This window comes from Ranitomeya variabilis, chromosome 1 (genome assembly GCF_051348905.1).
Source record: "Ranitomeya variabilis isolate aRanVar5 chromosome 1, aRanVar5.hap1, whole genome shotgun sequence".
In the NCBI taxonomy this organism is placed as follows: Eukaryota; Metazoa; Chordata; class Amphibia; order Anura; family Dendrobatidae; genus Ranitomeya; species Ranitomeya variabilis.
This window is the reverse complement of record NC_135232.1, coordinates 1045019084-1045080031: the sequence shown is the minus strand read 5'-3', so window position 1 is coordinate 1045080031 and position 60948 is coordinate 1045019084. Positions and strand designations below refer to the sequence as shown.

General features: G+C 42.2%; 2 protein-coding genes and 1 long non-coding RNA gene across 5 annotated transcripts; 1 reads left to right on the top strand and 2 right to left on the bottom strand.

Moving 5' to 3' along the window:
* Positions 1-962: 962 nt before the first annotated feature.
* EXOC1L (exocyst complex component 1 like) lies at positions 963-15452 on the top strand. Its single transcript, XM_077279734.1, has 3 exons — positions 963-1429; positions 11504-11634; positions 14908-15452. The coding sequence occupies exons 1-3, from the start codon at positions 1309-1311 to the stop codon at positions 15169-15171; spliced, it is 516 nt and encodes a 171-aa protein (XP_077135849.1). The 5' UTR covers positions 963-1308; the 3' UTR covers positions 15172-15452.
* Positions 4908-21147, bottom strand: LOC143793098 (uncharacterized). Of its 3 annotated transcripts, none has more exons than XR_013220051.1 (3): positions 21072-21147; positions 7482-7632; positions 4908-5177 (listed from the first exon to the last, which is right to left on the bottom strand). It is a non-coding gene; the product is annotated as an uncharacterized LOC143793098 (long non-coding RNA). The 3 variants fall into 3 exon arrangements; XR_013220050.1 differs by having other exon boundaries at positions 7482-7661; positions 20982-21130; XR_013220049.1 differs by having other exon boundaries at positions 20982-21130.
* Positions 21148-45964: 24817 nt separating this feature from the next.
* LOC143800046 (uncharacterized) lies at positions 45965-47311 on the bottom strand. Its single transcript, XM_077281172.1, has 3 exons — positions 47036-47311; positions 46328-46478; positions 45965-46123 (listed from the first exon to the last, which is right to left on the bottom strand). The coding sequence occupies exons 1-3, from the start codon at positions 47050-47052 to the stop codon at positions 45965-45967; spliced, it is 327 nt and encodes a 108-aa protein (XP_077137287.1). The 5' UTR covers positions 47053-47311.
* Positions 47312-60948: the final 13637 nt, after the last annotated feature.

Genomic DNA, 60948 nt, shown 5'->3' with positions numbered 1-60948 from the left:
CGGGTATTCCCTAGAGCCTTTGATGGTGAAGATAGGCTTGGCTGGGTGTGCAGCAGCTGGACGGAGGGTCAGACACAGGTACAAGATACAGTAGGGCGAAGGCAAAGACGTGGTCAGACAACTTGAGGTAAGGCTGGGGTCACATTGCATTATGGCAGTCCGTTAACGCTGCCATTAACCCCTATTATCGGGCACATCGCCAACGCATGCCATAATGGGCATGCGCTAGTGATGTGGAGTCATTCAGTGACGGAGCCTCGGACGTGGGCTGCAGTGTCTAAGGCTCCGTCACCGCTAGCACAGATGAATCATCTGCACTAGCGGAATAGCATAACGCAATGGCATGCATGCTATAGTGTTAACGCAGTATGAACCTGGCCTTAGGGCGGGCAGCCTAGCTAACACTTAGCTGAAGTCAGGAGCAGAGAGGTCAAACAGGATGGGTAAAGAAGCCAGGTAGATGACTGTGATACAGCCGCGACACATGCAGCTGCAGCGCTGATCAGCCGGAGCGATCCAGGAAGCCGGGTCCCCTCTGCAGTTTATTCGGCAAGCACTATAGCTTGCCGAATAAGAGGGAACCCGAGCAAACTCGCTCATCTCTAGTTGTGAATCTAAAGTATATAGAGAAATGCTGCATTGATTCGTTCACTGTTAATGAAAATTGATTTCAGATACAAAGAGAGTGTCTTTTAATAAATAACTCCCGGCTCCTGTGAAGGGCAGCGCCGAATCTAAATGAATACAGTTTTTTTTTTCATGAAGTAGTGCTCTTAGGCAATAATGCAAGGGATGCTGCATGGTTTTGAAAAGCGGTTTTAGACTGGGAATTGTCTGGCTCCTTTTTCTAAAGCAACGTCATGGGCATAGACTTGTGGGAAGCGTTAAGTGTTCAGCAGTATAAAAGAACGGCCCTGCCTTCATTTGCTACTTGTAATAGTCTTAATGGAAGAGGAGCTGAATCAATACATCAAGACAGCTGTTAACTGATTATTTTAATGGAATCTAAACAGCTTTTCTATTCTCTCGCTTTGTGCTCGTTTTAGATCTTAAAAATCTCTACAAATGACAAGAACGTTAAAGTCTCTATATACGTCAAACTATGAATTCACGTGCAAACTCCGAGTGCACAAGAGCTTACGAAACTTCAACATAGAGGATATTTACTGCGAGGACTTGGACTCTTAGAACAACAGGAAGCTAAGAAAGTGTCGAAGTTCTATGTTATGTAAAGTCCTAAGGAGCACCTAGGAGGACAAGGATACTAAGATAACTCTCCTGGATGTGGAGGATTTCTAACAAGTGGATATGTCATCACTCCTAAAGGAAGATATGGAGAAAAAACTTTTCAAACCAAAAGGACACTCTTTATACGAGTTCATCGAAACAAGGTCCAAAACCAAGGAGAGGTTTTATCTATGTGCTTCAGGTAATATATGATGTATGTCAGTGCTTCGCTTTCACTTATCACTCATTATAATCTGTTACATGTTCTCATTTTGCATCAGGGTCTCATTCGTTAATAATTTAACTGTAGAATTGTGTTACCATTTTTTACATTTTAGAGAAAGTTGACATAAGAAAGTTGATACTTTTATATGCATTTTTTTTTTTTACAATTTACTGTTTTCAAATTAAGCTCATCTGAATCTGCCATTAAAGATATGTCTCTTGGGAAAATGATACAGCATTATTGTCTGTGCAAATACAGAATGTAATTCTTATTATTAGATGCATTCAACATTAGCCCAATGGGATTTTATTTCTATTTTGTCTTAAATAACCTATATATTTCCATATATTTTAAATTAATATTTCTTGCTGGCTACAATGTGAAAATTATATCAAGATACAGATAAATAAAATGAAGACAACTGGAAAAAACAGATGAAACCTAGTAGTGGCAAACCTGATTTACCACCTACGGAAAAAGCTAACAAGAAAAGGCTTACTCATAAATATGGAATCATTCCAAGGTTGCAGTTTTCAGTTCTCACCAAACAATTGATGAAGCCTTTATATGTTTTACGGACCTCAAGCTATTCTTACATCAGAATTCACTGATCTTTTGTTTGATTTCGGTTAAAAGTGTCTATTTGTCTTCACCTGACAAGCTTGTGTCATGATCCATTTTTTTAGTAGGACAATCGAGGACTGCCTGATTTTTTTTTTTGTTCAGTTGATCAGTTGGATCCTGATCGATTTTGCTGGGTTTTTTTTTACTATGCAAGCGCAAAGAATCAGGATGCTGTATGGTAGGCATGATTGTGACATTTCAACAGAATGGGAAAACATGGTGAGAAACTATCTTTAGAAGTATGCAGGAAGTCAAATTGAAGAGGTGGATACTTGAGTAACAACTAATATCTATAGTACGCCAACCTCAAGATGAGCCAAAAGTGGCTTCCTATATTATCTGCTCCTCCGTCTGGCATTGGCCCCACTATGGAAGCACATTACTTATTAAAGAAGATCTGGAAGAACCCCTTGGGTAAAGAGTCTAATTTTTCACTTGCTGTATTATCTTTGAAGAAAGTATAACAATGTTTTGCTGGAGAAGACAAAGTTTTGCCATTTCCTTCAGGCTTCATTGTTTTCTGTCTAAAAGATCACAGTTGATGTATCTCTTTGCCTACAGTGATACAATAAAGTTAATAAAAACAACTATTTTGCATTTGAAGATTTATGGCAGTTAAGAAGTAAAACATATAACATTATATGGTTGATATATTTTGCAATTATTAACATGTATATCAGGGAAAGGGTTAAAACCTTGTTCAAAACCTAGCTAAGAAAGTATTAAGAGATCGTGCCATTTAAGAAAAATATACAGAATTTTAGATTCTACAGGTTTACAAAAATTTTGACCAATTTCATTTTACAGTACAAATCTACAATTTCATTGGATCTTCAACATTAAAATTGACATGTTAAGGCCATTGTCAATTTAGATTCCCACTCCCAGTACTATGTCAGGGTCAGTTCTTAACACTAATTACATGTAAAGCATTTTATATTAATATTTAATAAGCATGGAAATAGTAATCCTTTATGTAAATTCCGAAACACCTGCTTGCGTATGCATAAATATATATCAGGGAAGGGAGCCAAATTCAAGTAGGGTCATGTGATTCTGCTTCCCATTAGGCTAACATTCATCCATAGCAAATATTGGTATTGTATGTTTAAAACATTTGGGCTAAATTAGGAAATTTATCCTCTTTAAGTAAAAAAGGGGATACCTTCCCAATCCAACTCCTGGGATCCCCCCAATCCTGAGATTAGGGCTCGGCCTAAATATAGTGGATATTAAGCATGTGCACCTCCATTCCATTCATTCTTATCTGACTGCTGGAGATGATCCAGACAGTTAGAAACTGTTTGACAGCAGGGAGTATGGCAGAAAGTGGTTCAAGAGCAAGTCAAGGTCAACCTGTAGATAGTTTTAGAACAATTACAGTTCAGTTCAAGAATTCAACACAGCAGATGACTGGATTCGGCAAGCTCTGGTGCCTTAGATCCTTCAGGTTGAATTGGCCTGGAGGAAAGCCAATTTGAAAAAGCACTTGTTATTAGTTCACTGGACTCATCTATCAAATCAAGTAGTAGGACAAGCCCCAGAATGGCAGCCCAAAGGATAATCAAAACAGTCAATATATTGACAGATTGGGGAGAATTCAGAAGAGTAACAAGCTGGATCAGAACCAAGTAGGAGTACATAACAGAACCAGGTAGCCTAAACTAATAACTGGCAACCTGACCAGAGATCAGATATTTAGCCCAGTAATCGGGCTTGCAGATTGGCTGACTACTTGACCACACAGAAGGACTGGGCAGTGGTATGTATAGCAATTATTGCAGGCCCAAATGGTGCAAAATTCCAGCACAGTAGCATGGTGAGGTGAGTATGTTACAATATATTTGAAATAAATAGATATACAAATGAATGCTTAAATAAATTAATTTTACTGACTTTTTTACCCCAAAATATTGGAAACCTCTGACTCCCTTGTAATAGATCAGAGAACAGGATGGACAATTTAGGACTATGTGTTTACTGGATATTTTGAGAAGGTAAGGGCCATTGAACAACCACTAAGCACATGAACAACTATTAAGTATTTAATGTATGTCTCTGATCATTCTTTAAAAAGCAAAAATATAATAATAAAAATGTGTATTTGGTTCTTCAGAGGTACATATCTAATGTCCATTGGCTAGACCAAACACCAGCAAAGGTATTTTTGGGACGGACTGGCTCTGTTTAAGGTACAAACTAAGAACCTTTAGAGAACGAAGTCTTATTGGCACTGGCCATAGGAAAAATAATTTAAATTAGTTCTCTAACAGAACAAAAAAAACTATCTCACAAATGCCACCAAATAGAGGTAATTATCCTACAAGTGAATATTGGATTTATTCTGACTCTGTAACTAGACTGCGAGTTTAGGGCTCTTGAGACACCGTTTCTTTGGATGTTTGTATGAACCAGTACACACACAAAGAAACTTCATTAGATAGCTGAACTTTTATTTTCAGGCTGACTTCTTGTATTATGCACAATCGCAGTAGCTGCAGTAGCAGTAGATAAAAAGACATCTCTGAACCAGAGATGTATAGATATGAATCTCAGCCGAAGATGGATGATAAACACTGACACACAAGGAAGAAGGGAGAGGCTACTTGTATTGGAGAACGTAAGTGAGAAAAGGAGGGCAAACTTCTAAAAGGCAAACCTGATTGCAGAGCAGTATAACAACAATAAATTGACAATACGATACTGTATGATTCCCATGTCTTGGGACACGACAGGACCATGTAAAATTTACCAGGGATGAAAGACAAACCAGACTTGTTGAGCGTTAAAACATGAGAGATACATGTATTTTAACTGTTACAATCACTTCAAAGGGTTGTCCCCAATCAGAAAAATGTGTCTTGATATGTAGAGTTTGTGGATAAAAAAAACCCCCTGTTCTTTACTTATGCTCCTGAGTCCAGCGCAATGTCTCCTCCACTACCCTTGTCATCGTTACTTGGCTGCAGCAGTTACATCATCTCAACATCATTGTAGCCAGTCACTAAGCTCAGCAGATCTGTCCGTGTAGATGGCATGAGCATCTGTGCTGAGTCATTGGTTGCAGCAATGTTCTGCTTGGGAGTTATGGTTGAACCACCTAAGGTAATTGCGATATGGAATATAGGCAGGTTAGTAAATGGAGGAAACACGAGAAGTTCCGTTTTGGAGAGGTTCAGTTTCAGATAGAGGGAGCACATGATCTCTCAGATGGTATTTTGTAGTAAGGCTGTTATTAAAGGGAATCTGTCAGCCTCACTGATGTATATGACCTATTAATATGGGCATACAGGTAATAGAAATGTTAAGCTAGTCCTACCTGTATGCCTCATATTAATGGTCTTGTTGTTGAGAAATGTTAAACTCTTTCTTTCTGTTAAAGGAAACTTGTCACCAGGTTAGGCTAATATAAGATGTGGCCACCGCCTTTCAGGGCTAATATACAGCACTCTATAATGCTGTATATCTGCCCCCAACCCAACTTGGAAGAACTGAAAAATAACTTTCATTATAGTCACCTGTGTGGATGTCCAGTCCGAGGGGTGGTCTGGCGCCTCCCATCTTCTTGTGATGCCATCCTCCTTCTTGGTTTGTGCAGATGACGTGTCCCTGCATCATTCACACAGTCTCCCTGGCATCACGCTCCTACACAGGTGTACTTCGCTGCCCTGTTGAGGGAAGAGCAAAGAACTGCAGTGCGCAGGTGCTGGGAAAAGTCAGAGAGGCACAGTGCCTGCACACTGCAGGACTTTTATCTGCCCTCAACAGGGCACATAAGTACGCCTGCGCAGGAGCGCGGTACCGAGCAGACTGTGTGGATGATGCTGGGACGTGTCATCCGCACAAACCAAGTAAGGGGATGGTATCGCAAGAAGATGGGAGGCACTGGACCAAGAAGAACGGCACGCTTCGGACCGGACAGCCCAGCAGGTGACTATAATAAAAGTTATTTTTTTCTTCTCTTACAGTTCGGGTTGGGGGCTTATATACAGCATTATAGAATGCTGTATATCAGCCCTGAAAGCTGGGGGCCGTAACTCATATCGGCCTAATCTAGCGACAAATTCCCTTTAATGATTTCTTACAAGCTCCGAGGCGTCAGTTATGGCCCTGGAATCCTGCGTATGCACTTTACACTCCCTCAGAAATACTTACCTGATCCTCCCTTCTGTGGGCGCTGCATTCAGGGATCTTCTGCGCAGGCACCGGTGACTTCTGCTCCAGTGACCTCCAGTGTGCGTGCCCATAAGGTGCTCTCCCCACTTCCTCACTTACTCCTGGCATAGTCATCGCCATGTTCACATGGTTCCTAGCGATGACTGTGCAGGGAGGAAGTGGGGAGAGCATCTTATCTGCGCGCACATAGTGACTCTCCAGCGCCCGCGCAGAAGATCCCTGAATGCAGTGCCCAAAGAAGGGAGGAATAGGTATGTATTTCTGAGGGAGTACAGGGTGCAGGCGCGGGATTCCGGGGCCATAATTGACGCTGATGGGAGGGTGTAAGTAATACAGTGAAGACAGGAGGCAGGGATTTCTTCCAAACACCATACGCCCCGAGGCCTGGAAGAAATCCTTAGCATACAGACAGAATATAACATTTCTCAGCAACAAGACCCCTAACATGAGGCAAACAGATACCCAAAATAAGAGACCAATATTGTAATATGGTACACTTCCTAAAGTACATAAATCCACAAGAAAAGGGAAGTACAAGACCAAAAAGTAAAATTAAGATATTTTATTCACAATATGTTAAAATGAAAACTCATCAGTATACATAGGGGAGTCAAACAAGGCAGAGTGAACTCCAAGCAACCCGTAACATAATTGATAATAGTAACAACCATATACAAGATCAAAAAGATCAATATAGCTTAGATAAATGAAAGTGTTTAGTGGTTTTAGCATGTATGACTCCCCTATGTATACTGATAAGTTTTCATTTTAACATATTGTGAATAAAATATCTTAATTTTACTTTTTGGTCTTGTACTTCCCTTTTCTTGTGGATTCATGAGGCATACAGGTAGGACTAGTGTAACACTTTAATCACCTGTATGCCCATATTAATAGGTCATATACGTCCCAGGGGGTGACAGATACCCTTTACCTATTATCAGCAGCCACTGATGCTGCAGCGCTCAGGTAACATATTGTCATCTGAACACTGACAGACAAAACAACAATATCGTTGGATTGGTACCAGTTTATGAGGTGGGTATATAGACATTATATTATACATGGGACACTGTCGCATTTAAAAAGGAGTTGCCCAAACAATCATCAAATTAAGTATATGTACTACAGGAAATAGGAGGATGGCTGTAGAATGTGTTTTTTCTCTGTACTCTATTACTGTTAATGAAATATAATTACGTAGAGCAGAAGTTCTTTATATACCTACCCTTGAACAGGATGTGTACGTTTGTTGCCAGGCACTGATATACTACCACCTGCGCTAGGCCTGGTAAAACCACTCTTCACTGGCGGGCTAGCTCATGGTATTTGCATAGCCAGGCTGCGGGTTGGATGGTGGGCCTGATACATGTTGGTTCCTGGCAGCAGAGTAGGGTTATTGTGTGATCTGATTTGCATGACATGAATTTATGAGCAGGTTATAAAGAGCAGGCGAGTTAGATGTTTCACACATTTTTTGGGGAAAAAACATATAAGACTGAATTGCCACATGATCCATTGTACCCTCACAATTTAAGGGATAAGGGAATAAGGAGGAACTTAATAAAGTATCAACCCAAGTATAAATGTTTATAGAGAGTATCACATGGGAAAATTGGATAGCTGAGAATTATTTAAAGTATGCTTGTTTTTTTAGGTGACCTTTCAGAATTATATGTTATTATCATCTACAATCAGAGGGATACACAAAAATACTCAACACGATGAAATAACAACTAGCAATAACAACAAAGAAAAACCATGGATCAGATTAGATTCAAACAAGGGTCTCCACGTGAAGATAGCAACTGTGTATCCGCCACCTCACACCCCAGTGACGGTCTAATTCATGTTTGTTGCTTGTCGCAGTTGGCATTAATTAATATTGTTTATAGAAGTAGACTTATGTGTCTGCAATATACAGTGGGGGAAATAAATATTTGATCCTTTGCTTTAAGGGTAGGTTAATTTTAACATTGAGAGATAGAATATTAAAAATAAAATCCAGAAAATCACATTGTATAAATTATATAAATTTATTTGCATTTTGCAGTGAGAAATAAGTATTTGATCCCTCTGGCAAACAAGACTTAATACTTGGTGGCAAAACCCTTGTTGGCAAGCACAGCAGTCAGACGTTTTTCGTAGTTGATGATGAGGTTTGCGCCATGTAAGGAGGAATTTTGGTCCACTCCTCTATGCAGATCATCTCTAAATCTTTAAGATTTTGAGGCTGTCACTTGGCAACTCGGAGCTTCAACTCCCGCCATAAGTTTTAAATGGGATTAAGGTCTGGAGACTGGCTAGGCCACTCCATGACCTTAAGGTGCTTCTTTTTGAGCCACTCGTTTACTGCTTTGGCTGTATGTTTTGGGTCATTGTCTTGCTGGAAGACCCAGCCACGACCCATTATTAATGTCCTGGTGGAGGGAAGGAGGTTGTCACTCAGGATTTTACGGTACATGGCTCCATCCATTCTCCCATTGATGCAGTGAAGTAACCCTGTGCTCTTAGCAGAGAAACACCCCCAAAACTTAATGTTTCCACCTCCATGCTTGAGAGTGGGGATGGTGTTCTTTGGGTCATAGGCAGCATTTCTCTTCCTCCAAACACGGCGAGTTGAGTTAATAAAGACTTCAATTTTTGTCTCTCTGTCCACAGCACGTTGTCCCAATCACTCATAGAATCATCCAGGTGTTCACTGGCAAACTTCAGATGGGCCTGCACTTGTGCCTTCTTGAGCAGAGGGGACTTTGAGGGCACTGCAAGATTTTAAACCTTTACGGTGTAATGTGTTATCAATGGTTTCCCCCTGTGTAGTTTTAGGCTGATCTCTTACCTTCCTCATGATCAAGGATACCCCACGAGGTGAGATATTGCATAGTGCCCTAGATCGATGTTGATTGACAGTCATTTTGTATTTCTTCCATTTTCTTACTATTGCACCAACAGTTGTCTCCTTCTTACCCAGTGTCTTACTTATGGCTTTGTAGCCCATTCCAGCTTTGTACAGGTCAATGATCTTGTCCCTGACATCCTTATAAAGCTCTTTGGTCTTGCCCATGTTGTAGAGGTTAGAGTCCAACTGATTAATTGAATCTGTGGACAGGAGTCTTTTATATAGGTGACTATGTAAGACTGCTGCCTTTAATGCAGGTAACGAGTTGATTAGGAGTGTCTATCTGGTCTGTATGAGCCAGAACTCTTAATGGTTGGTATGGAATCAAATACTTATTTCTCAATGCAAAATGCAAATGCATTTTTATAATACAATGTGATTTTTTGGATTTTATATCTGATATTTTATCTTTCAATGTTAAAATTAACCTACCCTTAAAATTATAGACTGTTCATGTCTTTGTCAGTGGGCAAACTTACAAAATCAGCAAGGGATCAAATATTTATTCCCCCCACTGTATTATATATATATATATATATATATATATATATATATATATATATATATATATATATATATATATATATATACATATATATATATATATTATATATATATATATATATACGTATATATATATTCCTGATCTATCATTACCCACCTGTTGTATTATATCATTAGCTTTTTTTTTCAAAATTTATTGCGGTTATGTCTTATTTACATATTGTGACAAAACTTCTTCAATTAAGACTGTGTTCCCATATTTCTCATTGCTTTTTAAGCTGTCTTGTCCGCCTTGTATGTGTTTTTAAAACTTCTGTGCCTTGCTTATTGTTACATGTATTAAAGAAAAATTAATTTTGACTAATTTTTGTGCAGTTTAGTCTTCAGTTGGGTTAGTATATATGTTGAAATATTGACCTTTTAGTGTATTTTTATGAGGACTAACACAATTTTTTGCCATCATATGACTCGTAGTGTGCTATTTTTCACTAGTTTTATCTTATGCGGACTAAGGGTAATTTATAGTTGTCTCTGATCTAGCTGATGGGAAATAACTGCTATGATATACAGTATGTTTTACACAACACACATATGCAGAGATGGATTCCTGCTCTTCTTTCTTTGTAACAGACAAATTCAGCAGCAGCTTGGAAGACAGCAGTACAGTACAGCATTACTGAGCTGTGTGGCTGTGAATCCAGCACTGAAATTAAATACTTTTGCTGAATTCTGCAGCATGATCTCCTTTGTTTATCTGTCAGTGTCTGTCTGATCTCTCCTTGTTATGAATGGTTCTCACTCCTCCTCCCACCTCCCCCTTCTAGAGAGTATTATAGGCACAGCAACCTAACACCTCAGTGTGATTGCAGTCCAACTTGCATTGACCAAAATGGATGGTGAGCTTAGTAAGTAGGGGAAGAGGAAGAAGTTGCTCTTAGAGGAAGAAGCAGATTTCTCTCACAATATATATTACAGAGTTTCTTATATTTGCTTATACTATTGATTTATGCAAAGTTTATTGATGATAGGGGCCATTTAACATTGTGTCAGATATGTACTAGATTCACGTCATTCACCTCATTTGGTATGAATTCAAAAAATATTTTTAAGCTTCTGCAGCTGATGGTGCTTAGCTATGTTACTCTGTATTTATGAGTCCATACTCATGTATATTACTTTAATGGATCCAAGCTATTACCTTGATTCATCACCTTACTTAAATAATATTAATGTTAGCCAGATATGTAAAATAATAAACCATACAACTTCACTCTACACACAAAAATATAATAGTCCTTTGCATTACTACACCAGCCCATAGAGTGAACCTACAAAGTAATTTTGTCAGCAAGCTGGCCATGAGGTATGGAACATAGATGATCGGATCGAGTCACCCCAAGATAGGAGCTTAAACGTTCACATTTTCATTATACATATTTTCCATGAAGAAACAGTTCTTTATCAACAAGAAAATCACCATTCAACCATACACAAGTTGGTTTTCTATACAGTTGAAACCTAAAAGTCAAAATTAGTAACCCAAAATAAAACCAAAAATATTGAGAAAAAATTTGATCATGATTTAATCCTGATAAATAATGTTAGGCTTATAGCAAAAGTTCACTGTAATAGATGATTTTCATCTTGACATCTGGAACAGAAGGAGATCAATTATGGATAAAAGACGTCTATATATAATCAAGCCTTTTTTCATTGCCATTTCAAAGAGTCCCCGGAGGAATGTTAAAGTCTTTCAATTTTTCAAGCAGATGATTCATGTACATTATATATCATTTCAATCATTAAAAAAACACTGTCTAACATTGTACTTATTGTATGTCTTTCAGTGGCTAAGGACGAGGACGTTCATATATCCTTGGTGAAACACTACAGGGCTTGTCTAGATGAAATATATGAAGTGGCTGAGAAGTGGTTTCTGAAAGATCTCAAGTTCATTGATGGGAAGGAACCAGACACTGTAAGTTCAGAAAAACATTACTTTATCCACTAATATGTCAATGTTCATGACACAGTTTGTTTTACTGTCGCTTTTACAATCTAAGCCTGTGGAGCAACGTTCTGATGCTCTATAAGATTACATTGTAAAGGCGACTTCTGGCTCACACGTAGACCCAGTGTGTTCTGGCGAGTCGTAATTGAAGTTACATGAACCATAGGAGAACTGGAATGGTTCTGGAATCCAGGAAAGATTAGACAGTATATTAACACACCTACACTATGCAACATGCAAAATCGTATAGGTATAGCCAATAAAAAAACAAAATGAGAGTTCTTCTTTAAGGCCACGTTTACATGATCAGTATTTGGTCAGTATTTTACCTCAGTATTGGTAAGCTAAAACCAGGAGTGGGTGATAAATGCAGAAGTGGTGACGTGTTTCTGTTATACTTTTCCTCTGACTGTTCCACTCCTGATTTTAGCTTACAAATACTGAGGTAAATACTAGGCAAATCTTGAACGTATTAGCCACACAAAATTCCATTTCAACTAAAGAATGGCACTTCAAAGGAGCATATGGAACATGATAAGAATTGAGACCTTCAGATAGAAATAAGAATCGTTCAATTCTTAGAAGAGATCCATTATAAAATCTATTTTATTGATCAACTTTAAAATAAATGAACATATAATTGGATTTAAGCAGAAGATGTTATAATAGGGGATGCTGTGGAAAACAATAGATATTTCCATGTGATTTTTTCTTTATGAGGAGAATTGCTTAATTGCCAGTATCATTCTCCATTTCATTTAGCATCCTTTCATCAATAAATAATCATATCACATAGATCACATACATACACAGTAAGGTAAAGTTGGGTTTGTATATTTATTAACCGTTTACTCCCAAAGGCATAGATATAAAGCAGAACCAAGGTATTAAAATGAATAAGATAAGTGAAATAGTGTATGTGTCAGATCTAAGTATTTGTAAAGTACTTGTGTGCGACTAGGGTATCTATTTCCTGTCATACAACATCTATACAGTATATGTGCCAAGTACTGGCTAAGGCTACTTTCACACATCAGGTTTTTGCCGTCAGGCACAATCCGGCGAATTTTTAAAAAAACGGATCATTTTTATTTCCGCCGGATCCGTTTTTTTCTTATAGAGTTGTATTAGCGTCGGATTGCACCTGATGGCCACACGTTTTATCCATTTTTTGCATGATCCGTCAAAAATACTTTTTCCGGCGGACGGAGAAAACGTCCAGAGGAATGTTTTTTCTGCCCGGCGAAAAAAACCCACAGCGACGGTTCCAGCGATAAACGGATGAAATGGTATTACACTGAGCATGCCCTGTAGCTTTGTTTTCCATTCCAGAGTGGCTCTCTCTTCCCCAGAACAGGAAGTCCAAACTCTATGCCCGATAAACAAAAACAGAGCCAGCAAAAAATCAGACCTGGGGCATCAGTTTTTCACAATTTGCACCGGATCTGTTTTTTAAAAAAATCGCCGGATTATGCCTCAAGGAAAAAAACTGATATGTGAAAGTAGCTTTAATCACCTATCCTAAGAAGTAAGGGTATACAAATATATGAAGTGGTAAACAATGTAAATTATCTCTCTTGCACCCAGCAATGTCAGTGTGCTAAGGTTACCTTTCAAGATTGTCCGTATTTTCCACAGTGTAGTGACCGCCACAGTGTCCCCTCACCCCGACGCATGTTTTGCCGCCAGCATCAGTAACCAATTAAAAAAGTATTTTTGGGTACACAGTGTAGGAATTCTTGCATTCAGGTAGGCATGAGAGTTCACACAAGCACTGGATTCTATGTCAAAACTGAATGATGTTTACTGAACTCCATAAACTTGCACACATCTCGTGTACTTTTTCTCCCTGTATGATGCTGGCCAATCATAAGCAAGCAGCAACACGCCAACGAAAGAACATGCCCCAATCATAGCTTAGAGCAGATTTCTCAGTGTGTGAGATATATAATGACAGACAGCCTGATCTTCTGGTATAACTTTGTGATTTAACCAGTCAAACACCTAAACTGAGTATACAGCTTATCATTTTGGTGAAACCAGAGTGCAGCTTTAGAGTGAATGAAACTGTCAAAAGTCCAGTCAAATAGTCTGTGCAAGCTTGGTCCTCAGAGGAAAGAACAAGAAGAGAGGAGTAATTTCCTTCACCCTGGGGCAGCCCTCAGTGAAGGCTCAGGTTCACTGTAATGATAAGCTGTGTGCTCAGTATAGGTGCCCACCCCACCGTTGAGCTCATACTTCACACAAAGAAGCAGCTAAAAGTGTTCCTGCCCTTGACATCAGTATATTTACTTCTACCTCCTCCCCATGCCAGGAGCTGTGTATGCGCCATCAGCTGCAGCTTCTCTATATTGTCAGCCATAGTTAGTTACACAGGATACAGCAAAGGCATCTCTATAAGATTATCTTCGCACAAGCAACATTTTTTTAAACAGAGCCAAATGGAGAACTTCTTATTATTTCAAGATCTCTTAATTAAAATGTACTTTTGTTCATGGGACAACCCTTGTAAGGCCTTTAACATATTAAAATAAAATTGCCTAAACCCACTGATTTCTGAGGAATCGGCTGACATACTGATGTGCATGATGGCCTTAGAATTTTCCACCAGCTGAAAATGTCGGAGAGGAGAAGAATCCACTATTGAATTTCAATGGCCAATCCTTAAATTTTAGGAGGTCATAAGCCGGTACTATCTAACTGAAAGTTGCTATGTATGGGGATTAGTGATGATGAGTGAATATACTCGTTACTCGAGATTTCCCGGGCACGCTCGGGTGTCCTCCGAGTATTTTTTAGTGCTCGGAGATTTAGTTTTCATCACCGCAGCTGAATGATTTACATCTCTTAGCCAGCTTGATGACATGTGGGGATTCCCTAGCAACCAGGCAACCCCCACATGTACTTAACCTGGCTAACAGATGTAAATCATTCAGCTGCGGCGATGAAAACTAAATCTCCTAGCACTAAAAGATACTCGGAGGACACCCGAGCATGCTCGGGAAATCTCGAGTAACGAGTATATTCGCTCATCACTAATGGGGATTCAAGATAGATATCTGTTAGCTATATGATCATTTGTCCAACAGCCAACTAACATGTATAGGGGCATTGGGATATGGACCTGTGCCAATCAGCAGATTGCCGCAGTAACTCTAACATCAAAGGGTTTCTGACCTAAGAAACTGTTCAACCTTAATTTATTGTGTGCTTGATGTAACTCTTCTTGATATTCTATAGGACAACCCACATTTTGACATGATGTTTGAAGAGGTCTGTAATGTGGAAGCTTACAGTTGTGCCTCCAAGTACGCCTTTGCTCGATGCTTAATTAAACTAAATACTCTGCACACGAAGAGAGACATCAAGGTGTTAAATTTCGACTCCTCTTACATAGAAGAAGGTGTCATCTGGTCTTCAAACAACGGGGACTGTCTAGTACTTATGAGAATATGTTTTTATGCCTCTAATCTTCTGTGCTTGTCTTTATGTCCTATTCCATAGGTTACATGGTCATCATCAATAATTCACTGATCTCCTAGAAGCCTCATGTGAATAGTAGTTGCGTCTGTTTAGATGAACTATCCTAGTGTTTGAGACTGTACAGTCCAGGTTGCAGATTAAATACTTTATGCCAGATTGTTACTGAACTGTTTTAGGTGTTCATACATTGCGAGAATCATCTAAAATAAGTGTAAGGATAGTCAGGATCATTTCTTATATCTTGTGTAAAAAGATCATTCATTACAAAGTATAATAATAAAGGTAAACACCAACAATGACATTAAAAATGAAAGAAATGTTTTTTTCCCTTTTTTATTCAAATCAAAATTGGCATTACACTTTATGAAAGGTGATATTCAACTACTCTTCATGACCTGTCAGATATTAATGGTGTGAGCTGTGACCTGGACCAATAAATCAAAGGGGTCATGACAAGTAAACTACCTTGAATCTAGTTGGGCATTTTGACGACAACATAAAAAAAATCCCCTCTATGGACAAACCGCCTAATTTGTTAAATTGACCGGCTGACGGAGTATTACTCGGATCTTTATAAATCACGGGTACAGCCAACGATGGAGGAGGTGGATGGTTTCTTGACAGGGGTACAGCTTCCCAGACTCTCAGTGGCCGATCGGGGACTTCTCGAGGAGCCATTTAATTTGGAGGAGCTTGACGCCGCATTGATCTCTATGCCCAATGATAAAGCCAAAGGGTAGATGGGATCCCGGGGGAGGTGTATAAAAAATATAAAGAGATACTGCTTCCTGCCTTATTGGAGGTGTATGCTGCTGGTCTGGTGGAGGGAGAGCTGCCGAGGTCCATGCGGGAGGCAATAATTGTTGTACTGCCAAAACAGGGTAAGGATCCAAGGGATCCAGCTTCGTATCGCCCAATCTCGTTATTAACGATAGATATCAAAATCTTGGCCAAGATGTTGGCTAACCGTCTTAACAAGGTGATAACAACACTAATACAGCGGGACCAGTCCGGATTTATGCCCAATAGTTCTACAGGGTGTAATCTTCGACGACTGTTTCTCAATATGCAGGTAAAGGAGGATAATATGGGTCGGAGGGTTGTTGTGTCTTTAGACGCCGCTAAGGCGTTTGATAGTGTGGAGTGGCGGTATTTGTGGGCGGTCATGAAGGCTATGGGTTTTGGTGAGAGGTTCATACGTTGGGTGCAGCTGATGTATGCATCTCCAAGAGCCAGGATACGGGTGAATGGAGTCTTGTCGGGGGATTTCCCTTTATATAGGGGAATATGACAGGGGTGCTCCTTGTCTCCTCTACTGTTTGCAATTGCTGTTGAGCCCTTGGCGGCGGCAATACGGAGGGACAGGGATGTAAAGGGGTTTCGGTATGGAAACTATGAAGAAAAATAGCCCTGTACGCTGACGACGTGTTATTGTTCTTGGAAGATGCACAGGAGTCTCTGGGGGCCGTTATGAACAGTATTTCTAAATTTGGGGCTCTTTCCAGATTATCTATTAATTGGGAGAAGTCTGTGTTGTTGCCCATGGACGCGGCGGCTCCTCTGACTCTTGACCCTGGGGTTCCCTTAAGAGTAGTACATGAGTTTAAGTATCTGGGCATTGTGGTTTTGGACAAAATAGAGGACTATGTGCGGCTCAACCTGACTCCTTTGCTTGGGAAGTTCCAGCAGAAGATTGGGGCCTGGAAGAAGCTATTTCTGTCGGTCGCAGGCAGAGCCAATTTGATCAAAATGATACTTATGCCTCAGCTCCTCTACATATTGCATAATGCTCCAGTGTGGCTGCCTCAGAGTAAATTTTATAGGATCAATACTCTATTTAGGGATTTAATTTGGAGGGGTGGACGGGCGTGCATCAAATTGGAACATCTGCAAAGGGCAAAGGATGAGGGTGGTCTGGCGGTCCACAATCCATGGATTTACTATATAGCATCTCAATGCCAGCACATGGTAGGTTGGGGAGAGCCAGAACAAAGCTCTCCAGCGGGAATAATCATTGAACGCGCGGTAGGGAAGGGCCAATTGTTGGCCAGTCTTGAAGCAGGTAGATTCAAAATTAACCCCCCAAAATTCCCAACAATAGCTATGATGGGGAAAGTATGGCAGAAAATTAAGCAATGGAGGGGAGTAACAGAATTTACGAGATATACGCCAATTTGGTTTGAACCTAGATTGGCAGAGCTCATGAGATTGCGGGGGTTCGGTCAGTGGAGGCGCATTGGCATTTGGTTCGTGTCTCAGTTGCTTGATGGAGATGTTATTAAAACATTCAAGACACTTAGGACTGAGTTTCCTTTAACCCAGAAGTCATTCTTTCAGTACCTGCAGTTGAGACATGCCCTAAACTGTCAAAATGAGGTGTCGCGCAGTCAGATAGCTTGTTGAATCTTATTGGGCCTCGGAGGAGTACGAGGGGGTTCATTACCTTGATGTACAGGGGTCTGATGGATACCTTTTTTTTTAAGCATCCGTTAAGGATTAAGGAGAAATGGGTGGCGGATGTGGGCCCCTTGTCGGAGTCCCAGTGGGAGTCCATACTTCAATATATCCCCAGGGCTTCCCGGAGTGAGGCTAAGAGGGTGTCACAGTTACACCTGGTGTATAGGGTGTACAGGACCCCGGCATGGATGAGGAAGGCAGGACTGAGAGGTGACTCAGAATGTCCCAGGTGTGATGAGGAAGGCGCTGATCTGCTACATATGATGTGGTCGTGTGCTCGCCTACAACCCTTTTGGGTGAAGGCGCTTAACTTGATCCAGGAGGTGACAGGAGTAGATGTGGTGCGTAACCCGCTGACTTGCCTTTTGGGCTGTATGGATGATATTGCTACGGATGAATGTGGAAGGCTGACTATCGCAAGATTGTTGTATGCTGCGAGAAAGCTTATCGCAATGCACTAGTTGGATGAAAAACCGCCAGGGAAAAAGGAATTTATCAACAAGATAAATTTTATTGTCCTTATGGAAAGAAATATATACAGTAAGAGAGGTCAGAATACAAAATTTGAAAATGTGTGGGGTGGATGGATGGATTACCCAGGTGTGGCGTCTGCTGAGTTACTGCAAAGTAGAATGGGTGTTGTGTAGTTGATTGTGGGGGGACTCCTACATGTACAGGCATGTTTTTGTAAAGCTTGTTATCTTTTCTCAAGAGGTGATTCTGTCAGATGGCTGTATTGGATAATGGGCAAGAGATTGGGAGGAGGGGGGTTGGTTAGGTGGTAATGGTGTTGTTTAGTAAAATGAAAATATATTATCAGGTCATGTATCTAATGTACGGTATTTGTCTGGAAATTGTATCGGACTGTGCTAATGGCGTGTCATATGCTTTAATAAAAAATACATGATTTAAAAAAAAAATTGAACGGCTGACTTGCAATCATGATCGAATGGAACTGTTTAGGCAATTGGGTTTAGCCTGTAATACTTCTCGTAGGGTAACATTAGGCATGATTTGCAATCATAAAGGTCATGGAGTCATTGAGTTGAGACCTCAAAAGCTGTACTGTATGGGCATACAGTGCTCAGCAAGAAAAAAAACAATTACCGTAAGTTATGGTCAGGATAGAGCAATACAATAATGGACATACCATGAACTTTGAATTTGTACTAAAAGTTCAGGAACAGAATTACAATTGGTCAAGTTATTAGATATTGACCTAGCTGATCTATCATTGTAGGAGCTTGCCTTGTTGGTGGTTAGTTATCTGATGGAAAGCTTTGGGAGCAAGCTTAAGGTATGTACACACAACATATTTAAGACGCCGGCGCACCCACTGAGGTTTTCTAGATGGAACCACTTTAGGAGAAGTCAGCAATCTTTTTCTAGGAGTGGCTTTGCTGGCGATTTTGCTGGGGTCTCTTTTCTATAATTTAACAGTTTACGAACCCTGAAGCGATTAAGAGGTTTCATTGCTATACATTAGGTTCATTTTTTGCTGCGGGTTTGTGGCGCATTTTCAGGTAGGTTTCAGGCGAAATCCGCCTGAAAAAGACGTCATGTGCAGATACCCTCATGTAGTCTTGCAAAAACTTTCTTTTACACATTGCAAAGTTTCTGTTCATTGCTCTAGTCCTATATCTAAATACCCTGTCCAAAGAATAACGGTACGGTAGTGTTCAGTCCTTTGACACCCAACACCGCTAGCCACCACTTCTACTATATCTACCCTTACACAATGTAATATTAAAAGGATGGTCTTAAGTTCTTACATGGTTAAAATTACAAGGTGCTTGTAAGAACAAGCAACTTTGCAATTCGCCTCTTATTAAAAGTCCTTTCCATTCTCACGAATGGCGAGATTTTTAATTATATAGTTTACAGCTCAGTGCCTAGGCTACTGGCCACCCTGCAATCTCTGAGAAGCCAGTCACCCAGGGTGGCCGCCAGTTGTAGGTTCTATGCTTTAGAGTCTACAAGATCTGCTTTGAAGCTGGACATGTCACTGCGTCTGATCAACTTCAGTCCTCCTATGCTGCAGAGGCAAAGCTGACCCTGTTAGCGGCACGGAAGAATGCTCAGTTTGGAAGATTGACCAAAATGTCAGCCTTTTGAAGAGTACCGCCCCCGGCAAAGAAGTGAGCCATGAGGCAAAGTAATGGGCGCTCCAGATGATAGAAGATTACATTTTTGCTATAGTGAAATATGATAGTGTTAATGATAGTTCTCCTCCTGGTTTTTGTAAATGCCTTAATTAGCCCTGATCGTTTCTGAGCATATTCCAACCTTCCAGTGTGTCAAGAGCATACATAAAGTAACATCACCAAGGATAAAACTTACTTATACCCTATTGGTCAAAAATCTTTTATACCTATTAGGACAGTGACACCTATTTGAATCTAGGACATTTCTGCTTTTATTTGCATATCTTTAATATTCTCAATAAATTAGAATGTTAAAATTGTTTCTGTTTGTCTCTACTTTTTTGTCATTGCCCACAGAGCTACTTTATAACCCTTAAAAAGGAATGATCTTGCTGCCCTCAACAAGTTAAAAGAATGCAAATATTTTGATAATTAAAAAAAATATTCCTATAGAGTACAGCAGTTCTCCAGTTACAAAATCCAGATTTCCTATTCGCATGGTACGAGACATATTCTAAGTCAACCTCCTGTATAGTAATCATGTAGCCAGCCACCCTACAAGGCTGCTATCACATAATGTGGCCATATTATTGTAATCGGAAGAAAAAACATTTGTTATGCCACGATTCTACTAAATTGCGGCAAATAGGTTATGATTCTACCATGATGATAAAAATAACAATATTGTGCACTGAAAATTCATCATACATTCTACACAGACTTCCTAGATAAAGGCAATGATGCTGAAACATCAGATGGAATGATGTCTGTTATCCCATTATGTCGGCTATTCATTACATTTGAAATAATTTGAAACTTGAATTTCTCTGTGACTGATTGAGTGCCGAAGGTTATCACTTTAATATTTAACTTTTTCCTTCGAGCACCATCCTCTCGAGTATACAGTGCACCACTTCTGACTGACTTAAAAAAGCGAACCGATCATTAGAATAATGCTGCCTGAACCTCGGGCAGCATAAGTTAAAGCCTGGCTGCGTGATTGTAGCCATTTAAGCTACAGTGTTTCATAAAAAACATAAGCTGAAAAGTCATCCAGAGAGAGACCTGACTAGTCCTATGATATCCCTGCCTGACTTCATCCTACCCTGCTCCAGTTGATTGACAGGTCTCTCCCTTGTGCGTACATAGGAAAATATCTGTCAATCAATTGGAGTAGGGCAGATAGAAGCCTCCGGGGACTGCATCAGACTAGCCAGCTGAGATACGTACCGTAGTCCCCGTCCAACTTTTTCAGGTCTGTTTACTCTGATAAGAGGCAAGGTAGGACTCACAGGGGGATCTGGTAAAATGTATCCTCACCTCGCCAAAGTTAACCCACGCCCCCTTCTCCTCCTCCGCTTCAGTAGGTGCCAAACTACATTGACTGTAAGACTTGCCTTGAGGAAATAAATTGATATGTGTGCAAGTTATATTTCTGAAACAGGTTCATTGTGATGTCAGACCATTTTACAGAACAGCGATTTGTCAGGAAGAAGCAGTAACTTCTGAATGGTGCAGCTTATGCAAATAATAGTGAAATAATGTCATTATATAAGTGATTAAAATAATGCCATTATATAAGTGATTAAAATAATGCCAATAATATGAGGGAGCTGTGCGGCCCCCATACTGTATTTAGGAAATTATACTGCATATAGGAAGCTGTGGTGGCCCCGTACTGCATATAGGAAGCTGTGGGGGCCATCGTACTATAGATATAACCCATATATTGTATATAGGGGCATCATACTGTATATAGGGAGCTTTTAGCGCCATCATACTATATATGGAGCTGTTGGAACATCATACTGTATATACAGAGCTGTGGGGGCAACATACTGTATATAGGGAGCCGTGGAAACATCAAATGTATGTATGGAGCTGTGAGGGCATTATACTGTATATAGAGTGCCCCATACCATATACTGTATATTATATATAAAGCTATGGTGCCCCCATACTGCATATAAGGGTTCTGGCTCCCATTGTCATGATACTGTAGCAGGATTTCCCTGGGCAATTAGTTCCTTCCCTATCCCTCAAGCTAGGAGGAACCTAGGCTATCCCTGTACTCCACATTACCCATGAAGGTGTCTGGAGTCTCATACCTTGCTATATGAACACTGATCTGTTTCCTCTCAACTCAGGGAGGTATGGAATAGAAGTGTATAGGAAAACACCAGCCTGACAGACAGGGAAAACAGACAGGGATAAAATAAAACTACAATCATACAAATGCAATTACCAAACAGCCGAGTGGAAATCAGTGGAACAGTACAAATGGAAGAGGATTAGGATAAAACACACAATACCAAATCCACGCAGATATCTGCTGTAAACTACACCAACTAACTGCTACTATTCAGAACTCTCCTTCTAGACCAGGAAGTTGTAACTATCACTTGCAACTCCCAAGTGTCAGTGGTGAGCATACAGGTCCTTCTCAAAAAATTAGCATATAGTGTTAAATTTCATTATTTACCATAATGTAATGATTACAATTAAACTTTCATATATTATAGATTCATTATCCACCAACTGAAATTTGTCAGGTATTTTATTGTTTTAATACTGATGATTTTGGCCTACAACTCCTGATAACCCAAAAAACCTGTCTCAATAAATTAGCATATCAAGAAAAGGTTCTCTAAATGACCTATTACCCTAATCTTCTGAATCAACTAATTAACTTTAAACACATGCAAAAGATACCTGAGGCTTTTAAAAACTCCCTGCCTGGTTCATTACTCAAAACCCCCATCATGGGTAAGACTAGCGACCTGACAGATGTCAAGAAGGCCATCATTGACACCCTCAAGCAAGAGGGTAAGACCCAGAAAGAAATTTCTCAACAAATAGGCTGTTCCCAGAGTGCTGTATCAAGGCACCTCAATGGTAAGTCTGTTGGAAGGAAACAATGTGGCAGAAAACGCTGTACAACGAGAAGAGGTGACCGGACCCTGAGGAAGATTGTGGAGAAGGACCAATTCCAGACCTTGGGGAACCTGAGGAAGCAGTGGACTGAGTCTGGTGTGTAAACATCCAGAGCCACCGTGCACAGGCGTGTGCAGGAAATGGGCTACAGGTGCCGCATTCCCCAGGTAAAGCCACTTTTGAACCATAAACAGCGGCAGAAGCGCCTGACCTGGGCTACAGAGAAGCAGCACTGGACTGTTGCTAAATGGTCCCAAGTACTTTTTTCTGATGAAAGCAAATTTTGCATGTCATTCGGAAATCAAGGTGCCAGAGTCTGGAGGAAGACTGGGGAGAAGGAAATGCCAAAATGCCTGAAGTCCAGTGTCAAGTACCCACAGTCAGTGATGGTGTGGGGTGCCATGTCAGCTGCTGGTGTTGGTCCACTGTGTTTCATCAAGGGCAGGGTCAATGCAGCTAGCTATCAGGAGATTTTGGAGCACTTCATGCTTCCATCGGCTGAAATGCTTTATGGAGATGAAGATTTCGTTTTTCAGCACGACCTGGCACCTGCTCACAGTGCCAAAACCACTGGTAAATGGTTTACTGACCATGGTATTACTGTGCTTAATTGGCCAGCCAACTCTCCTGACCTGAACCCCATAGAGAATCTGTGGGATATTGTGAAGAGAAAGTTGAGAGACGCAAGACCCAACACTCTGGATGAGCTTAAGGCCGCTATTGAAGCATCCTGGGCCTCCATAACATCTCAGCAGTGTCACAGGCTGATTGCCTCCATGCCACGCCGCATTGAAGCAGTCATTTCTGCCAAAGGATTCCCGACAAAGTATTGAGTGCATAACTGAACATTATTATTTGATGGTTTTTTTTGTTTGTTATTAAAAAACACTTTTATTTGATTGGACGGGTGAAATATGCTAATTTATTGAGACAGGTTTTTTGGGTTATCAGGAGTTGTAGGCCAAAATCATCAGTATTAAAACAATAAAAGATCTGACAAATTTCAGTTGGTGGATAATGAATCTATAATATATGAAAGTTTAATTGTAATCATTACATTATGGTAAATAATGAAATTTAACACTATATGCTAATTTTTTGAGAAGGACCTGTATATATCAGAAGGGAGTGGCCAACACAGAACAGCTGAGACAATTCAGGAAGGAGAGCTGCAGGAGATCAACTGAACTGATTAACTCTTGCCATAACAGAGCAAAGAAATCTGCACTGTTTAATAGGATGGTGAAGCAGTTCTAATGAGTGCAGGAGTTCATGTAACCAGATGCCACATTCTTTTGGCTCCTCTGTGCTGTGGTATCCCCGTGACACCCATACTGCATATAGGGGAACTGTGGGAGCCATGAGACTTTATATAGGAATCTGTTGGGCCATTATATTATATAAACCGAGATGTGGAGGCCCCATACTGCATAGTGGGAGCTAAGAGGACATCATACTTTATATAGATGGCTGTGGAGACAACATAATGCATATAGGGGAGCTGTGGGGTTATCATACTGTACATATGGAGCTGTAGGGGCATCATACTGTGCATGACGGAGCTGTGGGAACATCGTACTGTATAAAAGCAGCCATGTAGGCCATCATACTGTACATAAGGGAGTTACGGAAATATACTGTATATAGGGAGCTGTGGGAGAAATCAAACTGTGTTGTTGGGACATCAAACTTTGATGGAGTCACTCTGGGGTCTTCATACTGTGCTTGAGTGGAGGAATGTATTGTGGGGTGTTTTACTGAATGTGGGAGCATATTTTTGAGGGCATCTAACTTAAAGGGAGCCATGAAAGGGTTCTTGTAGTAGGTGAAAACACTAAGGAGCTTCCCTGGGTAAGCGTCATTCATTATTTATTTCTCAGATATGTTATCGATATCATATCAGTGAGGGTCCATCACTCAGCACCCCGGCTGGTCAGCTATAATAGCCTCTGGCTTTGCCCCGATGTACACATTTATGGATCTACACTGCACTTGCGGCGCCCCAGGGTCCAGGTCATCGCAGTGGTATTGCTTTCCTCCAGGGGAGAGTGATACTGCGTTTGGAGGCAAAGAAGGATAACTGCATCCAGGCATCACAAACATGCAACACATTCACACTCCAGACCACCAGGGGGAGCTTCTGCTCCTATTTATTAGGTCACTCCCTATATATATATATATATATATATATATATATATATATATATATATACACACAACTGGTAGTCTGTAGGGAAAGTTAGTGAGTTCCAGACAGTAGTCTGAGGAAGCCAGAGGGTCGACGAAGCTGTGCATGCCCTCAGGGCTGCAGCTCCCAGAAAGAGACATTTTGAAGGCAGAACTGTATTGCAGCGAGCGTGAAGGAAGTCAAAGCAAAGGAGAGGTTACCAGAAGGGGACCAGCCCAACTCAGGCTGCCTCCTTCTGAGGCGCAGAATCCCGGTAGCCAGAACACCGAGGGAGTAAGGACCTCTACGCCTTATTCCAGAGACCGGCAGGACAGCTAATTGCAGGTTACCTGTCCGCACCTACACCCAGGAGGCACGGCGACACCCACAGAGCCGGGTTATTTAAGAGACCCTATAAACAGGCTCAAGTCACCAGTCATATGGGTTTTGTCCTATCCTATACGGGGGACAGAGAGAGCGAAACACCACATCTGTGAGACCCTTATGTTAAGCCATAGGCAGTAAGGGACTACACCAGTGCAGCGCAAGGGAAGGCTACTGATTTCCACCTGGACAAGGGGACTCTGGACTTGCCTCCAAACTTGCCAGACTCTGCCTGCCCTGTGGTCTGGTGCCCTCGACTGTGGATGCTGAAGTCTTCAGTAAAGGTAAAGAGACTGCAACCTTGTGTCCTCGTTCTTCACTGCGCCATTCACCATTCTACCATCTACACACCGGGAAGCCCTGGGGATATACTGTGGGAAGGTATACCATCTAGTTGCCATAACATCACCCCAGCGGACCCCTTAAAGCAGCGTCGGTCACCCTGAACGAATACCACAGGTGGAGTCACAAACATAAACTTTATCCCTTTAAAGACCTTTCCCTTTTACATGGGCGCCCAGGGCCATGGACCAGGTCGCAGCCACCGTGACATCCCCCTGTGAACACCGGACCCGGTACGGAGTACCCCTTGCCCGCGGGGAGACTTACACTGCTATCTCCAATGTGTCATTTTGCATTATCATTAAAGGGGTTTCCAGGCCAAGGCTAAACTTCAGACAATGTATCTTGATTTCCAATAGCATGTAGTATACTTATTGTTAAGATTTGGCTCTGCTTGAAGGTCTGATCAGTCGTCAGATAGCATTTCAATTTGTGTACATGTGGTCATATGCCAACTACTCTCAATGCTTTAACATTACTTTAAGTTTTGTGCTCAACTTGTACTCACACTGCAATGAGATCAGAGCATGGCATCATTATATCTCACACAGGAGTAGCCCAGGACAGACAGGTTACTCCTGTGTGAGAAATGGTGACAGCACTGATGTCACTGCAGATCTATTAAAATGATGTGGTGTTTCAGAGAATCACATACTTGAAATGCTGCTGACTCTTGTCCTGGATTGACAGGTATCTGTCTACATGCACGTATAGTGGCACAGCACATTCATTAGCTTCATTCACCAGCCTTCTCCTGGGAATCCTCCTCCCACTCTCTGTCTATGAGTTCAAGCCCAGAAACTACATTCATGCACTTCTCTGCCATGTCAAAGAGAGGACTCCACGTCTTTATTTCATATTTTTTTCTAAATAAAACTTTTTTCTTTATTCCTTTTTCATCTATTATTATCTAATATATGATTAACCCTTTACATTGTTTAATGAGTACTTTTATAAGAAATTACTGTTTTTTGTAATTTGTTACACTTTATTTAAACTTAAAAAACTGTCGCTTGCACCCACATTTTTAGTTGGCTTGGTGCCAGATTTTGAAGATTTGTATTTGTATTTATACTGTGTCTCTCCTGAGGAAGAGGTTGGTTCGACCTGGAACTAAACTGCAACTGATTCCTATACATCTGAATCCTGTGAATTCTTCACCAGCAGTGCAGCACACCCACATTCATTTTCTGAAATACATGAGCATATGAGCATATGAGCAAAGACCTGTCAATCCAGGGAAGCAGCCATCAAGAAGCCACCGGGGATCTACCTGTCCGACTAGTCTCTAGTGGGGCTTCGTCCCTGGAGTCTCTTAGGCTATGTGCACACGCTGCAGATTTTGCTGCGGATCCGCAGCGTTTCCGCAGTTGCGGGACCGCAGCGGTTTCCCATGAGTTTACAGTACAATGTAAACCTATGGGAAACACAATCCGCAGTGCACATGCTGCGGAAAAAAACACGCGGAAACGCAGCGGTTTACATTCCGCAGCATGTCAATTCTTTGAGCGGAATCCGCAGCGGTTTTACACCTGCTTCATAATAGAAAACCGCAGGTGTAAAACCGCAGTGGAATCCGCACAAAAACCGCGGTAAATCCGCAATAAATCCGCAGGAAAAACACGCAGTTTTTGCCCTGCGGATTTATCAAATCCGCTGAGGAAAAATCCACAGAGGATCTTTCTACGTGTGCGCATACCCTTAAAGTTTGTTTTTCTCGGATACGCTGCAGCATGTCAGTGTCAAACATATCTGGCAATCTCTAACAGCGGCATTTAACATGTGCCGACGTGATCGCGGATCTCCGATAGGATGTCATGACAGGCGGCGTTCAGCTGATGACCCATGTGCCTGTTATCACGAAGCTCATTTCAAACCCTGCCTGTAGCCGGGCATCAAAGGAGAACGCAATTTCTGCTATATGCAGAGATGCTGTGGAATCAGATGGTCGCAGCTTCAAGTCCCCTAAGGAGGCTAACAATAACAGTGAAAAGCAAAAAGAGATATAAAGAAAAAACATAAAACTAAGTTCAAATTATCCTCCTTTTCCCCATTGAAAATCAAGCTAAAAAGTAAAATACCCATATGTGGTATCACCGGGTTCAGAAAAGTCCAATATATCAAAATATAAAAACAATTAACCCGAACAGTAAACACCATAAATGAAAAAAATCAAGAACGTCCAAATTACGATTTTTGTTCACTGCAATTCCACAAAAAATGCTGTAACAAATGATCAAAAAGCCACATCTACTGTATCTCAAAATGGTATTGATAAAAATGTCATCTCGCCCCACAAAAAATAAGCCATCACACAGCTCCATTGGCAGAAAAAGGAAATTGTTACAGGTCTTGGAAAACGACGACACAACCCAAAAAAATTGTGTCTGCAAACTTCTGATATTTTTTTTGCACCACTTAAATGATAGAAAAGCTGGACATGTTGGATATCACCGTAATTGCATTGATGAGGAGAATCATATTGTAAGGTCATTATTATCAAAAAATGCATACCGTAAAAATAATTCCCAAAAACACAATGTCAGAATTGCGGTGGGGATGAGGGGGTTCACAATTTCACTGCACTGGGAATTTTTTTCTCATTTTCCAGTACACTATGTGGTAAAATGAATGGCGTCTTTCAGAAGTTAGTTGTGGCTCTGGGAAGAAGGGGAGGAAAAAACGGAAACGGAAATCGGCCTTGTCGTGAATGGGGTTAATGATAATACATTGTTTTAGAAATGAAAGGTGGGCTCTCAGATTCAAGTCCTTTAGTGGGCACAATGTTCCCCAGTCTTACATTACATACATAACAGCTTATTCTGAAAAGACACCTGAAATTACAGATACACTTTAACGCTATTGGAATAAGGAGAGGAAAACAATTTCTTCTTCACTTTGATCTTTGCCTTTTTAAATGAAAAGGAAGTATTAAGATAAAAAAACAAGAGCAGGAAGGAAGTGACACAGCACATAGCTGTCCTGGAAAATCAGACATCGTTGTGAGCAGAAGGAAAAATCACATAAAGAGAATGCTTCCTGTCCTGTTGAATTTAACAGCAAATCTATGAATTGGGAAATATTCATGCACTAGATGGTGGCCCGATTCTAACACATCGGGTATTCTAGAATATGCATGTCCACGTAGTATATTGCCCAGCCACGTAGTATATTGCCCAGTTACCTAGTATATTGCCCAGTGACGTAGTATATTGCCCAGTTACGTAGTATATTGCCCAGTAACGTAGTATATTGCCCAGTTACGTAGTATATAGCACAGAGCCACGTAGTATATTGGCCAGTGACGTAGTATATTGCCCAGTTACGTAGTATACAGCACAGAGCCACGTAGTATATTGCACAGCGATGTAGTATACAGCACAGAGCCACGTAGTATATTGCCCAGCCACGTAGTATATTGGCCAGTCACATAGTATATGTCACGGGGAGACTAGGTGAGCAAGAGCTAATAACCTGGGCCCCTGCAATTTCCCTCAGACTAGGGAAATCCTGGCTGACCCTCTACCTGAAGTTTACACTGATGGTGTGCATGTCCAGGCCTCGAACCTCACCCTGCCTCCTGTTTCAACCCTAAGCTGAAACCTCCGCCCACCACCCAGTGAAGATGTAATACACCAATACCCACAGTAAGCACAGACAAGGATAAAGGAAAATATACACCACGCCGCAGTCACTCAGGAATACACTATAAAGGTGCAGGGCAAAATAAATACAAATATAGGAAGGAGTAAATAAGACAAAGGAATATACACCACCAGCAACGAATCTCCAACAACCAGCTCTCCACTCCAGACCGAGATAACAACGCACAAGACAGAAGCTATAATCAGCGACGCCCAATGATCAGGAGAGCTATTTAAAGGCAATGGGCATGGCCCAGCTTCCAATCCGAGGATCAGGTAAATTAACCCCGGAACAGCTAGCTAAAATCTAGCCGACGCCAATGAGCAAATAGTGGTCAAAAACGGAATTACCGCTGTCTGTCGAACGACCTGGTCTGAACAGCGTCCGACATGACAGTATATTGCCCAGCTATGTAGTATATTGCCCAGCCACGTATGTCACAGGTTAAAAAATAAAAAGTAAACATATACTCACCTTCCGAGGATACCCTTGTAGTTCTGTCGCCTGTGTGCGGTGCAGGCGGCAGCTTCCGGTCCCAGGGTGTGATGAAGTCGCGGTCACATGACCGTGACGTCATGGCAGGTCCTTGTCGCATACCATCCTTAACACCGGAACCTGCCACTTGCATGGAGCGGTCACCGGAGCGTCGGGAGGAGCGTGAAAGGCGGCGGAAGGTGAGTATATAATGATTTTTTAATTTTTTTATTATTTTTAACATTAGATATTTTTACTATTGAGGCTGCATAGGGTATTAACCCTGTGTGACCAAGTTTTTACTATTGATGCTGCCTAACGGAGTGAGTTACCCGCAGCATAACGCGGTCCGTTACCGCTGGCATTAACCCTGTGTGAGCCGTGACTGCGGGGAGTATGGATCGCCCCCGGCACAGACTGCAGGGGAGTACGGAGGGACTAATCGGACTGTGGCCTTCGCTGATTGGTTGCGGAAGCCATGACAGGCAGCTGGCGAGACCAATCAGCGACTTGGATTTCATGACAGACAGAGGCCGCGACCAATGAATATCCGTGACAGAAAGAAAGACAGACAGACAGAAGGACAGACAGAAAGATGGAAGTGACCCTTAGACAATTATATAGTAGATGCTAAATAAATCTGCAAGGAAAATACCAGCAGTTTGTAGGAGAACTGTGGGCTCGATTCATTGAGACTGGCCTTGCATATATTAGGGCTCATGCATATGTCTGTGCAACACGAGTGTGACAGCTTCAGATAATTCTATATAATTCATATAATGCTTGGATCTAGTGATGAACGAGTATGCTCGGATAAGGTGTTATCCGAGCACGCTCATGTGCTAATAGAGTATCTTCGGTGTGCTTGAATACTATACAATCCTTACATGTCGAACAGCTGCGAGACATCCAGCCACAGCGACTCAAACATTTTCCTCTGTTAGCACCCAAGCGTGCTCGGATAACACCTTATCCAAGCACGCTCACTCGTCATCACCACTCAGATCGTGTTGAACGGACATCTACATGAACCCTTAATGAACTGGCTGGCTGGAGTGCGATGCAAACACCAATTAATGAATCAGGTGCATCTCTTAACTGGTATGCGCCTTCACCTGAAATTTTATTCCAGTCAGGAACTGGAGTACATTACTTATGAAATTTATACTATTAAAGTGACGTAAATTTGAATGAATTAGATAGGCATGCTTAGTTACGCCAAAACCACAGAATTTCCCAAAATTTTGGCGCAATTAGTAGTGCAACATTTTTCGACAAAATAAAGGTGTTATATGTAGTGGGGGACGAACCCGAATGATAAAGTTTGAGGTCTGTACCGGACACTTACTGTCCGTGCACGGACCCTGAACACTGACCTCTCCCTGAAGTCCATGTCACTGTTCAGCTTCAGCAGCCCGAACAAAGCTTGTGAAAGACTGGAGCGCAGCCAATCAACAAGCTTTAGCGGTGTGGGCACTTCCAGCTCAATCACAGCCATGTCAAGTATTGGCATGGCTGTGATTGCCAAATGTGGGGTCTCTCTCCCCTGTTCTTTTAAATTAAATAAATAAATAATTTAAAAAAAATGGCATGGAGTCCCCCCATTTTTCATAAGCAGCCAAGCTAAAGCAAACAGCTGGTATTGTCAGACTGGCAATGGTCCATGGATATTGACCCTCAATAGTCTAGAAATAACAGCCACCCCAGAAAAGGCGCATTCCTTAAATACGCCAATTCTGGCACTTTGCATGTACAGTAAAATACACATACACTGCACTAATTATCTCACAGAGATATTTATTACTATGGACAGGCACCGGCTGGTGATTACTCTAATTAGCATCGCCTTCTCTCGCTGCTGTCAGGGACCAGTCATACGCTGACAAGAGTAGTACTCATCAGCCGACATCTGACCAATGGTAACCTTTTCACTGCCGGTCACAGCTGCAGGCTCACACGCTGTGATCTGTGTGACAGCGTGGGAACTGTAGTGCTGTGATCAGCGGTAACTTGTTAGGTTATCGCTGATCAGAGCTGGTGTTTCTCACACTGTCACACAGATAACAGCATGGAAAACGCCGGATGTTTGGACCCCCCATTGATTTGGGTACAGGTTCAGGTTTGAGTTCGGGTACGTTCTCGTGCCCGAACGGAATTTTTTTTTTAAAGTTCGGCTCAACCAAACTGATCCAAACATCCACGGGTCTGCCTATCACTAGTCATATGCCAAATTTTCACTCTGCCAAAAACAGTATATGGTTCCTTTGTGGTCCAAAACTTCATCACAATGTATCCATTTATATGTTTGTAACAGAAGCTGCTTGCTGCTTCCAATGTAGAATTGGATTCCATTACCTTTTGGACCCCTCTGTGGCTGCGCAGATTGCATCAATGATATGTCTGCACAGGGTCGGACTGGCCCATCGAAAAACCAGATGATTCTCCGGTGGGCCTAGGCACTGACATCTGCTGGCACAGTGAACATAAGACACGTGTGCCAGCCATGCACATACCAACCGCTCTCTCCGGTTGTCTAACTGGGAGGAGTGTTGACGTAAAAAGCCATCAAGGTGCAACAGCACTCTGTTACTTACAAATAGTGAGCCGCAGTCTGCAGCAAGCGAACACGTCATCAGTGTCATCAATGACATGCATACTGTTCTCCTGGGCTGTTCAACAACAAGGAGCAGTCATGTACAGGCTGGGAGGACGTCCTGTTTGCGGATCCTCCCAGAGTTAGACAACCCTGGAGAGCAGTGCGTGCATAACTGATGACACACTCGCCTGCTGCAGACTACTGCTCACAATTTGAAAGTAGCAGGACGCCATTGCACCCTGATGGGTTTTTATGTCACCGCTCTTCCCTGCGTTGCACAAGCAGAGTGAGCTCTGCAGCTCTTGATAAGGCTAACACTGACTGACCACAACGCAGCCAATCAGTGTTGGTTTTGTTTGTGTCCTCTTCTCCCCAGCTGTAGAGCTGTGTTGTCATTCATAATGTGCCCCCCCAGCAGTAAGCAGCAGAGGGACTTAGATAGCTCCCAGCTACAGCCGCAATAACTGAAGGAGGTCCCCCCTGCCAATCTAACAGTGAGTAAGTGCAAATGGTGGACCTTCAGTCATTGGTGATAGACAGGAGGGGGCTAAGTCAGTTAGGGATGAATGAGGGCCCCATTTTCTCATCTCTCCTTTCATCCCTGACTGACTACATCCCCTCACCCATGTCACCCTTGACTGAACCCCTTCTCCACCTATCACCCCTGACTGCACCTCCCCCATATCACCACTACCTGAAACACTTCTCCCTATATCACCCCTGACTGCACCCCCTCCTCGTATCACCCCTGACTGAGCCCCTTCCCCTATATTATCCCTGACTGCACCCCCTCGCTCATATCACCCCTGACTGCACTCCTCCCCCATATCAACCCTTACTGCACTCCTTCCCCATTATCACCCCTATCTGACCAAGCCCCATTTCCCCATATCACCCCCTCCCCGTATCACCCCTGACTGACTGAGCCCCCTCTCCCTGTATCACCCCTGACTGACTGAGCTGCTCTCCCCTGCTGCTCTCTAGAATATGAATGTATGTATGTACGTCGCGCTGTGAGTGGGGGTTAAATTCCGCGCCAATATCGCTGATTGGTCGCACCCGGCTGGCCGATCAGCGCAGCGTGGTTCAAATCTGGCGCCAATTCGCGGCCGGACTGCGCCTGTTGCTGATTGGTTGCGGCCGGCCGGGCACGACCAATGACCAAAGCGGTGTATAAATACCGCGCCAATATCGCTGAATGGTCACAGCCGGCCGTGCGCAACCAATCACTGAAGCGGTGTTTAAATCCCGTGCCAATATCGCTGATGTTTTTAGTCTATATCCATGGCCCCTTCCTTGGCTAATAATATTACCCCACGGCTGTCTGCCTAGCCTTTGCTGATTATTAATTACTAGATAGTGGCCCGATTCTAACGCATGGGGTATTGTAGAATATGTATGTATGTATGTACGTCGCGCTGTGAGTGGGGGTTAAATTCCGCACCAATATCGCTGATTGGACGCACCCGGCTGGCCGATCAGCGCAGCGTGGTTCAAATCTGGCGCCAATTCACGGCCGGACTGCGCCTGTTGCTGATTGGTTGCGGCCAGCCGGGCACGACCAATGACCAAAGCGGTGTTTAAATACCGCCCCAATATCGCTGATTGGTCACGGCCGGCCATGTGCAACCAATCACTGAAGTGGTGTTTAAATCCCGTGCCAATATCGCTGATGTTTTTAGTCTATATCCATGGCCCCTTCCTTGGCTAATAATATTACCCCGCGGCTGTCTGCCTAGCCTTTGCTGATTATTAATTACTAGATGGTGGCCCGATTCTAACGCATGGGGTATTGTAGAATATGTATGTATGTATGTACGTCGCGCTGTGAGTGGGGGTCAGATTCCGCGCCAATATCGCTGATTGGTCGCGCCCGGCTGGCCGATCAGCGAAGCGTGGTTCAAATCTGGCGCCAATTCGCGGCCGGACTGCGCCTGTCGCTGATTGGTCACGGCCGGCTGGGCACAACCAATGACCGAAGCGGTGTTTAAATACCGCGCCAATATCGCTGATTGGTCGCGGACGGCTGGGCGCAACCAATCAGCAAAACGTGATTTAAATCCCACGTCAATTCGCGGCTGGACTGCGTCTGTCGCTGATTGGTCGCAGGATATATAGCACAGCCACGTAGTATATAGCACAGCCATGTAGTATATAGCACAGCCACGTAGTATATAGCACAGCCACATAGTATATAGCACAGCCACGTAGTATATAGCACAGCCACGTAGAATATAGCACAGCCACGTAGTATATAGCACAGCCACATAGTATATAGCACAGCCACATAGTATATAGCATAGCCACGTAGTATATAGCACAGCCACATAGTATATAGCATAGCCACGTAGTATATAGCACAGCCCATAGTATATAGCACAGCCACATAGTATATAGCACAGCCATGTAGCATATAGCACAGCCAAGTAGTATATAGCACAGCCACATAGTATATAGCACAGCCACATAGTATATAGCACAGCCACATAGTATATAGCACAGCCACATAGTATATAGCACAGCCACATAGTATATAGCACAGCCACATAGTATATAGCACAGCCACGTGGTATATAGCAGCCACGTAGTATATAGCAGCCACGTAGTATATAGCACAGCCCACGCAGTAAATAACACTGCCCACGTAGTATATATCAGTCACGCAGTATATAACACAGCCCAAGTAGTATACAGCAGTGTGGGCACCATATCTCTGTTAAAAAAAAGAATTAAAATAAAAAACAGTTATATACTCACCCTCCGGAGTCCACCGAAGTTGTCCCAATGCATGCGAGGCTGCAGCCAGCTTCCGTTCCCAGAGATGCATTGCGAAATTACCCAGATGACTTGTGAGACTGCTAAGTCATCTGGGTAATTTCGCAATGCATCTCTGGGAATGGAAGCTGGCGGCAGCCTCGCCGCTCGCGCGCATCGGTGGACGGCGGAAGGTGAGAATAGCACCATTTAAAAAAAAAAATCTTTAACAATATATCTTTCTTACTATTGATGCTGCATAGGCAGCATCAATAGTAACAAGTTTGTCACACAGTGTTAATAGCAGCATTAACAGACTGCGTTACACCGCGTTATGCCGCGGTGTAACGCAGTCGGTTTAACGGACTGCTAAAACGCTATGTGAGTGGCGGGCGCTGACTGGGAGGGGAGTATGGAGGGGGCACTGACTGCAGGGGAGTAGGGAGTGGCCATTTCACGGCCGGACTGTGCCCGTCGCTGATTGGTCGCGGCCGCCGGCCGCGACCAATCAGCGACTTGGAATTTCCGTGACAGACAGACAAACAGACAAACAGACGGAAGTGCCCCTTAGACGATTATATAGATAGATAGGGGACCCCACATCATTATTTTGGGTCCCCCATTTTAATATCCAGTAAAGGCTAAGTATACAGCTGTGCGCTGATATTAATAGCCTGGGAAGTTCCATGTTTATTACCCCCTTCCCAGGCTAGTAACATCTTCCCCCTGCTGTTTGCTTTCCCTCTGCTGTTATTAAAATTTTGTTTTCAAAAAAATGTTTTCTTTAACTTTTTAATTATTAGCTAAATGCATGAACAACATTAAACTACACATGCACTGCACTAATTATATATGTGACTGACATGTTTCTCTATTCTATGTATATATCTGTTCTATTCTGACAGGTCACACAGTGAATTTACTGTACTTGGCTGATGAAATGTTGGGTTTTCTAGGAAATGGATGTGTAAAAGTCGGATGGCACATGCATGGCCTGTGTGCAGTGTAATTTGTTTCTCGCTCTCATTGACTTGCATTGGCAAGTCTCGTCCGATATACCTGGAAAATAGCAGAATGCTGCAATTTTTTTTCTCAGTCTGATGTGAGCTGATAAAAAAATCACAGATGAGCAGAGAATCATAGAATAACCTTAGATTACATATGTCTGTTTTTCTTGCAAATGAGTATGAGCTCTTAAGATGACTTTACCAACAAATTGAGAGGGAGTGACCAGGAAGTGTGTGGAAGGAGGAGTGGTCAGGCATGAGAGAGAAATAAAAGCAAAAAAATTGAGAAAAAGGCGGTTTTCTCAAGGAAGATTGTTCTGCCCGTTAGAGCAAAAGACGATGTTAAATTAACTGTTGTCACTTTAATAAGCTGTAATACTCTGTTAGTGATGTCTAATGTGGTAATAGCACCATCTGGTAACATTTAATTGTATTAAAGTTATTTTGTTGCAAAGCTGTCAATTACATTGTGGGAGAAACCAATGCATTTTAGGTAAGGGGGTCCTGGTGAAGCAGTCATTTTGTAAGAAGCAGTTTAGCAGAACAGTTGTATAAAACTTTCTCCTGCGTTATTAAAACTCCATTATCCTGGATAAAGCATATTTGGTAAGGGAACTATGTATGTTCTGTAGTATTGTGTATTCAGAATTGTTGTTATATCAGACAGTGATTGTTACTAAGTCATGCGTTCACTTGTACAAGCTCCATCTTGCTGTGTGCTGTCACTGTTAATTGTAAATGTCATAGTTATGTGATATTTTAAGCTCAAAACTTATACCTGTTATTTGTATTCTTGTAGTTTTCCCACATTCATACATTCTGATCCAATACATCCATCTGTTGATCAATAAACAAGTTGTACTACAGAGAACGGTCTTCTTCTTTTGTAAGACAGAGAAGGTTTATGCTGTAAGTCAGAATGAACACCGTGAGAACAGGTAAGAAGGCAGAACTAAGATATACTGCAAACTGCCATATATATGCAGAATCTGCTTGGCAACCAGCCAGACTCAAGGAAAATATTTCCTCAGTCAAGCACATGACAAACAGACAAATAACAGGTCTTTTTTATTTAATCTGAGAGAAGGATAATGTAGGGCAGAGACTTGGAATCAAGTTATGTGTCACTTATTGCACTGCTTGTTGTAGTTTCAATAAAATCAGTGTTTTATCAGCAGGAAACTATCACTACAGCAGATGACGATCTTGTGCCATGTTATCCTCCTGCTCTGTGTAACCATATCCACACCCACACCACTGATTGTCAGCTTTTTGCCTATGCACAGTGTACACAGAAAGCTGTCAATCATTGATGTAGGCAGGGTTATACAGAGCTCAGCATTTAGAGAACTGCTAGAACTGAAGACGAGGAAGCAATATGTTTATCAAAAGTGCAGCAAGCAGCCCAGTCAGTGATACATTACTGGAATCAGGGTCTCTGACCCTAGATTATACTGTTCTCAGACTACATATATAGATAAAAACTGTTGACACATTCCATTTAAAGGTAAAAAATGTATGATTTCTTATTAGAATATGTAACTGATGTGAATGGGATGTAAAACATCCTTTACTTTAGTTTAAAATTGTCTATAATAATGTTTCTTAGCTTTTGTTATAAAGAAATATTCAGGATCTGATAATCCAACATTACGAATAGGTCTATGCGACCTCACATTGTTCTGGTTCTGAAAAGTGGTAATATCTCCGCACTCCTTGTGTGAGGCATGTCTATTAGAAATCTTTGCGAAGCCATAAAGAGAAATCCGTTAGGACAGAGCATTTATCATTCCCATTATAATGCATGTAATGTACACTGTGGGGAAACCGGAGGGAAGTGGTTTTACAGGGTAATTGGGGTCGTCTACTGACTTACACTATTACGGTATACTAAAAGCCATTTTAATGCAAATGGAGTTCACATGCCTACAGCTAATTTATATTAACCAACATATTCCCACAAAACCAGAAATAGAGGAGTTTTATCTTCAGTCTAAGAGTTATGGGTCGAGACATTCTAAGAATTTTCCCTTGGGATCAAGTCTAAAACAACGAGGAGGGATGAAAGCAAAAGATATGAAATGAACACAGCTATAAATTCAGTATTTAGCCAGATGTAGAGGTGTAAAAATAACAGGACAGATTTATCAATGGATTTACGCCAAGAGGCACATTACAAAGGAGGCGGAAGGCCATGCCAAGTCTGTTTTAAGTTAGCTCCTTATTCTTCTGCAAAACGTGCTCCCTGTTGAAGTTACGCCTAGTTACAGATCTACAGTTTTTTTTCCTAACTAAATAACTTATATAAAACAAATCATGAAGCATTTGTGAATCTGACTTATCGTGCGATCCATCAGGTTCTGCGATAGTGTCTCAATCTTTTTGAAAATTGTCTCTTTGGAGAGGAAGAGAACTAGAACTCTAGCGCCACCTATAGGAAGTACCAATCCTAAAAGTCAATATCAAGCATTGACATTTGTCACAACACATAGGATAAAAGACAAAAAAAACTAAATCTCAATTTGCAGACACTGTGTTTCGGAGTACTGCCCCTCATCAGTGCAAAGTGTAAAATCTGGTTTGGCTGGGTGATGGCATCTGACCGGGATCCAAGGGGTAACGTTTCTACTTGTGGAGAGTGACATGTCAAACCTGATATGCCAAGGTGAGGAGACTTTTAATGCTCCTCTGGGAAATAGGCAAATTGTCTCTTCTTTTTGAAAGAATAGCAAAGCAGGCACTTGAAAAAAATATGACAATGAACATCATTTTAATGCTCTCGTGAGCATACTGATCGCTGCACACTACTGCTCTGAATGTATCAGATAAGTAAAAAGTATGGTTTACTCTCTATGTATATAAGGGCTTGTGCACTGGATCGCACTCCGTCGAATGTTATTCAATGGGGCAGTAAAGATGAAAGATTTTTTTCACTGACCAAATCTATGTGTGAAAAAAAAATTGCAGCATTCACTAATTTCTTTTGTGAAGAGATTCACCCATTAATGTCTATGGGTGCTTCAAGAAAATCGGATGCCATACGGAGCCACAGCGTAGCATCCAATTTTTATGGATACATTGCAATTCTGTAACATAGGAAACTGCAAATGGTCTTGTAAATGATTAGAAGCTGCTTGTGATGTTGGTTATAGTCACTTCTCATGGACAAGCCGTGAAGTAGGAGAGTCAAGACGTTTGGGGTAAAATACAAAGTGTACATCAAAGGCAGAGGGGCAAGACAAAAGAGTTAGTAGGTCACAGTCCGTGGTCAGAAGTTCAAAAGATTAGCGGGTCGAGACAAAGGGGCTAGGTAAGTGAATAGTCAAAAGACAAGGTCCGAGGTCAGGGAGCAAAAGATCCGAACAGCAGAAAACAAAAGCACAAGGTACATACAACACCGATCTAAGCTACGACTGGCAATGGTCTGACCACTGCCAACCAGCTAAATAGCCAGGCAATCACCCTGAAAGGTTGACAGTTGATGGAAGCCCTGCAGGCCCAGCCTGTGATTTGACAATCCTTAATTTCCATGGGGATAGCCCAGCCCGCTCTAGCTCCTGATTGGGCAGCTGGGCTATCACTAATTAACATGAGGATAGTCAGCACACCCCAGTCCCTGGTTGGGCTATCCTATTAACTATACTGACAGCCCAGTACGCCCCTGCCATCTATTGGGTGGCTGAGCTATCACTCACTGTGTCCTTAGAACACCATGAGCAACAGATTCATGACACTGCTGTTGTAAAAAGACAGACTGCACATGAACTGCAGACAAATGAAAAGTGATAAAAAAAATCATCTGACTTTTCTGGATAAAACTCTGATTTTTGCATGCTTTTGTGAACCTACCCTAAGAAACAGCAGAAGTCTGCTTGTCCATTATTTGTTATTCAACCACAACACAATCTGCTTCCAGGAGCAACAGAAATGTGTCTATGGTGGAGCTTTGGGTCGGACTTCCACCCTACAACTATTGTTATTTTACACTTGACAGATATTTATTTTGAAACAGAAAGGTAAATTGTATTCCTTATTTGTTAACAGTTCTGACAGTTGTTTCCCTACAGACAAGGTGCACAGGAAGAAGAGTCTGAAGAACAGCGTTGTAAGTTCCCAGGTATGTGTGCCCTTATTTAATACGCAAAACAGGTGAAATCCAGTGCCTGATTAAACCCCTAAGGCCCCTAAGCAGGCAAAATCTTGGGGTACCAACAACAAATTATTTCCTAACAACAATTTTAATACTCGAATAAAAATCTTTTAAACAGAACTAAAAGTAAGTTCATAAAACTTAATGACAAGCCAATCACATGGCAGCCGCTCCTCTAATGCTCTCGAATTCATAAGTATAACCGACAGCCGGAATATTGTGTCACTGCGGCTGCTGTAATGCTCATATTGGAGCCCTGTGGCTCTGGCTCGCCTGCAGCATCAGATGGCTGAGCGGCCACATTCTGTGCAATTTATTTCAATTTCAAATCAATCTTATTTCTCATCCATTGTGTTGGGCCACAAACAACATGAGGCCCATGGGGTGGTATCTCCTACACTTAATTGGTAATAATCTAGCACTGCTGAAACCCACACTTCTAGCCTTATCTTTTTAAATGAGACCCCTTTTGCTAATGTGCTGTTGGACAAATTAGTAAAGGTGGTTGTCCAGTCTTGGGATGGAAGTCTGCAGTTCCTCTGTTTGAGGGCAGGTGATTGGCATACTTCCAGCCACATTCTGACTAGATGTGTTCGTTCTCCCTCAATGCACTTCTATTGACATAGGATAAGCATGTCTAGTAGGCAGATGATTGCATACATGTGGACACGTGACCACCCACTTTCACAGACTGGCAACATGGGAGATTCCTGATGTCATGGTTAGGACATGGTTAATGTCCTGTTCTCAGGGTTAATATGGTTGGCCTCTCTTTCAAGATGGGAGGGGTATTTATACTCACTTCTAGCTGAGTTTGTCAGCAATACGTTCTGCGGGCTTGACCCTTGGAGTGTGTGCCCGGTTTGCACTGGGTTTATCTTGCTCTCCGTGCATTACTCTGTTTGCTATTCTGGATTTCTGACCACTGGCTTTGCTTCTGATAATCCCCTGTCTCTTTCTTTTGGTACCTCATGATCTCCTGGCTCTGATCTTTGTTTGTTTGATAATTCTCTAGTGTTTATCCCCTCTTTGTTTCCAGGCATCTGGCTCAGCCCCCTGACCTCCTCCCACTGTGTCACATGTCTAATGTCCTGTGGGTTACCAGGTCACTCTGTCACATGTCTAAGGTCCTGTTGGTCACCAGTTTAGTAACTCAGCGTGTAGCTCAGCTCCTTTGCTGCTGTGTGCAGCTCTCCCTGCAGCATTAATACCTGGGAGCCATGACACCTGACAATGTGCACACCGCATGCTCTCAGGAGTCAGAAGTCTGTAGTCACAAAGAATGACTGCAGACTTTCATCTGAAGCCTGGACAACCCTATTAACACAGTGGTTCACTAACTTTTTCTCCTTGTTCACATAATGCTTTCTCAGTGTGCCTAAAGGAGTAGTCCACTAAGCAGACAACCCCTTCTCAATAACTATATTTCCACCAAGTAAAAAAATAACTCTAACGGTGTCGTCCCTGACTGTCTGGGGGCTCATGTGACATTGTTACGCAATGTGATCCCTGCGGGCCAATCAGCGGCCCCTTCACTGTCCCCTCGTGGGTGTAACTGACATCTGGAGGAAGTCAGTGGAATGGCTGTTCTCTCACCTCCTCCGGATGTCTGATTTGTCTGAAGGTGGGGTGAGTGAACGGGCCGCCGATTGGCAGCAAGGATCGTGTGCCAGTGCCGACACTGCTGGAGCGGCACCGGAGGTGAGTATAGGTGTATTATTTCACTTAGTGGAAACATAGTGATTGAGAAGAGGTTGTCTGAGTAGTGGAAATCCCCTTGAATAAATATGAACAGGACAACTTTTTTGTCTCTTATTTGTTATATAGTGTTTGTCTAAAATTGTGACTTAGAAAATAATCATGGCACATTTTACAAGTAATCAATGCAGAAATCCAGGTCATTCCATAGTATTCACTTACTTTTTCTTGCAACTATACATCCCACTCCTAAACAGTGGATCAGCTTCTAAGTAACGGGAGCTCCTCGCAGGCACCAGATTAAAGAAAGTATGCCAATAAAAGGTAAAGTGGGTAGTGTAAGAGTTAATCCTACAAAGCAATATAACAAATTGTCAGTATATTACCAATGCTGATTTATCGCCTCATGTATCCAGATCTTCACTATGTCTCTTGCTTCATAAATATTAAATTATAATGCATTCTAAAAGAGCTAACAATCAGCTGCGCCACATATCTGCCGGCTCGCCAACAATGGAAAGCTGTCCGCAGCCCCATATACATCAGGGAAAGTGCATGTTTCTACACAGAGGAGGCAACTTATGGAGTCCTGAAGATAATTACAAGCGTTTACTACTTACTGGTGCTATTTGTCAAAAGAAAGTAGTAGACTCCACTTAGGCTGCCGTCACACTAGCAGTATTTGGTCAGTATTTTACCTCAGTATTTGTAAGCCAAACCCAGGAGTGGAATAAATAGAGGAAAAGTATAATAGAAACATATGCACCGCTTCTGTATTTATCACCCACTCCTGGTTTTGGCTTACAGATACTGATGTAAAATACTGACCAAATACTGATAGTGTGACGGCAGCCTTAAAGGGGTTGTGTTCATGCAAGACTTTATGACACAGGCATGATCGTTCGGACAATTCAGGCCCCAGAAAGCTGTGCTGATCAGCTGTTATCTACTGGGAAAAGTGCAGAGCAAACGTTATTAAAATGAATGGACAACCATAATTGGGATGAGAACTGCAAGCGGCGAAGGAACAGTGAGAGGCAGTATCAGGATTTCTGCTCTGGGGTATGTATTTTGGGGAAAGTTTTGTTTGGAGGTAGTGTAAGGTGGTCTGGTCTGGAGTTTATATTAATGGAGAGTCAAACATGTATATATAGTTTTTTATTTAAGTGGTGAAAAAAAAATTCCAAAGTTTCTTTTAAAAAAGTTGCTATTTTCCAAGACCTGTGGCGTCTCCATTTTTCGTGATCTGGGATTGGGTGAGGGCTTAATTTTTGTGTGCCGATCTGACATTTTTATTTATATCATTTTCATGTAGATATGATCTTTTGATTGCCCGTATTGCATTTTAATACAATGTTGTGAGTACCAAAAATACGTAATTCCGACGTTTTTACTTTTTTTCTCGTTACGCCATTTACCGATCAGATTCATTCTTTTTATATATTGATAGATCAGGCGAAGCTGAACGCGGCGATACCAAATATGTGGGGTTTTTCTTTATTGTTTTATTTTGAATGGGGCCAATGCGGGGGTGATTTGAACTTATGTATATATACTGTATACATTTTTTTATATGTTTAAAAACTTTTTTTTTACTTGCTTTAATAGTCTCCATAGGAGACTAGAAGCTGCGATCATCCGATTGCTTGTGATACACAGAGCAGGGCTGCAGCCCTTCTCTATGTAGCTAAAATGTTCACTTGATATGAGCGCTGATCACTGGGCGGCGCTCAAAGCAATCCAGCAATGACAGCCACCAGGGTTTGCTGCAAACCGAGCGTTGTTATGCCAACCCATCGGCGACCCAGGGTCATGTGACATGGGTGCCGATGGGCGGGATTAGTGACACGTTTCCGGTGCAAGCTTGTTAAATGCTGATGTCAGAGATTGACAGCAGCATTTAACATGTTAACAGCCATGGGTACATCGCAATTACACCTGCGGCTGTTAGGGGCACATGTCAGCTGTTCAAAACAGCTGACATGTGCCAGCAAAGATGTGGGCTCAGCACCGGAGCCCGAAGCCAACAACGGGGCACCACCTTAGACATAACTATAGGTCTAAGGTAGGAAAGGGGTTAAAAAACAAACTGTGCTTTTCTCATCTGCTGCTATCAGTACTATCTGTTATTGTCTTCAGCGCTAACATCACATCGACAACGCTGCAGCCAGTCAGTGAGCCAGCGGCATTGAGTGGCTCGTGCCATCAACTCGGGCAGAAATGCTGAGCTCAGTTTTTGACGACAGCACTGTCAACTTGAAGTCAGTGATACAGACATTAACAGTCAACGGAGTAGTGGCAGAGACTCAACAATGGACCCGGGACGGGTGAGTAAACACAATTTATTTTTTAAAGCAAACTGCGCCGGTGAGAGGGGATTTTTCGAAACCAGAAAACCATGTTGATATGAGATCAACTGATATTTCTTGCCGCAGCTAGTGAGCAATGTACTTTGTTTTGCTCAGGGTTGCACAACTTGTGGCACAGGTGCCAAATGCGGCCCCCAATGCTATTCTGGTAACCATCTGGTAATAGAAATAATTTCCTTTCAACAGAAACAGGCTTCTGACATGTATATTCCTTGCCAGAGAGAAGAGATATGGCATGGTGCAGAGCATGGATAGAGAAGTACCTATAGTGTACTATGTGCTCCTCTCCCAAATATTAGCAGAATAGGGGTCTTCAGACCCCTGTGTAGCACTCTAGACAGGAGTAGATGACGTGGAGAGGTGGCCATACATGAATGATGCTTTCTTCAATGTAGTTTTAGGAGACAAGTAAAAGGCATTTTGGCAACTCACATTAAAAGGCATCTGTCAGAAGAATGAACCCTCCTAAATCGTATGTATGAGTATGTAGATAATAGGAAGTTGAATAACATGTTACCTTGATATCTGTGATCCGATATTTTATTCTCTAGAAATCCACATTTTTCATAATATGTAATTGAGCTGCTAAGATCTATGGGCCGGACATAGATCTCCCTGAGAATTTGCCTCCAGAGCTAATTATAAATGAAATGGGGCATTATCAGTGTGAGACATGTAGATCAGGAGAGCAGACTGTCAGTCATTACATGTCTCACACTGGAAACTCTCCTTTTATTTAGAATAATCACTGAAGGCAGATTCTCAGGGAGATCTATGTCCGTCCCATAGATCTTAACAGATCATATACTGCACATATTAAAGAACGATATCAAGATATTATTTTACTTAGCTTCCTATGTCCTACATATAGCGTTAGGAGGGTTGATTCAACTGACAAATTCCCTATAACTACAATAGCAGGATGTAATAATTATAGGGGATAATTCAGGAGACTCTTTGCGTGGAACAAGACAACAGGACACAGTTTTATAAGTGGTAAAGTTTATATTATCACACAGTGATTCAAGCAGGTGCAGAGAGAAACTCAAGTCCACAACACTTGGTGCAAATAATAAACGCAGCTTAGCAGTCAATTGGAAACTTCAGAGGTAGATGCAAACAAACCGAAAGTCTATGAAGCACAGTTATTCTTGAGGAAACTTGACACGAATAGATCCTTGACTTAGTCCAGACACAGATAGATATGCTATTAGGCAGTTCAAATCATATCTTAGCTCAACCAGGGAGGCCTGGTTAATAGTCTCAGGTTTTGCAGAGCAGAAACAGCTTACATGTCCAACAAATGCAGATGGAAGTAACACGAGCAGCAGATGAAGGAGGATTACTGAACCCTGGTGTAAGCAGCAGGAACTCAGAGCAGAGTGGCAGGATCTCCAACACAGGTTCACAGGAGCAGGTGCAGGTGCAAGGCCATGGAGTAATCAGGAGCTGGATGCAAAGCAGAATAATCTAGCACAGACTGAAGGCTGGGGTGGAGTTTTATAGCAGGAAGACAAGTGCACATGAGACCAAAGACGCCATGTTGGAAAAGGGCAGTAATGAACAAAAGGTAAAAAATGTTCAGAGTCCTGACATTACTCCCTCCTTAGAAGCGGCCTCAGGACGATCCTGGACCCTGTTTCTCAGGGAATCTCTGATGAAAACGAGAAATCTTCTGTTGGGCATTGATGTTTTACACAGGTTCCCAAGAGTCTTCCTCAGGGGGATATCCCTGCCATCTTATCAGATATTGGAGCCGATTCCTGCGAATCCTGGAATCAATAATTTCCTCCACCACGAATTGTTCTTGCCCATCAATCACCACAGGCTGCGGAGGTGGCACAACACGTCCCTGGAAGGTATTAGGAGATACAGGCTTTAGTAAAGATACATGAAAAACTGGGTGTACCTTCATTGTCCTAGGTAGCTTCAGCCGGTAGGCCACAAAGCTCACAATACCGTTGATCTTGAAAGGACCAATTAATTTCTGTCCAAGCTTTTGTGAAGGAACATTTAACTTCAGATTCTTAGTTGCTAACCACACGGAATCTCCTACCTTGAACATGGGTGCAGGTTTACGGAATCTACCAGCCGATCTCTTATAACGTTCTTGAGCCGTGGTCAGGGATTCCTTCAGAACCTCCAGATTTTGTCTCATCGCAGTCAGCCTTTCCTCCACTGCTGGAACCGGAGAATTAATTGGAGACCTTGGTAAAATACACGGATGATAACCCAGATTGGCAAAGAAAGGTGTAAATTTAGTGGAGGCGCTCTGAGAATTATTGTATGAAAATTCGGCTAACGGCAACAACTCCAACCAATCATCCTGGAGATGGCTGACATAGCATCTTAGATATTGTTCCAGCGTCTGGTTGGTACGCTCAGTCTGACCATTTGTCTGGGGATGGTAAGCAGAAGAGAGACAGACATTAATATTGAGTGCAGAGCAAAACCCCTTCCAGAATCTTGAAGTGAACTGTACTCCACGGTCAGAGATGATCTCATCCGGCACCCCATGCAACTGAAAGACATTCTGTATAACCAAGTTCACTGTATCTTTAGCAGAGGGGAGGCCGGTGCACGGAACAAAATGAGCAGCCTTAGTCAGGCGATCAACTACCACCATGATTGTATTCATGCCCCCCGATGTAGGCAGCTCCACAATAAAGTCCATTGATATAGACCCCCAAGGGCGGGACGGAACAGGTAATGGTTGTAGAAGACCCGTAGGTGCCACATGAGGAGTCTTGTAACGGGCACATACCTCGCAAGAGAGAACATAGTCCTTGGTATCCTTCAAGCAAGTTGGCCACCAGAAGAATCGGCTCAGGAACTCTTGTGTCTTCTGTACCCCCCTGTGACCAGCCAACTTGGAGTCATGTACCAACTTGAGGATCTGCAGACGGACGACCTCCGGGACGTAGATACGTCAATCTCTGAACCACATGCCACCCTTAAAGATAAGATTAATATCCACAGGTGGGTTGGCCAGAAATACATCACCTTCATAGGCCTCCCTGCACTCCTTCCACAAGTCCTGATCGTGGATAACTCCGATGAAATTGGCATCTGATAGAATGGTCTTGGACGGGGCTCCAGGTACGGAATCCGCAGCATGGATTCGGGATAAAGCATCAGCCTTCCCATTACGAGAACCTGGACGGTACGAGATAACAATGTTAAATTGATTTAAGAATAAGTTCCAACGAGCCTGATGAGGAGAAAGACATCTAGCGGATCTGAGGAACTCTAGATTGCGATGGTCAGTTAGCACTATGATCTGTTGTGCAGCTCCTTGCAGATGATGCCTCCATTCTTTGAAAGCTGCAATAATAGCCAGCAATTCCTTGTCTCCCACGTCGTAATTCTTCTCTGCTGAGGTTAGTCTACGGGAAAAGAAAGCACAAGGATGTAGCAGACCCTTCTCTCCAGTTCTTTGGGAGAGAATAGCCCCCAAAGCATTATCAGAAGCGTCCACCTCCACAATGAAAGGATGTGTTGGATCTGGGTGTATCAACAGCGGTGCTGATGTGAAACAGATCTTCAGCCGATCAAAAGCTTCTTGAGCCTGTGATGACCACTTAAAGGGCTTTTCTGTTGTGAAATTGGATTCTGGGCTCCCCCGGTGGCCACTTGTGGAATTGAACTTGTGTGCATCATTCCCTCTGTTCACCTGCTCCTATCAGGATGTGGGAGTCGCTATATAACCTTGCTCCTCTGTCAGTTTCTTGCCGGTCAACAATGTAATCAGAAGCCTTCTGTGCTTGTTCCTGCTACTAGACAACTCCCAGCTAAGTTGGACTTTTGTCCTTGTGTGTTTTTGCATTTTGTTCCTGTTCACAGCTGCTGTTTCGTTACTGTGTCTGGAAAGCTCTAGTGATCGGAAATTGCCACTCTGGTGTTATGAGTTAATGCTAGAGTCTTAAAGGAATTTCTGGATGGTGTTTTGATAGGGTTTTCTGCTGACCATGAAAGTGTCCTTTCTGTCTTCCTGCTATCTAGAAAGCGGACCTCGATTTTGCTAAACCTATTTTCATACTACGTTTGTCATTTCATCTAAAATCACCGCCAATATATGTGGGGGCCTCTGTCTGCCTTTTGGGAAAATTTCTCTAGAGGTGAGCCAGGACTGTCTTTTCCTCTGCTAGGATTAGGTAGTTCTCCGGCTGGCGCTGGGCATCTAGGGTTAAAAGACGTAGGCATGCTACCCGGCTACTTCTAGTTGTGCGGCAGGTTTAGTTCATGGTCAGTATAGTTTCCATCTTCCAAGAGCTAGTTCTCATATATGCTGGGCTATGTTCTCTCGCCATTGAGAATCATGACAGTTTGACCGGCCCAAAAAAGGGTTAAATTACTGGCTGAGAAAGGAGAGAAAAAAGAAGTCTGCTACAATTTTTTTTTTTTTTCCTCTAGTTCTGAGTGTGCTCTTAATTGAATCACTTGCTAGTCTGCCTATACTGCAGCCTTCCTCTCTTTCTCTCCTTCTAATCCTTGAATGGCTCTGTGTTCACCTGTTTCAAATGGATCTTCAGAGTGTAGCTACAGGTTTGAATAATCTCGCCACAAAGGTACAAAATTTGCAAGATTTTGTTGTTCATGCACCTGTGTCTGAGCCTAGAATTCCTTTGCCTGAATTCTTCTCGGGGAATAGATCTCACTTTCAAAATTTTAAAAATAATTGCAAATTGTTTTTGTCCCTGAAGTCTCGCTCTGCCGGAGACCCTGCACAGCAGGTCAGGATTGTAATTTCCTTGCTCCGGGGCGACCCTCAAGACTGGGCTTTTGCATTGGCACCAGGGGATCCTGCGTTGCTCAATGTGGATGCGTTTTTTCTGGCCTTGGGGTTGCTTTATGAGGAACCTCATTTAGAGCTTCAGGCGGAAAAGGCCTTGATGTCCTTGTCTCAGGGGCAAGATGAAGCTGAAATATACTGCCAAAAATTCCGCAAATGGTCTGTGCTTACTCAGTGGAATGAGTGCGCCCTGGCGGCGATTTTCAGAGAAGGTCTCTCTGATGCCATTAAGGATGTTATGGTGGGGTTCCCTGTGCCTGCGAGTCTGAATGAGTCCATGACGATGGCTATTCAGATCGATAGGCGTCTGCGGGAGCGCAAACCTGTGCACCATTTGGCGGTGTCTACTGAGAAAACGCCAGAAAATATGCAATGTGATAGAATTCTGTCCAGAAGCGAGCGGCAGAATTTTAGACGAAAAAATGGGTTGTGCTTCTATTGTGGTGATTCAACTCATGTTATATCAGCATGCTTTAAGCGTACTAAGAAGCCTGACAAGTCTGTTTCAATTAGCACTTTACAGTCTAAGTTTATTCTATCTGTGACCCTGATTTGTTCTTTGTCATCTATTACCGCGGACGCCTATGTCGACTCTGGCGCTGCTTTGAGTCTTATGGATTGGTCCTTTGCCAAACGCTGTGGGTATGATTTGGAGCCACTGGAGGCTCCGATTCCTCTGAAAGGGATTGACTCCACCCCATTGGCTAGTAATAAACCACAATACTGGACACAAGTGACTATGCGTGTTAATCCGGATCACCAGGAGGTTATTCGCTTTCTGGTGCTGTATAATCTACATGATGTTTTGGTGCTGGGATTGCCCTGGCTGCAATCTCATAACCCAGTCCTCGACTGGAGAGCTATGTCTGTGTTAAGCTGGGGATGTAAAGGAACTCATGGGGACGTACCTTTGGTTTCCATTTCATCATCTATTCCCTCTGAGATTCCTGAATTCTTGTCTGACTTTCGTGACGTTTTTGAAGAACCCAAGGTTGGTTCACTACCTCCGCACCGGGAGTGCGATTGTGCCATAGACTTGATTCCGGGTAGTAAATACCCTAAGGGTCGTTTATTTAATCTGTCTGTGCCTGAACACGCTGCTATGCGAGAATATATAAAGGAGTCCTTGGAAAAGGGACATATTCGTCCTTCGTCATCTCCCTTAGGAGCCGTTTTTTTCTTTGTGTCTAAGAAAGACGGCTCTTTGAGGCCGTGTATTGATTATCGACTTTTGAATAAAATCACGGTTAAATATCAATATCCGTTACCACTGCTTACTGATTTGTTTGCTCGTATAAAGGGGGCCAAGTGGTTCTCTAAGATTGATCTCCGTGGGGCGTATAATTTGGTGCGAATCAAGCAGGGGGATGAGTGGAAAACCGCATTTAATACGCCCGAGGGCCATTTTGAGTATTTGGTGATGCCTTTTGGTCTTTCAAATGCCCCTTCAGTCTTCCAGTCCTTTATGCATGACATTTTCCGCGATTATTTGGATAAATTTATGATTGTGTATCTGGATGATATTCTGATTTTTTCGGATGACTGGGACTCTCATGTCCAGCAGGTCAGGAGGGTTTTTCAGGTTTTGCGCTCTAATTCCTTGTGTGTGAAGGGTTCTAAGTGTGTTTTTGGGGTTCAAAAGATTTCTTTCTTGGGATACATTTTTTCCCCCTCTTCCATCGAGATGGATCCTGTCAAGGTTCAGGCTATTGGTGATTGGACGCAACCCTCTTCTCTTAAGAGTCTTCAGAAATTTTTGGGCTTTGCTAACTTTTATCGTCGATTTATTGCTGGTTTTTCTGATGTTGTAAAACCATTGACTGATTTGACTAAGAAGGGTGCTGATGTTGCTGATTGGTCCCCTGATGCTGTGGAGGCCTTTCGGGAGCTCAAGCGCCGCTTTTCTTCCGCCCCAGTGTTGCGTCAGCCTGATGTTGCTCTTCCTTTTCAGGTTGAGGTCGACGCTTCTGAAATCGGAGCTGGGGCGGTGTTGTCGCAGAGAAGTTCCGACTGCTCCGTGATGAGACCTTGTGCTTTTTTTTCCCGTAAATTTTCGCCTGCCGAGTGGAATTATGATATTGGGAATCGGGAGCTTTTGGCCATGAAGTGGGCTTTTGAGGAGTGGCGTCACTGGCTTGAGGGGGCCAGACATCAGGTGGTGGTATTGACTGACCACAAAAATTTAATTTACCTTGAGTCTGCCAGGCGCCTGAATCCTAGACAGGCGCGCTGGTCGTTGTTTTTCTCTCGGTTTAATTTTGTGGTGTCGTACCTACCGGGTTCTAAGAATGTTAAGGCGGATGCCCTTTCTAGGAGTTTTGAGCCTGACTCCCCTGGTAATTCTGAGCCCACAGGTATCCTTAAAGATGGAGTGATATTGTCTGCCGTTTCTCCAGACCTGCGGCGGGCCTTGCAGGAGTTTCAGGCGGATAGACCTGATCGTTGCCCACCTGGTAGACTGTTTGTTCCTGATGATTGGACCAGTAGAGTCATCTCTGAGGTTCATTCTTCTGCGTTGGCAGGTCATCCTGGAATCTTTGGTACCAGGGATTTGGTGGCAAGGTCCTTCTGGTGGCCTTCCCTGTCACGAGATGTGCGAGGCTTTGTGCAGTCTTGTGACGTTTGTGCTCGGGCCAAGCCTTGTTGTTCTCGGGCTAGTGGATTGTTGTTGCCCTTGCCTATCCCGAAGAGGCCTTGGACGCACATCTCGATGGATTTTATTTCGGATCTGCCTGTTTCTCAGAAGATGTCTGTCATCTGGGTGGTGTGTGACCGTTTCTCTAAGATGGTCCATCTGGTTCCCTTGCCTAAGTTGCCTTCTTCTTCCGAGTTGGTTCCTCTGTTTTTTCAAAAAGTTGTCCCAGGAGAAGACTCAGCTTTTTGCCAACCGCCGTCGTCGTGTTGGTCCTCGGCTTTGTGTTGGGGACTTCGTGTGGTTGTCTTCTCGTTTTGTCCCTATGAGGGTTTCTTCTCCTAAGTTTAAGCCTCGGTTCATCGGCCCGTACAAGATATTGGAGATTCTTAACCCTGTGTCCTTCCGTTTGGACCTCCCTGCATCCTTTTCGATTCATAATGTTTTTCATCGGTCATTGTTGCGCAGGTATGAGGTACCGGTTGTGCCTTCCGTTGAACCTCCTGCTCCGGTGTTGGTTGAGGGTGAGTTGGAGTACGTTGTGGAAAAGATCTTAGACTCTCGTGTTTCCAGACGGAGACTCCAGTATTTGGTCAAATGGAAGGGATACGGTCAGGAGGATAATTCTTGGGTCACTGCCTCTGATGTTCATGCCTCCGATCTTGTCCGTGCCTTTCATAGGGCTCATCCTGATCGCCCTGGTGGTTCTGGTGAGGGTTCGGTGCCCCCTCCTTGAGGGGGGGGTACTGTTGTGAAATTGGATTCTGGGCTCCCCCGGTGGCCACTTGTGGAATTGAACTTGTGTGCATCATTCCCTCTGTTCACCTGCTCCTATCAGGATGTGGGAGTCGCTATATAACCTTGCTCCTCTGTCAGTTTCTTGCCGGTCAACAATGTAATCAGAAGCCTTCTGTGCTTGTTCCTGCTACTAGACAACTCCCAGCTAAGTTGGACTTTTGTCCTTGTGTGTTTTTGCATTTTGTTCCTGTTCACAGCTGCTGTTTCGTTACTGTGTCTGGAAAGCTCTAGTGATCGGAAATTGCCACTCTGGTGTTATGAGTTAATGCTAGAGTCTTAAAGGAATTTCTGGATGGTGTTTTGATAGGGTTTTCTGCTGACCATGAAAGTGTCCTTTCTGTCTTCCTGCTATCTAGAAAGCGGACCTCGATTTTGCTAAACCTATTTTCATACTACGTTTGTCATTTCATCTAAAATCACCGCCAATATATGTGGGGGCCTCTGTCTGCCTTTTGGGAAAATTTCTCTAGAGGTGAGCCAGGACTGTCTTTTCCTCTGCTAGGATTAGGTAGTTCTCCGGCTGGCGCTGGGCATCTAGGGTTAAAAGACGTAGGCATGCTACCCGGCTACTTCTAGTTGTGCGGCAGGTTTAGTTCATGGTCAGTATAGTTTCCATCTTCCAAGAGCTAGTTCTCATATATGCTGGGCTATGTTCTCTCGCCATTGAGAATCATGACACTTTTCCTTCTTTGTCAAGGAAGTAATGGGACGGACAATATCAGAAAAATTTCGAATGAAGCGTCTGTAGAAATTTGCAAAACCAATAAAACGTTGGACCTCCTTAACGTTCTTGGGTACAGGCCAGTCAAGGATAGCCTGAATCTTACCAGATTCCATGTTCAGCCCCTGGGGAGAGATGATATAACCCAAGAACTGTATCTCCGAACAATGGAACTCGCATTTCTCCGGCTTGATATACAGTTGGCTCTCTTTCAGACGTCTTAAAACAGTTTTGACATGTTCTTCATGTTCCTGTAGAGAGTCAGAAAAGATTAGTATATCGTCCAAATAGATCACCACAAACTGGTCCAACAAATCTCTGAAGATGTCATTAACAAGGTGTTGAAATGCTGCAGGGGCGTTACAAAGCCCGAAGGGCATCACAAGAGATTAAAAGTGGCCATACCGGCATCTGAATGCTGTCTTCCACTCATCCCCTGGACGAATACGCACCAAATTATAAGCCCCACGAAGATCCAGCTTAGAGAACACCTTAGCATGGCGGACTCTTTCCAGTAATTCGGGAATCAGAGGCAAAGGGTAACGGTTTCGTACGGTTACCTTATTGAGTTCCCGATAGTCAACACAGGTTCTCAGGGTCCCATCCTTCTTTACAAAAAAAATGGGTGCCCCTGCTGGTGAGGAAGAAGGACGTATGAAGCCTTTGGCCAGATTTTCATCAATATACTCCTTTAAGGCTTGAAGCTCAGGTGCCGCCAAAGGGTATACGTGACCAAAAGGAATATCTGCCCCAGGAAGCAACTCAATGGAACAGTCATAATGCTTGTGTGGAGGAAGTTGATCTGCATTCTTCTTGTCACAGAGGTCAGAGAACTCTTTATATGCTGGAGGTAAAGAAGATACCTGTACATGTGGTTCCGTAGCCGTGGACTCAGGGACAGCTTCTGTTAACGCTGAGTTGCTCCTTGTTGGAAAGATAATCTCCTTTGTCTCCCAGTTGATAATTGGGTTCTGAGAACGCAACCAAGGAATGCCTAAGATCACAGGAAAATGAGGAGAAGAAATTAGCAAGAAAGAAAGTTGCTCCTGATGATTAGGCTCCAACAAAATTTCAAGGGGTACGGTCTCCTGATCCACAGGCCCAGAGATTAAAGGTGACCCATCCACTGTTTCCATGGTAATTGGAGAGGCTCTTTGCTGAATTTTAATACCATGTTCCTTGGCAAATGCGATATCCATGAAATTGCCACCTGCACCAGAGTCAATCATAGCTGAACTGGAAATCCACTTTCCTGAACACAGGATCTTAATAGGGAGAGAACAGTGAGAGTTCTTTTCCTTCAGCTCCTTGGGGGGTGAAGTCATAGAAGGTGAATGGAATACAGCGTTTAAAGGCAGGCTACATTCAGAGATGTCAGATTCATCATCACAGTTGTCATACTCCCCTACTGCTGCTAGCACCTTGTTAGGCCGTCTAGGACACTTAGGACAATTGATCAAGAAGTGGTCAGACTGGCCGCAGTAGAAACATAGACTTTCACGAAGGCGATGCTCCCGGCGCTCATTGATCTCGCGTCTCTGAACAGAATCAATTTGCATGGGCACCTCCTCCACTTCCCGAGATGTTTTACCTGCAGGCTCTTTGGAAGGAAGGGAAAAGTTAGAAATACGGTTATATGCAGCAAATTTCTCCTGCCTACGCTCAGTAAGGCGAACGTCTATGCGCACAAAATGCTGTATAAATGTCTCTAGTTCTTGTGGTGACTCTGAGGGAGCTAGTTCATCTTTTATAATACTAGACAGATCCCTTTTAAAAATAGGCAATTGTGCATAACTGTCCCAATTGGTATCTACCACCAATCTCCTGAATTCAGTGGCATACTCAGTAACAGAACGTTTAGCCTGGCGTAAAGACAACAAAGCAGATTCAGCGGTTGCACGGCGATTAGGGTCATCAAACATTAACGCCATAGCGGCCAAGAAATCATCCAAGTCATTTAACCGTGGGTCACGAGACTCAATCATCGGATTCGCCCAGGTGAGCGCTCGTGAGGTCAGTAGCATTATTACACACAATACTTTGGATCTATCAGTAGGAAAACGGTCAGCATGCACATCAAAATATAGCATACATTGATTCACAAAGCCACAAAATTTGTCGCGATCACCATTAAATCTGAATGGGGGCAAATTAGGTGGGCTAGCTGGTGCCCAGAGGGTAAAGTCACTTGTGCAGCTATTTGCGTGCTTATGTCCTGAAAAGCCTGTCCATACTGGGACTCTATGCCAGCAAGTTTGTTTTCCTGGGCTGCCATGCGATTGCTTAAGTCCTGCAAAGTTTGTCCAAACACTTGTTGATTGTGTTCAAAGCTTCCAAACTTCTTTTGCAGTCCTTCCACATCTTTCTGCAGTGATCTAATTATGGAAAACACCTGCTCTAATCTGCTCTCTGCAGTCATTGTTCCAGCAGTCTCCCTTTTTTTTTTTTTTTTTAGGCTAGATTATCCTGTAATAATTATAGGGGATAATTCAGGAGACTCTTTGCATGGAACAAGACAACAGGACACAGTTTTATAAGTGGTAAAGTTTGTCTTATCACACGGTGTTTCAAGCAAGTGCAGAGAGAAACTGAAGTCCACAACACTTGGTGCAAATAATAAACGCAGCTTAGCAGTCAATAGGAAACTTCAGAGGTAGATGCAAACAAACCGAAAGTCTATGAAGCACAGTTATTCTTGAGGAAACTTGACACGAATAGATCCTTGACTTAGTCCAGACACAGATAGATATGCTATTAGGCAGTTCAAATCATATCTTAGCTCAACCAGGGAGGCCTGGTTAATAGTCTCAGGTTTTGCAGAGCAGAAACAGCTTACATGTCCAGCAAATGCAGATGGAAGTAACACGAGCAGCAGATGAAGGAGGATTACTGAACACTGGTGTATGCAGCAGGAACTCAGAGCAGAGTGGCAGGATCACCACACAGGTTCACAGGAGCAGGTGCAGGTGCAAGGCCAGGGAGTAATCAGGAGCTGGATGCAAAGCAGAATAATCTAGCACAGACTGAAGGCTGGGGTGGAGTTTTATAGCAGGAAGACAAGTGCACATGAGACCAAAGACGCCATGTTGGAAAAGGGCAGTAATGCACAAAAGGTAAAAAATGTTCAGAGTCCTGACACAGGAGTAGTATGCATGGTCTCTTCCTTTCTATAATGCAAACAGGGGAGAGGGTGACTTTTCATTTTTGTGATAGGTGGGAGTCCTGTAACTTGCATATATCTTACATTAATGGCATTTAATTACAATATTTTATGAATGACCCAGATTATAATACTGCTTTAGGTTTTATTGCAGACCTTGTAGTTGATTCTGTCTGACAATTTGACCAGAAAAGGTTGTGGAGCCGTGGTTTAGTGGCTGCTGAATAGTTTTGCAGATTATCTCCCCCCTCAGTCTCACATTGATAACCTTCCTGATGGTTAGGCCATCAAAAGTTTAGTCCTGGACAAAACCTGTGAGGGGGAGTCTGGTTTGTGTTCGATGTAAAAGTTCAGATGTTTTGGGAAAGAGGGACTTTTCTCTGGTCTGGACTTATTTCTTCATTTAGAGGTTCTGAGATGTGTATTTGTTTAGAGAAATCAACATTTTAAAGTGTATACCCAGTCATCTAGAGATTTTATGTGATTAAGTGACTGCTAGTGATCAAAACATTTTAGGAAAAATTCTGGCTCTCCTAAAAGAGACCATGCAATGCTTCATATGGGAATAGTATGTAAATTAGCCTTCCCACAGATTGAAAAATAGTATCTCACAAGTACGTGACCTTGGATAAATGCCATGCTAGAAAATCATCTAAAGAAAACTCCACCAGTGTAGGGCTTGTTGGCATATGCAACAGATTAGGACTTATTATAAGTGAAAGGAGGACTTTACACTAACCAGACAGCAGATGGCGATAGTGTGTAAAGTTATATACTTGCTGTAATGTGGGGAGGGAAACTCTCAGTTGTTGGTTGTTTTTCTTACTTCCTGTTATTCTTTCTTCTTCATGAATGTATATGCCTCAGTGCACGGATTATGTGACACTGAATTGTATCTCATGTTTATCCAGTATGAAGTAAATACTGTTTACTCAAGATATCTTGCTGATTGAAGCTCTCGTAACTACAGTGTGACTGCAAGAAGACGCACTCTGCAACAGGTTATGGGCCCAGGCACCCCAGACACTACAGGTCTGCACTACAAGGCAGCAGGATCCTGGTTTATAACCCCAGATAACAATGGAGCACACAGATAAGCTCTGTAAACAGAAGGAAATCCAGATACAGAGTGACAGAGGAATTCATCATCCCAGGAGCTGGACATACAGGAGAATATCTTCAGTACAACTCTCTAAACAAGTAAGACTATATAAAGATGATGAGTAACACAGAACTGAAATTTACAGTAGCTAAACTGAATAGTGAAAATTATCAGTTATGGAAATTCAAAGTAGAGATGTTGTTATCTAAGGATGATCTATGGGAAGTAATTGTTACAGCAAGACCAGATCAAGATAATCAGACATGGGATAATAAGAATAGACAAGCTAAAGCCACCATTAGCTTATTAGTGGATGATGCTCAATTAATACATATAAGAAATGAAGAAACAGCTAAGGGAATGTGGGAAGCATTAAGAAAACTGTATGAAAGACCTAGCTTGAATCACAAGTTATTTTTATTAAGAAAGCTTTACAGTATGAGATTAAGTGCAAATGATGATATGCAGAAGCACATATTCTCAATTATGGAAGTGATATCACAGCTAAGATCTATTGGTGAAGATGTTAAAGAAAGTCATGTAGCAGCTATATTGTTGTGCAGTTTACCAGATTCGTATACAGCCTTGATAAATGCCCTTGAGACGAGACCAGAAACTGACATTACATTAGATTTTGTGAAAACAAGACTAATAGATGAATATCAGAGAAGAATAGAACAAAGAAATGATTCTTCTACTGAAAAGGACAGTGAAAACGCTCTTAAAGCTACAGAATTCAAAAAACCTTATAATAAAGAGACAAGAGAATGCTTCAGATGTAAGAAAAACGGTCATTTAAAGAAAGACTGTACCATATGGAAAGCAGAACAACAAAAATTACAACATAAACAGCATACACAGACAGTAAAAAACACAATTTCCGATTCATGTGAGAATAATTGGAATGGCACATTTAAAGTAACAGACAAGAAATCATCACTTGGTTGGTTTATTGATTCAGGAGCAACAAGTCATATGACAAGTGACAAGAATTTCTTTACTGATCTTGATTTAGATAAGAAAGAAGCCATTTATCTTGCAGATGGAAGCAAAATAACCGCAGAAGGTATCGGACAAGGTATGCTAAATTGTTCAAACGAGTTCGGGCAAGATTCAAAGATACTTGTACAAGATGTGTTGTATGTTCCAAAATTGGAAGGCGGATTATTATCTGTGAAACGTTTAACAGCAAAAGGACTTACAGTGAAATTCAAAGACAATGAGTGTGCAATTATTGCAGGAAACAAGGTGATAACCAAAGTCAAAGCAGATGAACAATTATATCATTTTGACACACCAAAGGAACAGATGAAGGTATGTACACATGATCACAAAAACTGTATTCACATGTGGCATAGACGTCTAGGACATAGACACCCTGACAGTATAAGGGAACTACAGAGAAAAGAATTGACAAAAGATTTAAAGATATCAGATTGCTCAATTACTATAAGATGTGAATGTTGTATAAAATCCAAAGCCACAAGGATATCTATTCCAAAAGAAAGTGAGATGAAAAGCGAAAGACCACTTGATTTGGTGCATACTGACGTATGTTGACCCATGAAAGTGACTACATCAGGAGGCAATAGATACATGTTGACTTTTATAGATGATTACTCAAGATACACAGTCACATACTTAATTAAAAACAAAAGTGAAGTTTTTGATAAACTTGTAGACTATGTAACAAGATCAAGTAACAAATTTCAAAGGAAGCCAATTGTCATCAGAAGTGATAATGGAGGTGAATTTACAGGTCACAGAATAGAAGACTACTTAAGACAAAATGGAATAGAACACCAGAAAACGGTTCCATACACACCTGAACAAAATGGAGTAGCAGAAAGAAAAAACAGAACTCTAATAGAAATGATAAGATGTATGCTGACGGATTCCAAACTACCAGAGAAATATTGGGGTGAGGCAGCAATGACAGCTACATATCTACAGAACCGACTTTTTTCCAGAAAACTGACGAAAACTCCATATGAACTGTGGCAAGGTATGAAACCAAGTGTCAATCATTTAAAAGTTTTTGGTTGTAAAGTTTTTATATTCATTCCAACAGAAAAACGTTCCAAACTTCAAAACAGATCCATGGAAGGAATGTTTGTTGGATATAGTGAAAATTGCAAAGGATACAGAATCCTAGATCCCAAAACAGACAGAGTTACGGTGAGTAACAGTGTGACATTCATTGAAGATTTGAATGAAGACATTATGATTTCAGTTGAAACAAAAAATGAGAAAACCAATAGTGACACAACTGAAGAAATATCTGATGAGAAAGAAGCAGAAATTAACGAAGAACAAAATACTGAAAGTGAAGAATCACAACTACAAACAAACACAGAACCAAGACGTTCAATGAGAGAGAACAAAGGAAAACCACCAAAACGTCTCTCATACAATACAAGCACAAGAAAAATCTGTGAGCCTACCTCTTGGGAAGACATATCTAACCTTCCTGTAGAAGAAGCTAATAAATGGATAGAAGCAACAGAAACAGAAATTAAATCCATGCAAGATTCAAATACATGGACACTAACAGATTTACCAGAAGGAAGAAAAACCATAGGATGTAAATGGATTTTTAAAGTTAAATACCAAACAGATGGCACAGCTGAAAGATACCGAGCAAGACTCGTAGCTAAAGGGTATTCTCAAAAATATGGAGAAGACTATGATGAGACATTTGCTCCAGTTGTCAAACACACTACAATAAGAACTTTACTTACAGTTGCAGCAATGAAACAGATGCAACTGAGACATCTGGATGTAAAGACAGCTTTTCTGAATGGAGATTTAACAGAAGACATTTATATGGAACAACCTCCAGGATTCAAAGATGAAAGAAATCCAAACAAAGTTTGTAAACTACAGAAAAGCATATATGGTTTAAAGCAAGCAGCTAAAGCGTGGAATGACAAAATCACGGAAGTACTTACAAATTAAAAATTTCAAAGAAGCAAAGCAGATCCATGCTTATACACAAAAAGGCTGATTAATAGATGGATTTATATACTCATATATGTAGACGACATTTTGATTTGTTTTGAACAAGAAAGGGATAACAAAAACATTCTAAAAATCCTGAAGCAACATTTTGAAATCAAAGACTTGGGAAATGTAAAACAATATCTAGGAATACAGGTAGAAAGAGAAGAAGACGGAAGTTTCCTACTGAATCAAAATCACATGATTCAAGACATAACAGAAAAATTTGGATTAAAGGATGCAAAAACAGTAAAGTCTCCAATGGAAACTAATTATCTCAAAGAGATGAACAGTGAAAAAAATATGCTACCAAATAATGAAGAATACAGAACAGCAATAGGAAAACTACTGTATCTAGCGACCGTTACAAGACCAGACATCGCAGCAGCAGTAGGAATCCTGAGTAGAAAGGTATCAAAACCAAATAAAGCTGATTGGAATGCCGTGAAGAGAGTAATGCGTTATTTGAAAG

Excerpts from the sequence above, each read along its gene's own strand:
- LOC143800046 (XM_077281172.1), bottom strand. Across the intron at positions 46,124-46,327 it reads AACCTGCACCCATGTTCAAG|GGACGTGTTGTGCCACCTCC; the intron begins GTAGGAGATTCC and ends AATACCTTCCAG.
- EXOC1L (XM_077279734.1), top strand. The coding sequence starts at position 1,309 with ATGTCATCACTCCTAAAGGAAGATATGGAGAAAAAACTTTTCAAACCA. Across the intron at positions 1,430-11,503 it reads GTTTTATCTATGTGCTTCAG|TGGCTAAGGACGAGGACGTT; the intron begins GTAATATATGAT and ends TATGTCTTTCAG. Across the intron at positions 11,635-14,907 it reads ATGGGAAGGAACCAGACACT|GACAACCCACATTTTGACAT; the intron begins GTAAGTTCAGAA and ends GATATTCTATAG.